Source organism: Drosophila yakuba, chromosome 2R (assembly GCF_016746365.2).
Source record: "Drosophila yakuba strain Tai18E2 chromosome 2R, Prin_Dyak_Tai18E2_2.1, whole genome shotgun sequence".
Taxonomy (NCBI): domain Eukaryota; kingdom Metazoa; phylum Arthropoda; class Insecta; order Diptera; family Drosophilidae; genus Drosophila; species Drosophila yakuba.
In genome coordinates, this window is record NC_052528.2 from 2,343,663 (window position 1) to 2,415,751 (window position 72,089).

At 39.9% G+C, this 72,089-nt stretch overlaps 4 protein-coding genes and 1 long non-coding RNA gene across 8 annotated transcripts; 3 read left to right on the forward strand and 2 right to left on the reverse strand.

Moving 5' to 3' along the window:
• Positions 1–2,302: 2,302 nt before the first annotated feature.
• On the reverse strand, positions 2,303–3,250 carry LOC122319549. Its single transcript, XM_043206931.1, has one exon. The coding sequence runs from the start codon at positions 3,248–3,250 to the stop codon at positions 2,303–2,305; it is 948 nt and encodes a 315-aa protein (XP_043062866.1).
• A 23,672-nt stretch (positions 3,251–26,922) lies between these two features.
• Positions 26,923–29,413, reverse strand: LOC120321109. Its single transcript, XR_005560677.1, has 2 exons — positions 27,401–29,413; positions 26,923–27,323 (listed from the first exon to the last, which is right to left on the reverse strand). It is a non-coding gene; the product is annotated as an uncharacterized LOC120321109 (long non-coding RNA).
• Positions 29,414–37,683: 8,270 nt separating this feature from the next.
• Positions 37,684–38,475, forward strand: LOC6529162 (60S ribosomal protein L21). Its single transcript, XM_002090128.3, has 2 exons — positions 37,684–37,837; positions 37,902–38,475. Exon 2 carries the CDS (start codon positions 37,918–37,920, stop codon positions 38,395–38,397), a length of 480 nt encoding a protein of 159 aa, XP_002090164.1. The 5' UTR covers positions 37,684–37,837; positions 37,902–37,917; the 3' UTR covers positions 38,398–38,475.
• A 5,564-nt stretch (positions 38,476–44,039) lies between these two features.
• Positions 44,040–50,420, forward strand: LOC122319550. Its single transcript, XM_043206932.1, has 2 exons — positions 44,040–44,057; positions 45,639–50,420. Exons 1-2 carry the CDS (start codon positions 44,040–44,042, stop codon positions 50,418–50,420), a joined length of 4,800 nt encoding a protein of 1,599 aa, XP_043062867.1.
• Positions 50,421–55,982: 5,562 nt separating this feature from the next.
• On the forward strand, positions 55,983–63,980 carry LOC6532176 (RNA polymerase I-specific transcription initiation factor RRN3). Of its 4 annotated transcripts, XR_006245137.1 has the most exons (8): positions 55,983–56,378; positions 56,439–56,920; positions 58,088–58,579; positions 58,635–58,810; positions 59,929–60,178; positions 60,236–62,487; positions 62,554–62,829; positions 63,511–63,980. XR_006245137.1 is itself a non-coding variant. In XM_002090127.4 (6 exons), the coding sequence occupies exons 1-6, from the start codon at positions 56,163–56,165 to the stop codon at positions 60,465–60,467; spliced, it is 1,848 nt and encodes a 615-aa protein (XP_002090163.1). In that variant the 5' UTR covers positions 55,983–56,162; the 3' UTR covers positions 60,468–63,980. The 4 variants fall into 4 exon arrangements, 1 of the variants encoding a protein (XP_002090163.1); XR_006245136.1 differs by having other exon boundaries at positions 62,554–63,980; XR_006245138.1 differs by lacking the exon at positions 55,983–56,378 and adding an exon at positions 57,894–58,002 and having other exon boundaries at positions 56,782–56,920; positions 62,554–63,980.
• Positions 63,981–72,089: the final 8,109 nt, after the last annotated feature.

Sequence of the window (72,089 nt, forward strand, 5' to 3'; positions counted from 1 at the left end):
AATTCGCCCCGCCTTCGCCAACCTCTGTTAAGCTAGGCCTAAGAATATATATGTAAAATAGAAGATCAAGTCGAAAATTGAATTCACCCCGAGCACACGCACTTCTTTTCGTTCTCGTCGTTGCGAAAATACGAATTAATTATTCTTGCCACCAAAGTTCGTTCGGTTAGGTTTTTTAATAAACTAATTAAAAACTTCAATCCTCATTAATCCAACGATATCTAACAACTGTGACAGTGATCGTGGAACAACTTAATTGGAAATTAATTAATGCAATAATCCAATTAAGAAGTTAAAAAAAAGAGAAACGCTATAGTCGGTTTCCCCGACTATCTGATTCCCGTTACTCAGCTATTGGATGTGCAAAGGAGAGTCTTAAACACTAACAGTTTTTGACGGTTTGTGGGCGTTAGAGCTTGCGTGGCAAAAAGTTTTTTGCCAAATCGATAGAAATTTACAAGACCATAACAAAAATGAAAAAATATCAAAACATTTTTCAAAAGTGTGGGCGTGGCAGTTTTGGGCGGTTTGTGGGCGTTAGAGTGGGCGTGGCAACATGAATCGACTAACTAGCGCTGCTTCTATGTCTCTGGAGTCTGTATGCTTCATCTCAACTTTCTAGCTTTTGTAGTTCCTGAGATCTCGACGTTCATACGGACGGACAGACAGACATGGCCAGATTGACTCGGCTATTGATCCTGTTCAAGAACATATATACTTTATATGGTCGGAAACGCTTCCTTCTGCCTGTTACATACTTTTTAACGAATCTAGTATACCCTTTTACTTACGAGTAACGGGTATAAAAAGGTGGACTGAATACTTACAAGTTAAAAGAACACGATATTAAACAAAACTCAAAAACAAACACAAGTAAAAACCAAACAAAAACTAAAACCAGAATATCAAAAAAAAAAAATAATAAAAAATAAACACCAAGAAGGAAGGAAGAGTAGAGAGCCATCCCCCGCCACAGCTGAATACAACAAATTTTTGAAGGAAGACTCCAACAGAAAATATTCAGGACAACTAAACTGAAAGATGACTACAACGGAAAGTATCGTGAGCAGAATATTATAACATTAAGTCTTTGAAAAAAATGTAATAAAACAAGATCAAGATACAAAAAATATTATAAAGTCTTAAAAAATTAAAATCTATTTTAACCATTATTACAAGAAAATAATGTAATTAAAAAAAATAATGTAAAAATAAAGTAATAAAAAGTTTTGATGATTTGAATTTAACAATGGCAATCTTGAGGTTCAGCACCAATCCTTTCTGTGGGCGGGATATCCAACGCCAGCAATCTGACAATGGAATTAATTAACCGATTAATAATGTCTAATTGAGTGAAGTAACCAGAAAAACTGAAATGATAGAAGGGCAGATAACCGCTAGCAAAAATGAAGTCGAAGAATTTAAAATCAAACAATCGACCCAACTGTAAAATGTGAAACTACCCTAGAGGTAGTTAAATTTTTACCAAAGTTCACAGGAGAAATAACGCAACATGTAGGCTGGAGAGAAGCGGCAGAAACCGCCATAAGTCTTTATAAAATTCGAAGCGAACAATATTTTATCGCTTTAACAATTCTACATAATTGTTCACACTATAAACTAATGTGTACACTTAATGAGTTCAATTCGGGTGTTTGAATCTAACTGACTCGCTACTGCGAGGGCATCGCCTTTTATTCATTCTTACATAGGTTCTTATCATCTAATTATATAATGCAGCGCTTTTAAGACGCTGCAGTCTGCGTTGGTCAATGCAGATGAGATTTATCTTAAATCTATGTTTGTGGCCTATGACCGCGCTAATCACCTCCCGCGTGATCATATCTCTTGACACTTCGACAATAGACCACTGCAATCGTACTTATCTGTAGTTGCCACTTATGTTGTCCCGTGCCATGTTTATTGCAGCCCATAAATAGAACATATTTATAGTTTGTCTACTTATCATGTCTGTTCATAAATAAACCGCCAGTGTTACTGTTTAGTTTGATTTATTGGTTAATTTCCGACACTTAATATTAATTAGTTCGACACCGATGCGTACGTTATCTTGTAGATCAAAAATGTGACTGACTTAAGCTTTGGCTGTACTCACGCCATACGATTAAACTAGCATAAGACGTAAGCAAGTTACAGTTAGAAGAAGTTAGAAGTTTGGAAAAGTACTGGGCGAGCTCGCGGACAATTACATTGATTCCGCTGCAGCTGCAGACAAAGATAAAGGGTGACTTGTTCGCGCGGTGTCTCGTTCCCAAACATACCGGCCCCCCTGAACGGTTGTTCAGCAGAGAGGCAGTACAGCGATTTTGGCAATTGGGCGTTTGTATAATCCGTGAGCAGTCTTCACTGTAACGACTCGGACCTTGTTGTCGATTCCTGCGTGCACTGCGGTGATGCGGCCGAGAATCCATTTAGAGGGCGGTAGATTGGGCTCCTTGAGTACTACCAGTGTGTCGATCCTCAGATTCTCGGTTTCCAGATGCCACTTTGTCCGCTCATGAAGAGATGTCAGGTATTCCATATGCCACCTCTTCCAAAAGCCTTGAACCATGGCTTGCAGCTGGTTCCACCTCTCCAATCGATTGACTTGCATATCCAGACGACAGGGTTCAGGCAATGCTGTATACGGAGATCCAGTCAAAAAATGAGCAGACGTCAGTGGATCCAAAGAATTATCCCCAGTTGGGCACAGCGGGCGTGAATTCAGGTTAGCTTCAATTCGGGTCAGGACAGTAGAGAGCTCCTCAAACGTTAAAGCCTTTGATCCAAGTATCCGTTTCATATGGAGTTTAATTGAGCGAACTCCAGCTTCCCACATCCCTCCAAAATGGGGAGCAGACGGGGGTATAAAGTGCCAAGAAATCCCTTCATTGGCAAAGAATCCTGCTAGTTCCTCATCTTTGGCTTGTTGAATGGCCAGACGTCTCATGTCATCCAAAGTTCGCTTGCCTCCATGAAATGTAGTTCCGTTGTCCGAATACAGGTCAGTAGGCTTCGCTCGGCGGGCAATGAATCGTTGAAAGGCTGCGATGAAAGCCTGTGTAGCTAGCTCACTAACAACCTCGATGTGAAGTGCCTTTGTAGTGAGGCACACGAAAATAGAAAACCATGCCTTTCCGATGCGTGGAGTTCTTCCTTTTGATTCCTTGATTGCGATCGTAGCGTAGTCCAGCCCTGTGTGTTGAAAGCAGCGGCTAGCTTGAACTCGAGGAATTGGTAGCTCTCCCATGATCTGGTTGCTTGTGCCCTTTCGTTGAAGAAAACAGGATTTGCATTGGAAGACTGCCTTTCTGACGAGATTGCGGGCTCACAGAATCCAGTACTGTTGACGAAGATTGGTGAACGTTGCATCAACTCCAGTGTGCAGATAGGAGACATGACAATGTCGAACCAGCAGTCCAGCTAGTGGTGTATCTTTAGGTATCAGAATCGGGGGCTTGGCGTTGTAGTTAAGTGTAGATTGCTCGATTCTCCCACCGACTCGCATTACTTCATAATCATCCAGAAACGGAGAACACCGGATAAGATGCGATTTAGCGTTAAGCTGGCGTCGTTTCTCTAGCTGCGCATATTCTCTGGCAAAGGATTTTTGTTGCACATGTCGAATAAGTCGGCGTTGTGCGTCCAGCAACTCTTCAGACGTAAGGAATGGTGCCGAATTCCTATGATGAGATCGAAGAGTGTGAATAAAGCGATGACAGTAGCTAGATACCCTTATAAGACGCGTCCAGGTTGAGAATTTGTGGATGAGTAACTCGTGTATACTTTCATCAGAAAAGTTATGTAGAGTCGTGGGCTTTATGGCTCGTTCTTCGGTGTTGACATCGAAACTTGAAGATACGCTGAACTTGCTTGTAGAAGGTGGCCACACAGAGGTGGGTGTGGCCAGCCAGGACGGACCTTTCCACCACAGTCGATGCTCCAGAAGCTTTGACGGATGAAGTCCTCGGGAAGCACAATCAGCAGGATTGTCTTCCGTGCGAACATGGTTCCAGCAGCTACGGGGAAAGTCGCTCAATATCTCAGAAGTTCGGTTGCAGACGTAGGTGTTCCACCGTCGAGGGGGAGCTGAAAGCCAGTGTAGCACAATTTCTGAATCTGTCCAGCAGCTCGTGCTGAAAAGAGGAATTGTTAGTGATGTTTTGACAATAGACAGCAATCGAGATAGAAGTAACGCAGCGTTTAGCTCCAAACGTGGAATTGATACGGGCTTGATCGGGGCCACCCGTGTTTTGGCGGCAACCAGAGTTACTTGAAAGCTGCATCCAACTGCAACTCGAGCGTAAACTACCGCACCGTAGGCGTGCGAGGATGCGTCGGCGAATCCGTGTAGTTGAACATCTCGAAATGGTGACGCAATATACCGTGGTACTTGGCATTGCGTAAGTGCTGGCAAATCCTCTACTAAGGCTCTCCAGCGCGTACGTAGACTTTCAGGAATGGGGTCGTCCCACTGCAGGACACTTGTCCAGCTTTCTTGGAAGATTAGGTTGAGTAGAACTGTGACCGGCGCTACCAGTCCAAGCGGATCATAAATTCTTGATAGCTGAGACAAGAGTTCTCTTTTCGTCGGAGAAATGGTCGCATCGCATCCCTTTAGGTTGAGATACAGAACGTCCTTCCCAGGGTTCCATTGGATGCCAAGAACTTTGACAGGTGAATCCGCAGCTGATTTGTTGAGGAGCTGGATAGGTTCAAAACATATATCTTCCTCTGGTAATGATTTCAGAAGACGCCAACTATTAGAACTCCATTTGCGTAGCTTGAATTTTCCCTTATCCAAGAGGGCTATAAGCTCGTCCTTGAGAATCATAAGCTCCTCGAATGTGTTGGCGGCTGTAGGGATATCGTCCACATAGGCATCGTGCAGAAGAGCGTGAGCTGCTGCAGGGTATTCATGGCCATGATCGTCGGCAAGTTGCTTTAGAACTCGAACAGCCAGAAATGGTGACGGTGCCAATCCGTAGGTAACCGTCAGCAGGCGAAAATGAAGCAGAGGTTCATTCTCAGTCTTGCGCCAAACAATGCGCTGAAAATTGGTGTGTGGCTTAAAGATTCTAATGCCTCGAAACATCTTTTCAACATCTGCGCATAAAACATATTGGTGCTGCCGGAAGCGTAGACAAACGCCAAGAAGATCGCGTTGAATCGGTGGACCAATATGTAGTCTGTCATTGAGCGATACTCCAGAGCTGTCCTTTCCTGATCCATCAAAAAATACACGACATTTGGTAGTCAGACTGTCCAGTTTGATGACAGCGTGGTGCGGCAAATAGAAGCAGGTGTCTGGGGACTCCTCAACCTGAGCCGAGGTCAGTTGTTCCATATGTCCACGTTGCAAGCAGTCGTCCAGGAAGGCTTCGTACTGCTGCTTCAATTCTGGATACCGACGAAATTTGCGTTCCAGCGAGAGGAAGCGATAGATGGCCTGTGGCAAGGTCGAATCAATAGGCGGTGCCTTCTCCTTGAAGGGATACTCGACGACGTACACCCCGTCCGTTGAGCGCTTGTGTGTGGCAGCAAAATGACGCTCTGTGGGATCGCTGGCGTCCAGGAGAGCCTGGTTAGGCTGAATGCTGTCCATCTCCATGAATGAACGAACCATCGTGTCTAGGTCCGCGTGATGAGTAACCGCAGAAGTAGGGTGATCATTGAATGCAGAGTAAGAGCCTGCAAGAATCCAACCAAATACAGTATTGAGAGCGATAGGAATGTCGTTACCAAAGTGTTTCCGATCTCCTGTGTATAGAGACCAAAGTTGATCCGATCCAACAATAACATCGATTGCTCCAGGTGTGCAGAACGTTGGGTCTGCCAAAGGAAGCTCGCAGATCTGCCTCCACGTAGAGGATGAGGTGTCAATAACTTGGGCAGAAAGTGATGACGTCAGCGAGTTGAGAATGAACGAGACCAATTCGACAGTTTGGCCCGAATGACGAGAGCGCAGCTTGATATGTGCGCGTCCTCGGGTAACGCCCGCGCTGTTGGCGGCGAGACCGAGAATAGAAATCCGTGCGTGCGTTCGACGCACGCCTATTCGCTGAACAAATGATTCCGATGCCAAGGTTATTGTAGATCCAGTGTCCAGGAGCAGCCTGCAGGTTGTAGTGTTTCCCCAGGCGTCGATGACGTCAGCAAGGATGGTTGGCAACAGAGTCTGAGAACCAGCCGCCGGAATATTCTCCAGAGTATGATGCGTAAAGTTGTTTTCCGCGGGAGTCTCGCTTCCCAAGCGATGACCTTCTCGAGCTAGCGGTTGATTGTGGCCAATTGTAGATCCGGCATGTGGGACTGCTGGTCGATCGCGGCTGCCAACACTTGCCGTGTCAATGTTGTTGCCATTTTGAATTGGCTGCGACGAGCCATGAACAAAAGTATGATGCTTGCGGCGGCAGATCCGACAAGTATTCCTCGATATACAGTTGCCCACCATATGAGCCGGGCTGAGGCAATTGAAACAGAGCTTTCTTGATTTGAGGAAGTCTCGGCGAGATGCAATGTCGAGTGCGATGAATTGAGGACACTTAAACAGTTGGTGATTCTGCTGGCACGATGTGCACTTCCGCTCTTCCCGTCTTGGATGCGTGTCTGCGTGGTGCGTGGTAGCTGCGCGTCAAGCTTGGGTTGATTGAGTTAAGTTAAAAGCCTCCAACGTATCGCAGCGTGATGTGGGAAATTTCAGGAATCGATTGATGGTCACACCTTTTTCCTCGGATTCTGCGCACTGAGCCCAGGCTTGGCGGGTATCGCTATCTAATTTTGAAAGTAAAATGAAGATTAGCCAGGGATCCCTCTCTTCGCAATGAAGAGCTCGTGGACCACGAATAACTTCGTCTGCACCATCGGCAATTTTCCGCACTGTGCCGATATTTGAATTTATAGCACTCGGAAGGCTCATGAAACTGTTTAAGAACGATCGAATAATTAGCGATTGTGTGTTATATCGCTGTTCCACGCATCCCGATAGTTGTCATTAGTAACTGGAATATGTTTAACTAATGCCAGCGCGTCTCCGGCAAGGTACGATTTTAAATAATGAAATCATTGGCAATCCGTCAGGCTCGAATTGGAAGCAATCGATCCAATAAACATGTCCGAAAAATGTTTCCAGTCCTCATAATTTCCAGAAAAAGTCGGAAGTTTAATTCGCTCGAACTGAAAATCGACATGACTTCTCTGGGATGTGTCTGCGGCTTGAACTGTGGCATCAACACATTTTGAGGTGACATCCCGTCTCAACTCCTCCAAAGTATTGCTGATAATAGCGTGTGTAGCATAATGTTTGTCCTCATATGCGTCAAAATCCTCGTCAGGGTCCTCCCAATCGGCTTCCGATTTAAATGCATACAGCTCTTCCGAGAGCCGTACGAACCGCAAATAATTTTCCTGTAGTTGCGCCAGACGGACAACTATTGTTTGCACTGAATGAATGTCATTAACAAATTTTAAGGCATTATTATGCGCACGAGTAATTTGGCTTTTGCAGAAGCCCCGTTGCTGAATCACACTCCGCATGGTGGTCGAAAGAAGGGAACGATTCTATACGATGTAGGAATCTATAGATCACCGTTTGCCAAAAGGCCAATAATCAAAATCAAATGCCCGAAAGAAACGCAGTTCCGGTAATCCGGCTCTCGAAGGACCAATTTTTTATGTTCATAAATAAACCGCCAGTGTTACTGTTTAGTTTGATTTATTGGTTAATTTCCGACACTTAATATTAAATAGTACGACACCGATGCGTACGTTTTCTTGTAGATCAAAAATGTGACTGACTTAAGCTTTGGCTGTACTCACGCCATACGATTAAACTAGCATAAGACGTAAACAAGTTACAGTTAGAAGAAGTTAGAAGTTTGGAAAAGTACTGGGCAAGCTCGCGGACAATTACATTGATTCCGCTGCAGCTGCAGACAAATGCAAATGTAAATGTAAACAAAGATAAAGGGTGACTTGTTCGCGCGGTGTCTCGTTCCCAAACAATGTCTAAACACATCTTTAGACATAATAAAATCATGGGAGCAGCACTAACCATGGTACAGTTTTAATCTTTAAAGCGATTCTTTCCAGATTGGATTTTATTTATAACGATAAAAATCCAATCCAAATTCTCGAATCAGAATTAAGCATCATTAGGCAGGGACGCATGACCATTACAGAATTCTACAACGAAGAAAACAAGAAAATTACATTACTGATAAATAAAACCATAATGACATATGGAAAAGACGAAAAGGCGAAATAACCAAAGAAACGAATAAAACAATTAGGAGCAACGCTCTTAGAATTTTTATATCCGTTACACGTAGAGTAAAAGATTCGTTGAAAAGTAGGTAACAGGCAGAAGGAAGCGTTTCCGACCATATAAAGTATATATATTCTTGATCAGGATCAATAGCCGAGTCGATTTGGCCATGTCCGTCTGTCCGTCCGTCTTTCCGTCTGTCCGTCCGTCTGTCTGTCCGTATGAACGTCGAGATCTCAGGATCTACAAAAGCTAAAAAAGTTAAAATTAAGCATACAGACTCCACGGACATAGACGCAGCGCAAGTTTGTCGAATCATGCTGCCCCGCCCACTCTAACGCCCACAAACCGCCCAAAACTGCCACGCCCACACTTTTGAAAATTTTTTTTATATTTTTTCATTTTTGTATTGGTGTTGTAAATTTCTATCGATTTGTCAAAAAACGTTTTGCCACGCCCACAAACCGCCCAAAACTGCCACGCCCACACTTTTGAAATATGTTTTTATATTTTTTCATTTTTGTATTGGTGTTGTAAATTTCTATCGATTTGTCAAAAAAGTTTTTGCCACAAACCGCCCAAAGCTGCCACGCCCACACTTTTGAAAAATGTTTTAATATTTTTTTATTTTTGTATTAGTCTTGTAAATTTCTATCGATTTGGCAAAAAACTTTTTGCCATGCCCTCTCTAACGCCCACAAACCGCCAAAAACTGTCAGTGCTGAAGACTCTCCTTCGCACTTCTACTAGCTGAGTAACGGGTATCAGATAGTCGGGGAACTCGACTATAGCGTTCTCTCTTGTTATTTCTGGATTGAACGGTTCAAACACAGAAACACTATTTTCTCAAAACCCACCAGACTTGCCCAATGCTTTGGCAAAGTGTCAGGAATTAAAGTCTAACAACTTTCGATACCACTTTGCAAATAGATATTATGGATTTAGGAATGTAAATAAAAGTCAGGGAAATTCCAGACAGAATAATAATAACAGAATAAATAATAATTGGAATAATTTTTTTTTGAACTTATTGCGTTATTTATTGGATCTTCTCTTATTATGAGACTAACAATAATTATTCAAATCTTATTATATAAATTAGTTTAAGTACAATATTAAATAGTTGTATTAGTTAGAGACGGCCCTAGAATTTCTTTGCTGGGCTGGAAATTCTTTGCGCTTTAGTCTGCTGTGACTACATACACGCGTGAGCGACTTCGCGAGAGGATTTTCGTGTGCGGCGAGCTTTGCTTGATGTTTACTCTTTCTCATCTGGATTTCCTCGTTGACGAGGTTTATGTTGAGGTCTCTATGGATGCTTTCGCTGCGTACCATGGTGCCCCAGTGATAGTTCGCAGAATCGCTGACTGAGCTCGCTGTATAATTTCAATGTTGGCTTTGGACGCGTTTCCCCAAAATTCACAGCCGTATGTCCAAATGGGTTTCAGCACGGTATTGTAGAGAAGTATTCCAGACTAAGCGGAGAGTTGCAATTAATAAGCCAGTGGAGATTGCCTGCTTTAAGCTTCATATGAGTCCTTTTAGATTCTATATGTCGCCGTCAGGTGAGGCGTCTATCTAGGTGAACCCCGAGATATGTTACTACATCTGATTGTGGGATGAGTGTATTGTTTAGGGTACATGGTGGGCAGGTTTGTCTATTCAGTGTGAATATTACATGTCTGCTTTTGGTCTCGTTTATCTTAATGCGCCAGTCCGCAAACCATCTTTCCACTGTTTTAAGATGACAGTCAAGTTTTTCTGTTGCCTTTGATGGGCATTTGGATCGGCTGAGTATTGCGGTATCGTCAGCAAACGAAGAGGTTGTGAGCTGATAGTTTGTAGGCATGTCTGCTGTATATAAAATGTAAAGAACGGGGCCCAGCACACTTCCTTGGGGAACTCCAGCATTGATGACGCGGTCGTGTGAAGTCAAACTGTTACACCTGATTGAGAACACTCTTTTCAAGAGATAAGATTCGAACACTTTGTGGGTATTCTGGGGAAGCAGTTTTGTTATCTTGCACATTAGTCCTTCCAGCCAGACTCGGTCAAATGCTTGTGCGACATCTAAGAATATTGCTGAGCAGTATTCCCGGTGCTCAAAAGCAGTACGAATTTCGTTTGTGATGCGATTGACCTGTTTGATCGTTCCATGATTTTTGCGAAAACTAAATTGATGGGATGGTATTGTGTTTCGCATTCTTAAGTAGGGAGGCTAGGTGTTTTAAGAATGCCTTTTCAAACAGTTTCGAGAGACACGATAGGAGACTGATTGGTCTGTAGGATGAGGGTTGCGTTTTGTCTTTGCCTGGTTTGGGAATCATCACTATGACCGCCTTTTTCCACCTTTGGGGATAGTATCCAAGTTTCGTAATAGCGTTAAAGAGATTGCATAAGGTCAGAACCGCACACGGTGGGAGTTCTATGGTCATTTTTGGTGTCACCAAGTCGTGTCCAGGTGATTTTTTGGGCTCAAGATCTTTTATTATAGATGCTATCTCACGTTGACTAAATGTTATTGGATTTATTGGTGGCTGGATTTTAATTGCTACAGGTAGGACAAATGAGTTGCTAGCAGTATTTGGTTGGAATACGCCTTGAAGGTGATCGGCGAATGCACTTGCTCTATCTTGTTCGCTGCGTATCCAGCTTCCTGAGGGGCCTCGCAGTGGAACGACTGTTTCTGCTGGTGGCTGAATATTTTTGTGTGCTTTCCACAAAGGGTTCTTCTTGCTGGTGGGCGATAGTTGTTCGATATATAGATGCTGGGCGTTTGCTCCCTCAAGCTTAAGTGCCCTGGTTAGTCTACGTGTTGCTATTTTTAGCTGTTCCTTAGCCTTTGGGGATCTGTGATTCTGCCATTCTCTTCTTAGTCTTCGTTTTTCAAGTACTAGCTATTCGATTTCGCGAGTTGTCTTGGTATGATTTGTCATTTTGTGTGTGTCTGGAGGGGTAGAGGCCTTGGCTGCAGCAACAAGATTTTCCTCCATCGATTCGGTCAGGCGGTCAATATCCTCATGGGTAGACACTGTTTGAGTTGGTACCATGTGAGTACAAATATATTTCGTGTACCTTGCCCAGTTGGTCCTGTTGCCTGTCAGCCTGTAGGTGTGCTCAGTTGTATGTGGTCGATGCCTGTGAGCAAGTACAACTGGTGAGTAATCTGATGATAGTTCTGCAAGTGACTCAGCCGTAATATTATTTCTAGGGATTTTTCTTATTATTGCGAAGTTAATGAGATCCGGGAGCTTATTTGGATCTGCTGGCCAGTATGTAGGCCTACCCGGAGTGACATAATCAAGCTTATTTTGAGACTTAATGAGCGCGTTGTAAAGTTGTTTACCCTTTGGGCTTAAAAGGCGTGAACCCCAGTGCGTGTGCTTGGCATTGTAGTCACCAGCCGCTATAAATCGCTCACCGAGTGAGTTGAAAAATTCCAAGAATTGGTCCTCAGAAACTGCAAAACGAGGTGGGCAGTAGACTGCGGCCAGAGTGACGGGGCCGATGCTAGATTGCATCCTTATGGAAGTGGATTGCAGGTAGTCCGTCTCAGTTCTATTATGAAGGTGGTGTTTGATGCGACCTCAGATAAGTATGCCAGTGCCGCCATGGGCTTTTCTGTCCGGATGGTTAGGGGCGTAGAATAGGTGTCCTGGAACACGGAAGTTGTGCTTGTCTGTTAGATGTGTCTCGGAGAGGAGCATGACGACAATATTTTTTTCGGATAGGAACTGGGCAAGTGAAACGCCATTCGCGTTCCACGTAGATATTTGAAGTGGAGACATTATGTTGATTTTGATGACACGAGAAGCTGTATCAGCATATTTTGGTTTCGCATAAGCTCTTGCTTTGTGGTTTGCATGAATGTCAAAAATTCTTTTAGGGTTTGCTGGAGTGAGATCATCATCGTTTCAATGCCAGTTGATATATGCTGCGTTTGATCGTTCGAAGTAGTTATTTCCTGTTCTTCCCGCGTAGTAGTTGCCTTTTGTGTTATTGAATTCACGCTTTTTATTCCCGATCTTAAGGCAGTAGCGAAGGAAACGCTAGGATTGGTACGATGTGTAGGAAGGGGTGCCGTGTAAGAGGGGCCCGATTGTGGCGGAGTGTGACGGATGTGTGTAGCCTGAGCTCGTGTTGATTAAGACGGTTCTTTAGTTCCTTATATACTACACAGCCACGCCAATTCGCTGTGTGACCTCCACCGCAGTTGCTGCACATTTTAACAGAGCTGTCTTCCTTGTTCTTATGACAGTTCGCTGTGCAGTGGGCTTCACTACAGACTACGCAGATAGAGTTCAGTGTACAGTAAGCCTTAGTGTGGCCATATTCTTGGCAGTTAGTGCACTGCACTGGGCGGTTGCGCTTGTGTGGCTCTTCTACTGTGATACGCCGATGCAATAGGAGCTGTAACTTGTAGATTGGGTGAACTTCATTTTTTTTAGTACCTGGCTCTCTGGCTCCAACTCGATTTTGAACATTGGTTGTGGTTCCTTATTTTTGTTAAGTATGTTTTTGCATTAAAGTTCTTTTCCTTGAGCGCTTCTACGATTTCAGTGGTCGAAACAGTTGCCTCAATCCCTTTGAGAACAACCTGTAGGCCCCTTGCGCTTTTTAGTTGGTATGTATAAAAGTTTTTTCCTGCATCGTCCAGGAATTTGGTTAGGATACGATGGCTAGCCTCGGTGTAAGTTTGAACTTTTGATTCATTAATGTTCCCTTTTCTTAGGGAGATTATGTAGAACGAGTTTTCACCTATTAATGTCGCTATTTTGTTCACTAAGTCACTTGAGCTTTTTTCGCGAATGTATATTGGAGGAGGCTTAACCTTCTTAGGTTCCTCTTTGGATGGCTTTGCCGTTTGTACACTTTCATCAGTAGAATTTGCCAGAAGCTCAAATCTGTTGGTGTTTGCTGGCGTTTTATTAGTGACATCGTCTCGTGTAATTTTTGCCTTATTTTCGGATTGTTGATTTTTATTATTTTGAGGGCAGAGTTTTCTTTTAATTGTTATGTAGCGATCCATTCCATTCTGTATGGTCGACCCGGCGTTCTTGTTTATGTTTTGGTTTTCTGATTTAACCAGAATAATAACTGGCCGCAAAACGGGAACTTTGGGCAACATAATCATAAAGTATCATAATCGTCCGAATAAAAATTACTATCGTTTGAGTTGTAACAGAGGGTATAATAATAACAGACCGAATTATAATAATTTTGCATAAAGAAATAATTATAATCAAAACCAAGCACAAACAGTTGAATCACAAATCTTATTAAAATGGGAAGCAACTGGGACAGTAAGTCAGCCGGCCTAGAAAGGTATGAGAATAAATAATATTTATGAGGAACATTTTTTAATGCAAAGTCCTACAGAGGAATACCTCATATAACAAGAATATAGAGAAATACAAAAAAACAACTAAAAATATTATAAAAATAAAAAAGAATTACCAATTTACAAGAGAGTTTCTACAATTCATGGTTACTCAATTATAAAATATTACCTCATACTTACCTCACGCCGTCGTTGAATTTTCCGACAAAGAAAAAATTCATAATCTAATAAAATTTTAATATTAATTAATAGATTTCGATAATAAAATTATGAATAAAATTGAAAAGGATTATTCTAAAACAAATATGCAAATCCCTTTTCGAACCGATATTTGACGAGAAATAAATACTGACAATGACAGGGCAATTTATAGCAAACAATATCCATATGCTATGTCAGTCTCAGATTTCTTTAATAATGAAATCGATAGAATGTTAAAGGATCAAATTATAAGACCTAGTAGAAGCCCCTATAATTCACCAGTCTTAGAAGTACCCAAAAAGGGTCAAAACGAAGATGGAACTCTAAAACATCGACTACTTATTGACTATAAAAAATTAAACGCAAGCACAATACCGGACAGATACCCGATCCAAGACCCGTCTGTTGTATTATCTAACTTAGGAAAGTCAAAATATATGTCAACAATTGATTTGGAATCAGAATTCCACCAAATCTTAATGAAAGAATCAGATATTGAATTTGAATTTTTACGAATGCCATTTGGGTTAACAAACGCCCCTAGAATATTTCAAAGAGCAATGAACAATGAGCAATATATTAAGAGAACAAGTTGGAAAAACTTGTCATGTTTATATTATATTATATGTTTATATAAAATCTTTTTAATTACAATTAAACAACATTATACCGATCTAATTCAAATAATTAATATTTTACAACAAGCAAATATGAAAATTTCATATTCATTTCTTAGTTATATTGTTTCCCACAATGTAATTAAAACGGATCCTGAAAAAATGTTTACAATTGTGAAGTTTCCGATTCCACAAAACATTGGAGAGCTTCGAAGTTTCCTAGGCCTCACTGGATATTATCGAAAATTTGTCCAAAACTATGCGAAAATTGCCAAACCAAATACTTAGGAGGAGATAAATGATCTAGTGTCTAGACTACAAGGCCCTGCTCTACACATAGGATCCAGGATCCTACGAACTATTACTGGGGCACCATGGTATATTCGAAACCAAAACATTCTAGGAGAATGTCAACAAAAATTCAGTTAGATAAACAAGCTGTAAAAGATTTTAACGAACTTAACGATAATTTAATAGCACAAGTGGAATTAGTTCAACCAGATTATAACAAAAAATTCACTTTGACAACAGACGCATCAGATGTAGCTATCGGAGCAGTACTATCAAAGGATAATGAACCAATTACTTTCATATCTAAAACTTTAAGTAAAACGGAAAGAATTGTTAGCAATAGTTTGGGCTCTTAAAATCTCTAAAATTATTTATAATCGGAATAGAAATACAAACAGACCATCAATCTTTATATTTTACAATCTCGGATAAAAACCCGAACGTAGAAATGAAAAGATGGTATTCTTTCATAGAAAGTTTCACCCCAAAGATAATATATAAGCCCGGAATCTCGAATAAAATTAAATAACCTTACAGACAGCGATATTGAACAATCAAGCTCAGATCAAAATACACAGCATTCTGCCGAAAGTAGTTTTGAAAATGTAATACAAGAGACCCGTAAACCGTTAAACCAGTTTCAACAACAACTGTTATTAACAACGGGGAGGTATACAATACATGAGTCATTGAAAGTTATTGACAAGACACGACATATAATCGATAATTAAGCGAATATCTACAACCAAACATAACGGTAGGAATTCATTTCACTTTAGAACATCTTTACCTCTGCTCAATTTAAATCCTTTGCACAGATGTGGTTAACCTCTACATTTCGCACACCCCAGACACAGTACCTCGAACGGACCAATTAAAAGGGCACATTCAACATTAACAGAATTAGCTCGCTGCATAAAGAAGAATTTAATCTCATTGGCTCATTGGCGAAGGACAGTTTTTGGCGGTTTGTGGGCGTTAGAGTGGGCGTGGCCAAAAGTTTTTTGGCGAATAGATAGAAATTTACAAGACTAATACAAAAATGAAAAAATATTAAAACATTTTTCAAAAGTGTGGGCTTGGCAGTTTTGGGCGGTTTGTGGGCGTTAGAGTGGGCGTGGCAAAAAGTTTTTTGGCAAATCGATAGAAATTTACAAGACCAATACAAAAATGAAAAAATATTAAAACATTTTTCAAAAATGTGGGCGTCGCAGTTTTGGGCGGTTTGTGGGCGTTAGAGTGGGCGTGGTAACATGAATCGACAAACTTGCGCTGCGTCTATGTCCCTGAAGTCTGTATGCCTAATCTCAACTTTCTAGCTTTTGTAGTTCCTGAGATCTCGACGTTCATACGGACGGACAGACGGACAGACGGACAGACGGACGGACGGACAGACGGACAGACGGACAGACGGACAGACGGACGGACAGACGGACATGGCCAGATCGACTCCGCTATTAATCCTGATCAAGAATATATATACTTTATATGGTCGAAAACGCTTCCTTCTGCCTGTTACATACTTTTCAACGAATCTAGTATACCCTTTTACTCTACGAGTAACGGGTATAACAACAGAGAACGCTATAGTCGAGTTCCCAGTCTCTCTAATACCCGTTACTCAGCTAGTAGAAGTGCGAAGGAGAGTCTTCAACACTGACAGTTTTTGGCGATTTGTGGGCGTTAGAGTAGGCGTGGCAAAAAGTGGAAGTGGAAACATGAATCGACAAACTTGCGCTGCGTCTATGTCTCTGGAGTCTTAATCTGAACTTTCTAGCTTTTGTAGTTCCTGAGATCTCAGCGTTCATACGGACGGACAGACGGACGGACAGACGGACATGGCCGACTATTGATCCTGATCAAGAATATATATATATGGTCGGAACCCTTCCTTCTGCCTGTTACATATTTTTCAACGAATCTAGTATACCCTTTTACTCTACGAGTAACGGGTATAAAATTAACAAACAATGTATTATCAATTCCAAATTGTTTAAAGAAATAGAATCTCTTTGTGATGATTTTAAACATGTATTTCATTGTATTGACCAAGATTTACCATTAAGAATACATCGCCTAAAACTTTTAACATTTGACCTGCAAAATTTAATCGATACTATCACATTGGCTAAAATTGATGTCTTTAATACTAAAATTTTAAACCATGGAGACATATAAGAAATATTAAGTCACGAACCAATACCTGTAATCATTGCAGACCCAATGGATTATCTTTGTGTTCAAAATCGTACTACATAAAAACTCTTAGAAATGTATGTAAAATACCCCATAGTTTATAACAGATGCGACATATACTATGCTAGAGCCATTTCCAAAAGCGTTGGAAAACTAGTAATAAGCAATCAAGTCGAAAATGCGACAATACATATTATGAAATGTCTGACATTTAAGATCGAACTTTTTAACAATTACCGTACCATAAGTAAGGGAAAAACCTGTTTTACTAAATTATTTAATGGAGAAAAATCCACTTGTAAGAAAATAAGGGAAAAAATTAATTGATATCATCCAAGACGGTGCCATTTTTATAAATGGTTACAACATTGTTAACAACTCCCACTTAAACGGGTCATTTTTAATAACATTTAACGGTACAACCACAATAAGCAGCATTTCATATACCAATTTAGTAAGTAAAATTCTGGAATACATAACTACAAACCATTTTACAGATTATGAAATTTTCGATTACATTCTGTCTAATAACTCGGAACTTTTTCTAGATAATGTAAACATTTTAAATCCCTTCATTAAAATAAGAAATACAAAGATATCACTTTCTTTTATATTATTAATTTTTATAATTTTGTATTTGATTACTACATTAATATTAAAATTCAGATATTTTATATTTGTAACCAAACAAAAACGGCCAGAACTAGAAAAACCAATTAATGAGGAAGTATTTCTAACAAAATTAAATGAGCGTTTAAACGAAATTCGTAATGGGAGAGTTATTAAACCCGTAAACATAGCACTCTGTCTCATTTTATAAACAAATTTTAAATTTCAATCTAGGAGGCATTTCCTTTGTCTTTGTTTTTGTCATTGCCTTTGCCAGCGCTTAGCTACCCGCTAAGATAAACAATCAAACTCCAAAAAAACACAGCTTCCGCTTGGAGACCAAACCATGGTCAACTTATTGCGCTTCAATCAAACTGCATCGGTCAGCATAATTGAATTTCACAACGCAGAGAAATAATTTCGGCATCAAGCTTTTATTCTAACCATAATTGAAAGTTCAAGAAGTTTCAAAAGAAAAGCTTCTGGCCGATGTTGATTGCATCAGGAATTAGAATGGAGAAGCAGACTGTTTCGAGATCGGATCGAGAACGATCTAAGATAAAATCCGATAATAGTGTCTTGTAATATTGTATAAGTTTAAAAAGTTTATCAGCAATAAATTTACTAAAATATTAAAATTTATTTAAATAATTTTTTAACAACAATTTTAATTTGCACGTGTGTTGGTTCAATAACAACAAAAAACAAGAGAGAACGCTATAGTCGAGCTCCCCGACTATCTGATACTCGTTACTCAGCTAGTGGAAGGTAGAAGAAGAGTCTTAAACAACGTTTTTGGCGGTTTGTAGGCGTAAGAGTGGGCGTGGCAAAAAGTTTTTTGGCAAATCGATAGAAATTTACAAGACCAATACAAAAATGAAAAAATATCAAAACATTTTTCCAAAGTGTGGGCGTAGCAGCTTTGGGCGGTTTGTGGGCGTTAGAGTGGGCGTGGCAAAAAGTTTTTTGGTAAATCGATAGAAATTTTTAAGACTAATACAAAAATGAAAAAATATCAAAACATTTTTCAAAAGTGTGGGCGTGGCAGTTTTGGGCGGTTTGTGGGCGTGGCAACATGAATCGACAAACTTGCGCTGCGTCTATGCCTCTGGAGTCAGTATGCTTAATCTCAACTTTCTAGCTTTTGTAGTTCCTGAGATCACAGCCTTTTACTCTACGAGTAACGGGTATAATTAGATAAAATCAAATTAATTCCCAGTTTCTACCTGAATCAGTCTCAGTTTAAAATTGCTGCATTATGCATTAGTTAAGTTAGTAATTAAATTTTATTTTTGCTTATGAAATAAAACGAAAAATCTGAAATAAAAATAAAAACCTGCGGAAGGAAAAAAAAGTGAAGTGAAACATAACAAACAAAATAAATAAATAAGTAAATATAAGCCCCCCCAAAATAAAATGAATTAAATAAAATGTGTGCGCTGAATATCGGTTAACACAAAACAACAACAAGAGTAGCAGCAAAACATACAATAATTTTTTACACCCTCCACCCCCCACCCACCCCGTTCAAAGATCTTTTGGCGTTTCGTTTGCCTTGCTCCCAAATTTCGTTTCCCGATAAGGGGTTTTCTTTTAAGGGGTTTTCTTTAAATAAACTCCAATAACGTAATTCGCGAGCTGATCGCGAGCTTATTCAGAGATTCAGCACCAGTGCAGGTGCATTGCTCTTCTTCTTGTACAGAGCTTTCGCTACACTGAGAGACGAAACTGTTAAAATTAATAAAGTTAACTAATAATAAAAATAAATTCAGTTGCATAAGTTAATTAATAACAATTACTACTTTATGAGTAATTAAAATTAGAGTTTAAGGATAAATTAAATATTTAAAAAATTCCTTAGTCCCAGCGGTTTTGGCAGTGTATGCCCATAATTATAGCAAATATTTCCTCGTTATAGGAAAGCAGTTTTATTATGATGGATTGCACTGACTGAAATTGGTTGTTGTAATTTTTAAATCCTTGTTTTTCTTTGGAAGTGAACTTCATTTTTCCAGTTCATTGAGCATCTTTTATAACGAAAACTAAATGTTAATATTATAAAATTATTTTTGAATATTTCTATATAAATTAAAATTCTTAGAAATAATTTAGGTATGCACGCTTATATTTAATTTTCCTTTTTTTTATTACATTTTAGTTATTTTCTATGAATTTACTTCACCTTCTAATTTTCCACAGCAGAGTTTTTATTTCGTATGCATATAATATAAAAATAAATAAAAATGAATATATTAACATTATAAGAAACTTAATAATTGAAAAAACTGAAAACTTAAAATGAAGGAGAGTCTTCAACACTGACAGTTTTTGGCGGTTTGTGGGCGTTGCAGTCGGCGTAGCACGCCAGAATAGCCAATACAAAACTGTGGCACGTTACGAGCGAGCCCCCAATACACACCCAAATAAGGAAGAAGAAATGGATGTGGATAGGGCACGCTCTAAGGAGAAACCCTAGTGGTATAGTAAGGATGGCACTGGACTGGAACCTCCAAGGAAGCAGGAAGGTAGGAAGGCCAAGGGCAACATGGAGAAGAACCACTCAACAAGAACTTGCCCAAATAAACATCACATGAGAAAACGCTAAACAGACAGCACAAAAGAGAGTTAAATGGAAGGCTCTCGTAAAAGCCCTAAGTTCCCGAGAGGAATAGCAAAGAAATAAAAAAAAAAACTGATCCTAAAGGATGTCCGATGTAAGGTAATTTTAACTTCTTAGAGACGTTGATTTCCTGATGATGAATGAACGTGTCATAAAAGGGCATAGTGGATATATTCTACGCTTTTATGCTGTTACAGACATCACCCGTACGGAAAGTCAATGTAACAGTTACAATTGAAGAAAGGTTATATGTGGATAAAATCTACAGCCTTGTCATTGTAAGGACCTAGTAATGCTGTGCAAACTTCAGTTAGTAATTGGGGACCGGGTTTTTAGGTGAAGAAAGTCTACGACCTAGGTAGCTTAATAATAATGCTGAAATAGCACAGTACTCTCTCTTCTTCTTTCTATTTTCCTTTATTTTCAGGCATGTTAAAAGTAATGGTTCCCAGTATAATAATTACACAAATTTTTTATTTTCGATATATCGTTATTTTGAGTTTTCTCGAATTTATATTATCGCTATATTGAGTTATTAGTATATTATAAGTTGATATATATTAAAGTGAAGTGGATACATTATCACAATGCCAGTGAGCCATATTTTATTTTTTTACCCGAGTCCCACGGCCACACCTCCCGCCCAACCGACCGAGGGGCGCTGCCGTGTATTGTACGACTCGAATTGCGGGAAGATAGACGCGATATAGAAGACAGTAAAGGACGAGGAAATATATGTATACTAGTAAGATCTAAGAATTTGTTAAATACGTTAGTATTGATCGCTTTAAGAACGGTAGAAAGTCAGAATTAGAGATAATAGAATAGAATCTATTATAGTCAGAATATAATACTCTGTGGGGATCATGAAACTCACAGTTAGATCTACATTGAGTATTGGCCTGGCTTTATTGACAAAAGACGAAATATGGTCTGAAAATTTAAGTTTTGGGTCCAGAAGAACACCAATATCATCAACATGTGAGAGTGTAAGTCGCGTGTATTGAGTTGGCACGGCAAAAGGTCATAACTTTATACTTAGAGCCATTTAAGTTTAATACATTATCACAGCACCAAGTCTGAAAGCTATCTAGATCAGATTGTAAGGCATAATTTTACATCATCAGCGTACATAAGTAAGGTCGTTAATAAATAAGGTAAAAAGGAGCGGACCTAGGTGGCTCCCTTGTCGGACACCGGATGTGACTCTGAGAATACAAGAAAGAGAATTTTTAAAGAGGACCCGTTGCGTCCTGCCATTCAGATAGGTTAGGTTAGGTTAAGTTTTACCGGCCGTCGGTCCGACGCACATAGACCATTAGAGGTCCATTGTGATACCGTATGTGTTTTCCCCTTTTACCCGTCGAGGTTCGTGTGAAGTTAGTAGTTTCCCCAGCCAGAGGCGCTGGTAATTTTTTGTATCCGATGGGGATCGGTGTCGGACAGGTCGGACGTGTCTATCAGGAATCTGCTTCCTAATTGAACAAGTCTTTTCGCTTGCAGTGCTGGGCAATGGCATAGTAGATGCCCTACCGTTTCTTCCACTTCTTCGTCCCTACAGCTACGGCAGAAATCGTTATACGGGGCATTTAGTCTTCTGGCATGGGTGCCTATCAACCATTGCCCTGTGATGACTCTCATACCAGTGCTGAGGTATGCTTCGGTCAACCTTTGAAGTTTTGGTGTTCTTTTTGAGCTTATTTTTGGCCATATTTGGCGTGTTAGGCGACAGTGTGTGATTTTCCCATATTGTCTGTTTGTTTTGGTTCAGGTTTTCCCTAAGTAGTAATTTACATGTGGCTAAAGGCATACTCGTGCCCTCCATCTCTTGTAGGAGTGGCGCGATAGTGCCTTCTCGAGCTAGTTCATCTGCGATAGAGTTGCCTTCTATGTCCCTGAGTCCGTGTACCCATATAAGGCTGATTACGAATTGTTGTGTCATCTCGTGTAAAGATGAGCGGCATTTCGATAATGTTTTTGAGTGGCTTGAGATTGAGCCAATCGATTTGATAGCTGATTGGCTATCACTGAAAATGTTTACGTGAGCTTTCCGGTTTTAGTGCTTTCAAATGTTTTAGGGCCTCCGTTATTGCTGATACTTCAGCTTGGAAGACGCTGCAATGATCGGGGAGTCTAAATCCGTAAGCCTAGCTGTTCAGGATAAACTCCTCCTCCTACTCTGTTCTGTAGTTTTTATCCGTCCGTATAGAAGCATATAGCATTTTGGGGACCAGGTGTCTGTGAGTTCCACTCGTCCCTCTCTGGGATGATTGTGTTGAACGGTGCTTGTATGTACTCCGTTGGAGTGCAGTAGTCTGTCCTAGAGGGGACTATTTGAATGTGTTTTAGGAGACATGAGTTATCTTTAAGCCTAATTGCCGCTACTATAGCCTGTTCCATACCATATAGGGCTTCCTTTGGGGTGGTGCGTAAAGCACTGCTGATGCAGAGAGCCGCGGCTCTTTGCATCTCTGCTAGCATTTTTATGCTGGATTAGTTTAGTTTCCTGTCAAGTATTACGCCCAGGTACCTTGCGCTGCTACTGAAGGAAAATCTTTGATTGTTGAGGATAGGTGGGACTAAGTCTGGTATATTATACTTCCTAGTGAAGAGAACCAGCTCGGCCTTTGAGGGGTTAATTCCTAATCCGTTATTTTTCGTCCAGCTGGACAAAACACTGAGTTTTTCGCTCATGAGATCGCATAGCGTTTGGGGGTATTTGCCTGTGAAGATGATAGCAACGTCATCCGCATAGGCTTTATTCTGCAGCCCCCCTTCCGGCTCGCATAGTTGACTGATATGTTCCATAGAAGTGGGGAGAGGACGTCTCCTTGCGTAGTGCCTCTGCTGACGTGCCTAGTGAGGGTTGAAGCGCCTAGTGAAGACATAACCTTCCTGCAGGTAAGCAGTTGGTTTATGAGTCCCACCAAGTAGCGGTCCACCCCAAGGTCTGTCAGGGCTCCGGTAATCGCCGTTTTAATGACGTTGTTAAAAGCTCCTTCTATGTCCAGGAAAGCTACCATTGCATATTCCTTTTGGGACATTGATTTTTCTATCTTGGAGACGAGAGAGTGTAGTGCTATCTCTGTCGATTTTCCTTTCTTGTAGGCGTGTTGATCTCAGATGCAGGCCGATGATTCTTTCAAGGGTCTTTAGTAGGAAGGATGACAGACTGATTGATCTGAAGTCCTTGGGGGTCGTGTGTGATGGTTTCCCTGCTTTGGGGATGAAGACAATACGGGACTATAGCCACGATCGTGGTAGGTGTTTAAGAAGTATGGACCTTTTAAAAATGTCAAGAAGCCAGTTTATGGCTATATTTCCCGCATTTTTGCGGGTATGATTTTGTCTCTACCTGCAGATTTGTATGGCTTAAAGCTGTATATGGCCCAATGGAGGACCTTTGGGTCTATGAACAGTTCGATACTTGCCAGTGTGGCGTTTGTTTGTTGGGGGGTGAGAGCGTTTTGGCTGTTTCCTGGGAAGTGAGTCTCTAGAAGTATCTCCAGAGATTCCTTATTCGTGCTGGTCCAGGAGCCATCTGCTCTTTTAAGGTAGCCTAGGGTTGTGGCAGATTTGGATAGGATTTTTCTAAGTCTGGCTGCTTCAGTTGTGTTTTCAATTTCTGAGCAGCAGGAATGCCACGAGGATCGCTTTGCTTTCCTGATGGCTTTTTTGTAGTTTGCGAGGGCTCTCTTGTAGGCGGTCCACAGGGCCTCATTTCCTGCCTTGGCCCTGTTAAAAAGGGTTCTGCAGTCTATTCGGAGCGGGGACAGTTCTGCTGACCACCAGGGAGGTTTTCTTTCTCTTTTGGGCTTGCTATTGGGGCAGGCCTTTTTTAGTGCATAGCTGCAGGTTTTTGTGAAGATTGAAACTAGTTCGATTAGACTAGTGATTGTTTGGGGGTATGGAGGGTGATCCGTTGGCATTTTTTCCCTTAAAATATTTTTGTATTTTCCAACCTATTTTCCTTGGGTTTGTGAAAACTGCTGGTTTTGAGGGATTAATTGTTAGCATCACAGCCTATTTGTAGGCCTATGTTTTGCTTTTCGCTGTCTTCTACCAGTCTCCTAACCAGTTCATCCGGCGGTTCTTGCCCTTCGTAGGCCATGTATGATGACAGCACTCAGAATGGAAATGGCTGACTCTCCACGGTGGCTGCCGCGTTGTCTGCATCGCTGTAATTATGGAGCAGAAAAATGCTAAGGTGCATTTTGGCTAGAATGCAGGCTCCTATTTTACCTTCGCTGGGAGCTGTTAGAAGCTTATATTCCTTAGCCCCTAATCCAAGGTTCCTGGATAGGGCTAAGTCGACTCCATCTTTAGCAAGATGGAGTTGAAGAGCAGCTGAAGCTGCCTTACTGTGGTGGAGGTTTATATGCAGAAGCCTCACGGACATCTGCTGTGGGAATCTCCAACACGGTTGTATCGGCTCCCTCCTCGTCCGATGTGTCTAGGTCCGTCATTGGACCCATGTTCGCAAGGCTGCGGAGGATTGAGGCATCGGTCGAGTAGCCGTCCTCGGTTTCCGATGCCTCGATCTCGGAGGCAATCTCCTCGATCACTCCTCCACTGCCTTCCTGGTCATCCTTGGTGGAGTCTGATTTGTAGACCTTTACGGTCACTGAGCTAAGCCCGAAGTTTAGCTCCCCGTGAGCGTCCTCAATTGGAGCTAGGGACTCCTTGTTTAGGATGAGGATGGCCTGGTTTGTTGGCCCCTCCATTTCGCCGACCTTCACCACTCGCCAGGTGGGAAGGTGCGGGTTTTAACGCTGCAGCATGGTGAGGATCTGGTCCGGCGCCCTGATGGATGCCGGGATCCAGATCCTTTCACGGGGTCGGCAAGGTACGTCGGACCAGCTCAGCGCAACAAGTCCGGCGCCCTCATACACTTCCCCCAGCTCCTTTACTGCGGCTTTGTACAGCTCCGCATAGCATTCATCGTTACAGGCGATCACCTTGACGCCGCCTTGGAACCATCCCACGTCTTTGCAGACAGAAGGGGTCCAGGTTCTTCGGCTAGCATTTCAGAGCATTTTATGGCTAGGGCTGCTTCCACCCACTTTCACTTGTTTCGTGGAATCCTGCCACTCGGGTCGTTTTCATCGGCCACGCCCAGGAGAATGCGGTTTTTCGCGATCTCCGTAAAGGATCGCCCTGGCTGTACGCGTTGCCGCTTTGCCGAGGGGTCGGAGGGAACGTCCTGGGAGCGCTCCTTCTTTGGTGGAGGTCGCTTCTTGACCTCTGTGGGCTTGGGTGGTTTGGGGCCTTCCTTGCCAAAGTTTGGCAAAACGGATCTAGCCCATTCCACCTTTTTCATCCATTCAGCCGAAGGAGCCGTTTTCGATCTCTCCTGGCTGCTTAGGATTTGACCTGCAGATCGTTTCTCTGCGTAGGTGTGTTTGCCTTTACCGGTTGCCACTGAGTGATTGCCGTCCTTGGCTGCGCCTGAAGGGGGCATCATGGCACTAGGGCCTGAAGATGTTCCCATGGCGACGGCTTGCACTCAGTCGCCTCAGATTTAAGGCGGGGCTCACCCGAACCCGATCCTGTGGCGTTGGCCAGGCAGGTGGGCTCACTCGCCAACTTCGCTGCCTTGAAGTTTGTACGGCCAGACTCAGTCGTCACTGCCGTTTGAGTAGGTTTTTCGGGAGATCCTGACTCCTTTTTATTTAATTTTATCGACTCCATGTGATTCCCACGCGTTGCGGAGAAAAGGAGGATCCACCCGGGCGGAGATCCGCGATCTTAGAACAGGGGGTCGCCAGGTACCCTGAGCTCTCCGTTTGAGACTGAGATATTTTGTGACCCGGGCCCTCAGTCAGGCTAACTCTCGGCACGGGTCGAGTGACACCTTAGTCCGGCCCGGGACGCCCGACTACCATTTGCCAGCATCCTCTAGCAGGAACATAACCTTGCCAGGGGACCTGTTTCTAGCCGCCCTGGCGTGGAGAGTATAGTCGCACTTCCGGGTGTATGGACAATTACGGCGCGTTCTTCTAGTAAGCTTGAAACTACACGTTATTCCCCTTGTCCATCACCCGACTGACGGCCTTGACTTCGCCTTAATAACTCCAAAAATGCTCATTGAACTCCCAAAGTGTGCTATTTTGCACATCTGGTTGTTGTTCAAAGATATCGCCAAGCATGAATACTTCCTTAAAAAATGGAAAAAATAGACCGTAGTAATGTTCCCAAAGCCAGAAAAATATAAATCGCAGCAATCATAGGCATCGATAAGCTTACTAACTTGTCTCTCAAAGTTGTTTGAAAAAATGCTACTACTGCGAATTAGCCCGTATGTTAAAATCAACAACACACTTCCAATACATCAGTTTGGCTTCAGAGAAAAAAATCATGGAACGATCTAACAGGTCAATCGAATCACGTCAGAAATACGCACTGCTTTTGAACACCGAGAATATTTCACAGCCATTTTTATAGACGTCGCGCAGGCATTTGACAGAGTGTGGCTGGGAGGACTTTTGTTTAAAATAATCCTTTTGTTACCCAAAAACACACATAAGCTACTAAAGTCGTACCTATACAACAGAGTGTTTGCATTAAGATGCAAAAGAAGCACCTCACGCGATAGCGCAATCGAAGCTGGAGTGCCACAAGGCAGTGTTCTGGGTCCAATCCTTTACACCCTTTATACGGCGGATTTCCCTACGGACTACAATCTAACAACCTCCACGTTTGCTGATGATACCGCGATGCTCAGTCTCTCCAAAAGCCACGGCACTTCTATCCCGACACTTAACATCTGTAGAACGATGGCTTGCCGACTGAAGAACTTTAATAAATGTACAATAATGCAAGCAGGTTATCTTTACTTTAAACACACAAACATGCCCACCACTGGTCCTAAATAACATATGCATTTCTAAAACCGACGAGGTAACATATCTGGGCGTCCATCTGGACAGGCTGCTTACTTGGCGCAAATATATAGAAGCCAAGACGATACAACTTAAACTTAATGCAAGGAACCTCCACTGGCTCATAAATGCTCGCTCTCCACTTAGTCTGGAGTTCAAAGCTCTTCTATACAACTCCGTCTTAAAATCTATCTGGACTTATGGCTCCGAGCTGTGGGGCAACGCATCCAGAAGTAACATACACATTATTCAGCGAGCACAGTCACCAACTCTGAGAACTATCGCTGAAGCGCCGAGGTACCTTCGGAACGAATACATACACAGATAAAATCAAATTAGTAATAGAAGTAATAACAGAGAAGAAAATGAAATACCAACCAAAGCTGACCATCCAAATCCTCTCGCAAGAAAACTAATCCGAGTATGCAGTAACTAAGTGAAAGTTAACTATGCTAGATTAAAATTTGAATACTTATTGTTAGTCTCTTAAAACAAAGTTAAGATTCAATAAATAATAAATAGCAATAAAAAAAACATCTTCAAGGCATATGTTCTCAATTTCCGATTTTGAAGATCCGAACATACATCTTTGCATTTGCTGACGGATTCGCAGCAAGAGATCCGTAAAGGTCTCCGTGTCTAAAGGTGTCAGGCCTCTAAATAGATGTCTCTCAAACGTAGAGTTCTACTTCGGTAACAAGTGTTTATTAAGATGGTCGATGAGGATTTTCTAGATGTTTTCTTTATTTTCGTCGGTTGGCTTAACCAGCTGGTTAAGCTGTAGCTGGACTTCCTTCCCAAGAGTAGTAGCTTAGTCCTCTTATGCTTTTGGTTTCGGCCTCGAGGTATGTTGTAAACGCCCTTAGCCATTTATCCAATTAATTTCGGAGGATCGGCCTGTCGATCGCCTCGCTCTGAAACGGTTTTTAGACACATTTGGTCATTCAAATACTTGCATTTTTAATATGCTTTGACTTGTACCATTACTCAGCTTCTCTCTTTGGAGCTTTTAATGCGTACTCGACCTTAAAACACTTTATTTTGTTTGGCTTCATTTGGTTGCTATAGAGTGTCTCTTACTCAGCAACTGTCAGGATTGGGTAGAGTTATTTCTTTTTTTACCCTTTTTAACGGAGTGCATGTGTGCGTGTGGAACGAGAGAGGGAAGGTGGATAATTATTGCATGCAAAACCACTCATTCCACTTTGTGCTCAAAGTTGGTTTCTGTTTGCAACGTGCAGATTTGCAATCACTCCGTTTATTGCTTCTCTCCTTATTTTTTGTCAGAGTTTCAAGACACAAGCACACACACTAAGTCACGTCGCGAGTGACTTGCAATTCATCGTTTTTGTTTCATCTCTTCTTCTTTTTTGATTGGCTAATTTACCAAATTTTTTCTACTCGTCGCCAACGTAATAACCTGCTTCTTTAGTGACGTAACACACCTTTGGGCTTTCGGTTGAAGTCAATTTATTACTACTTAGAATAATTAGTAGTCCCGCCGTTGTCACACCGCTCTTCCGATGCATGGTTGTTGGCAATGCCGGTCGCCACACTTTCAAAATTGTAGAATTTTTTTTTTTGTTTGTGTCAGAAGTTTACAACTTGAGATGCTGGCACCATACGTTTAATTTCATTTATAAATTGATGAGACTGGAAAACTAACTCTTAAATACAATTCAGTTCAAATGAACACTGCAACTTCTTACTCCATTATTCGGACAAGATGATGCAGCCGCACTTTTAGATAGCTGCTTTATTTGATTGATTGATGAAAATATTCATCAATGTACATTTTAACACTAGTGCCGGATCGAATTTCGCAACCTGAATTTCAGCGTACTAGCGCATTCATTCTCGAGTGCCGAGCAGTGCAGTGAACAAAGTCCAACACACCACATTTTCAATACTATTATAAATGACGCATGCCAATGTACATATTTTCTCGGAAGAATAATTTTTTTCTCTACGATTACAACAACAAAAAATGTTGATATATATTCAACTTCAACTACAATATAAATAATTTATTAAAAACAGTACCCTTAAGAGAAAAAAAAATATGACCACAAGGTATTCGAACGCTACGTAATATGATTTTGTACTAAAAATAACAACTTTAATTTCATTCAAATTGTGTAAAGTTGCCTCCGTCCGGTATTAAGCACAAAACCCGTGTTGGCATCGAATTTTACACATTCTTAAAATATTAGGTTTCTATTATTATGGATTTATTTAAGTCTTGGCTCTTTGATAGCCAATCTAAAACCACTGTCTAAAGATGTGTTTAGACATGATAAGTAGACAAACTATAAATATGTTCTATTTATGGGCTGCAATAAACATGGCACGGGACAACAAAAGTGGCAACTACAGATAAGTACGATTGCAGTGGTCTATTGCCGAAGTGTCAAGAGATATGATCACGCGGGAGGTGATTAGCGCGGTCATAGGCCACAAACATAGATTTAAGATAAATCTCAGCTGCATTGACCAACGCAGACTGCAGCGTCTTACAAGCGCTGCATTATATAATTAGATGATAAGAACCTATGTAAGAAGGAATAAAAGGCGATGCCCTAGCGATGCGTAGCGAGTCAGTAAGATTCAAACACCCGAATTGAACTCATTAAGTGTACGCATTAGTTTATAGTGTGAACACTTGGAGAAATTCTGTTGTTTTCCCCCACCAGTGGTAAGAAACACAGGATAAAAAACCAGCGCTTCAATGTAAAAAGAGCCAGTTCCTTCGAGAAAGTCTGTTGTTTTCCCCCACCAGTGGTAAGAAACACAGAAGAAGAAACCAGCGCTTCAAAGTAAAAAAGGGATGTTGTCGGAAAGATCTGTGAAATTGATGCAAGACCAAGGAGAGCTGCAGAACAAAACACTGCAAGCCATCAAGGACAAGGCATCTATACCAGCAGTAGAAGCATTGGTAGACCAATTTACTACTAACAACAATGCGCTGGTAAAATTGGGAGTTGGCGATCATCAATATTTTAATGATAAAATATGCCTACAAGGAGTCGCCATTAAAGGTAGAAACACTTGAAGAGATAAATATACCAAGTGGATCAAAATTATCTGATTCCGCATCAGCTTGGAGCTCCAGTCCAGTTGATAATCTGTTTCAACTGGTGGACAGAAGAGCGGACAGGGTGAGGCAACAGATAAGCCTAATATACGAAACCCTGGATAGTTCAAGTGAGATTGAACTAGTCAAGCAGCTGGCAATGATGAAAAGTCATTGGTCCAACGTGACGGACACACTGAAACTGCTTGAAAACAAGTATGACAGAACTGCCTTTGATCAAGATGAGGCAGACATTCTGCAATCTGATATTGCCGCACTAGAAATGGTACTTCAGAGGAAGTTGGAACAGTTCAAATGTTCCAACTACGACGTGCCAGAACTCCCAAAAGTGGAACTTCCAACGTTCAATGGAAATGCGAAGGAATGGCCAACATTTTACGAGCTGTTCTCTGAACTAATAGACAGCAGGAAGGATCTCAGCAACACAAGGAAGCTGGGATATTTAAGAGCCTGCTTAAAAAGAGAAGCTCAAATGGTTAGCCATTTGATAACAGGATCAGCGGCTAGCTATGCAGCAGCGTGGGAGCTTATCTGCAAACGCTATGAGAATAGCAGAAAAATATTCTCCCAACACTTCAACAAATAAATGGAACTGGAGTGCTTGCTGCCCCATGATGAGAAAAATTTAGGGAAGTTTTTGGATACTGCGACCGAGAGCATATTCATCATAAAGCAAAAAGGAGAAATAGGAAGCTCTGCTGACGTAATTTTAGCAGAAATTCTGCTGCGGAAATTATCGCCAGAAGCCTTGCAGCTGTATGAACAGCATGTAAAAAAGGCAAGAGCTATACAGTCCTTACAAGATGTACTGGAGTTTATTGAGCAACAATACAACTCAGTAAACGCCATTACAAAAAATACCGCTGAGCTTGCTACAAGGAAAGTGCAAGTTAGATCGTATGCCTTTTGCTCTAAGGATGGCCACGATTTGATAAAGTGTCTCAAATACAGAGCACAATCAATCAAAAAAAGAAAAGAATTCGTTCAAAAGAACAGCATGTGCTTTAGATGCTTTGGAAAACATAATGCTATCGACTGCTGCAAGGAAATTACATGCAATCGATGCTTCAAAAGACACAACAGCCTTCTTCTAAAGACACAAAACGCAGTATCACAGCAATAGCCTTAAGCAAGGCCAAGACACAGTATTGGCTACCGCTGTTGTTTTAGTGAAAAACAAAGCTGGGGGTTACAACGAGTTGAGGGCGCTTATTGTCGGTGGATCCCAGAAGACGCTGATTTCAGAGGAAGCAGCACAAATATTAAGGATTCCCAGAGTAAGGAGTACTATAGAGGTCGAAGGTATCTCCCAGACTACTCAATTATCAAAAAATAGTGTCCACCTGACGATCAAACCAAAAATTCTAAGCAGCTACAAAGCATCAACGGAAGCATTGGTTTTACCAACACTCCATAGAGCCCTTCCCAGCAAAAAGTTTGATATTGATATTAACAAAGAGTGGAAGGGCTACAGGCTAGCAGATCCACGACTCAACGAGCCAAGCAGAATTGACATGGTGTGGATCTATTTCCCCTGATTATGATGGAGAAAATAAAAACCGTGAATGGAATCTTGGGACCAAAAACCAAATTTGGATGGATTGTGTCCGGAAATATAACTCGAGCAGCAAAGCACAAAATTATAAGTGCCACTACAACAATAAATCTAAAGGACCTGGAACGCTTTTGGGAATTGGAAGATGAAGCCGATGAGACGATTACAGACAAAGGCAGATTTGTGGTTTCAACTTCATTCCACCAAGAGGCAAAGCTGGGGGACTCTCGCAAACAGGCAATGGCAAGGCTTATGCAAATGGAAAAGAAGTTTCAAAGAAACCCAAAGAACTGGGCTGCATACAACGAATTCATGAAAGAATACCTTAAGATGGGACATATGGAATCTGTAAAGACAACGGGTCAAGGTAAATACTATTTACCCCATCAAGCAATCATCAGGCCTGGAAGCTTAACTACGAAGCTACGAGTAGTTTTTGACGCATCCGCAAAAACGACAAATGGACTAAGCCTAAATGACGTTATTATAGCTGGTCCCAAGATTCAAAAGGATATATTCGATATTCTAATTAAATGGCGCAAGTGGCAATATGTTATGGTAGCTGACATTGAAAAAATGCATCGCCAAATAAAGGTTTGCTGAGAAAGACCAAGAATACCAATATATCCTATGGAGAGATGATCCAAAATTGCCGATCAGTGAGTTTAAGTTAACAACCGTAACTTATGGCACCTCGACAGCTCCTTTTTTAGCAGTCCGATGTCTACGAGAGTTGGCAGATCGCTTTTGCCAAGAGTATAGCGTCTCAGCAGACACAATTAAAGACGACTTTTATATGAATGACCTCATAACCGGTAGAGACACAGTCAACGAGTGCTATGAACTTTAAAGGAAATTGAGACAAGTGATGGAGAGGGCCGGCATGCATCTGCGAAAATGGGTTGCAAATGACAAATGTTTCATTCAGGAACTGTGGAAGTTACCGATGACTTGGGACGTTGAATTGGAATCCAACTTAGCTAACTGGTGGATGGAATATGCTAAAAATCTATCATATTTAGAAGAAATTAGCATTTCACGCTGGACTGGATGCTCCAAAGGTATTATCGAGCTACATGGATTCTGCGATGCATCAGAGAAAGCATATGCAGCGGCTGTGTATACAAAAGTAGGCGGCAGAGTTACTTTGCTAACAGCAAAAAGCAAAGTAAATCCTATAAAAAACAGGAAAACAATTCCAAAGTTGGAATTATGTGCTGCGCATTTATTAGCAAAGTTATTAGCGAAGGTACATGGAGTGATTCGCAAATTACTATTACTTGGATACAGAACAAGCGCAGCAAAGATAAGTTCGTCAGAACTAGAGTGGAAGAAATCAATAAATTAGTTCCCAATGTCAGATGGAATTACGTTAAATCGAAAGAAAATCCAGCAGACGTGGCTTCAAGAGGGATATCACCGCAAGCTCTTAAGCTCGCGCCCATTAGTCATTAGGAGCGAAAACGATGGTGAGGAAATATTAACGCCGGGTCATTTTCTGGTGGGAAGACCTCTAATTGGAGCTCCTGAACATTTTGACGAAAGTAAGACAATCAGCTCTTTAGATAGATGGAAGCTTATTCAACGCATCAGAGGTGATTTTTGGAAGAAATGGAAAAAGGAGTATCTGGTGTCATTGCAACAGCGAATCAAATAGCGCCAAGTAAAGCCAAATCTGAAGGAGGGACAGCTGGTTCTTATAAGACATGAGAACACTCACCCAATGGGAAGAATCATTAGTACGACTAAAGGACAAGATGATAAAATCCGGGTAGTCACGGTTAAAACTAGCGATGGGGAAGTAAAAAGATCGCTAAACAAGATCTGTCAACTTCCTGTTAGCGAAGTAAAACCAGCTGGAGCTGCAACGCCATCTATAACGGAGTCAATGCAGCTACGCAAGGACAAGAAGCTTAGGCAGCGAATTCCGAATGGCAAAAGGAAAGGCACTGGAAGCATAGCTACTGTGCTATGCTGTTTATTGATGTTGCAAGCTATAACTGCGACAAAAAATTCGGAAGAAATTCCCAAAGAACTTAGGAAAATTTACGACATCGACGCAAAAGCTGCAGTTATGGTGAACAAAATTGGTAAAATTGAAGTCGCTACATCCAGTTGGCAATTATTATTTTATTATGACACGCAAGCCTATTTTGATATCATAAAACAATCAGAGGACTTCCTGGAAAAATCCCGCCTGGTTTGCGAAAAAATGGGAGACTTCAAGGATTACTGCGATTTCTTCGGCACGACAATACGGACAAAAATTGACAACATAAAAGAAAAAGACAAAATACTACGGCACCGTACCAACCGAAAGAAAAGGTTTATACTGTTCTTTGATATCGGAAATGCAAATAAAATACAGGAAAATATGCAAACGATCATAAAAAACAAAAAACATATAATAGAATATGTTGAAAATCAGACCTCGGTCATCAATGCCACGGAAGAATTAGTAAGAGCAACTACGATAGAAGCAAACCGGAATTTGGGAAAACTGACCCAAAAAGTCAATTTTATTGCAGAAACCATGAAGGAGCACTTTATGGTATATAAGGAGTCAATTAAATTCCTTATGTTATCAAATCAAGTGCGAAACTGGATTGGAGAGGCAGAAAGCCTACAAGCAACAGCGATCTCAATGGTAACGGACATTAGTGAAGGAAGAATTCACTCTACACTAATTGCGGCTAACAAAATGCTGGAGGAGCTCGAAAAAGTTAAGCAAAAATTAGGACGAAAACAAATGCTACCGGGTAGAAATTCAGTTATACAATTACCACTGATCTATAAACTGATGAAGGCACAAGCTATGTTGAAGGATAATGTCCTATTCATTGAAGCATAACTGCCGATATACAACAATCAGGAAACGGATCTCTTTGAAGTAATCCCAATACCACTGTGGACAAACGAAACAAAGCGTTCATTCATCAAAGAGATAAGTGGATCCAACCGTTGGCTATTTAGACTGTTTCGGAAAACAACAGCTAATATAAGATGCAACGAACAGCATCAGGTTATAAGACTGCCCAATCAAGGCATTATACATCTACTTGCAGGATGCACAGCAATATTAGGGGATACAACAATAATTACTCTTTAAAAAGTAATTTCGACAGCGTCTGAAATGTCTATCTTCCCCAGTTTACGAATTATAGATGACAAGGAGACATGGAACATGGAATACTAATGAACTGCAAAATCTTCAAACGCGCATCAAGACTCTGAAAAATAACAAAGTACACATTGATCACTTGATTTTCCACACGGCAAGCGGACACTCGGCTCTAGGGTTGACAGCGATTATTATAATTATAATGGTCATTTATATTCGGAGGCAACGCATAAATGAGAGACAACTACTGGCCGTGCTATCTGTAAAGAAAAATATTTAAATAATATTAAAGTCATGTAGTTTAGAATGCAAGTAGCTATGCTAATTCTTCAATGCGAAACAATTAACTTACCAATTTAAATATTTCACGATCCCGTGTAACTAGAATTAGGCAAATAATCAAAAACGGACGCATTGGCGTTGCCTATAGCGACAGTTTAATTTCTTACAATATTAAAAATCCTTAAATCAATTAATATAAATGAAATATACACTTAAATATATATAAATATCCACCAATTATTAGAAAGGTATTCAGAAGTCTATACATACCGTTTTTTTTCGACTCTGATTTTGTTGCCTCTCATCTCTCACTCTCATTTTCGGTCACTGCTCTGAACTACATCGAAAAAAAAACAACAAATACAAACTGCGGGCATAGGCAGCGGCAGAGCCACGACAGAATTCGACTTGACTACGCTGTTCGAAACTTTGCTAGAAAAAGCCTGTGAGATTTGTTTTTGTTTTTCTCTCGCAAGGAGAAGTACGGGCAAGGAATTTTGGTACTGAAGGGTATAAACAAAATAAACCAACACGGATACTGATACGGTAACTTTTACAGACTTATTGTAGTTAAATAATAAAATAAATGAAATATTTATTAAACCGGAACTTTGTTTGTTATATTCTTTAAGATCACTTCCTCCTCTTTAGTAAGAATATATACAGAATTGGGCGTGACAAAAAGTGTTGTGGGCGTGGCAGCTTTGGGCGGTTTGTAGGCGTTAGAGTGGGCGTGGCAAAAAGTTTTTTTGCGAATCGATAGAAATTTACAAGACCAATACAAAAATGAAAATATATTAAAACATTTTTCTAAAATGCGGGCGTGGCAGTTTTGCGCTGCGATTATGTCCCTGGAGTCTGTATACTTAATCTCAACTTTCTAGCTCTTGTAGTTCCTGAGATCTCGCCGTTCATACGGACAGGCGGACGGACAGGCGGACGGACAGGCGGACAGACAGACGGACGAACAGACGGACGGACAGACGGACATGGCCAGATCGACTCGGCTACTGATCCTGATCAAGAATATATATACTTTATATGGTCGGAAACGCTTCCTTCTGCCTGTTACATACTTTTCAACGAATCTAGTATACCCTTTTACTCTAAGAGTAACGGCTATAAATAGCTTACTTTGTGTAATGCATAGGTAATTACAAAACATACTTTACAATATGGTTTCTAATATTAAATATTTTTTTGCATTCTCGCTTGACATTGTTTCCAACTTTCTGCGACCCCTGAGAAGACAAATTTCTTTATGATTCGCTACGATCAGCCTTAACAATTTTGGTCTGTTGATCGCAGGGTTCTAAGGCAATTTAATATCTTGCTTATTCACGTAATTGTCTTTCCAGATTTATAAAACCTTAAAACTTTGATAAAAATACCCATTTTGTTGTTTTTAGAAAAACAACATATTTCTTTTTGCCATCGTAAAGAGGATAAAATTATCCTTCAGACAAAACACATTGCTATGTGTAATCTGTAGTATTATTAAATTTATCGTAAGCTATTCACATTTTTCTTTTCAAAGAAAATTTTTGAAAGAAAAGTTTTTTGGGTGACACTAATTTATTTGCTTAATATCTTTAAATTATATCTTGAAAACAAAGTTACCCGTTTTTTACTAATGCTTTGGGATGATTTGTAATATTTTTGCCCGTTTACCAATGAAAGATTCCAATTCCCCAAATAAGGGCTGGAAGGAATTCGTCCCTGTTATGCACAGGCCCTGTGATTAAATGTGCCATGCCAAAATTTTTTGATTTTTTTCACATATACACGCATATACTGGGCAAATATGTTTTAAAATATTGTCACACAATTAAATACGCGAAAAACGGCGAAAACAATAAAGTCTACATTTCTGAGAAATTATATAATTTATGTTATCATAATATTTGAAAAATAATCCCACATCGTTTTACTTTGTTATTTGCCTTAACAATTTCTACCCATGTGCAAAAACTTTTTGGTCGCGCCACACAAACCGATTAAATGTGCCTATGCCTAGGCTTTTGAAAAATTATTTGATTTTATTCACATTCTGTAATTCGTTTCCATCGATGTACAGATGGATGTACTCGATGTACTCGAAGGTCCAACGCTTTCAAAACAACACTTGTATTTATTCCGTAAACATCTAGGGACACAGCAAAAATGGCGTAATCCCTTCAAGACTCTGATTCCAGATCATAGAAATCGTGGAAATATGAATAGGCGTTCACACTTCGAAATAAGGCACAATGTATTTATTTTAGGTTCCCTTTCACAAGACGTAATCACAAACACAGGGTGGAAAAAATACATATAAACATCACAATTGTACAATAAATTTGCGCAAGTAACAAGTTATTAATTCTGAACTTTTATTAATGTTTTCGTTAGCATACAATAGCTGTCACCGTGTATTTGTAACTAGACACAAATATTTATAAATGATTTTAATTATAATAAACATATATATATGTATAAAAATATTTAAATAAATCAATAATGACTAACGCGGGCCAAATGTTTAAACTTGGGACTTGGCCTTAGCCTGTTGCTTAATTCATGAATGTAGCTATTACTTGTTACGTCAAAGAAGATTAAGCTTGTTGTGAATGTCAGTCTGGACAGAGCCTAACTTTTAGTTTCAAAACTCTCAATGCAGCCTTACATAAATTTCATTTAACGTGTAAAGTGGCAACGCCATGCAAGTAGCCATCTTTCTTTCTTTTCCCAACTATTGGACCGCGTGGACGTCAATTCGAAGAGGTTTGGTCCATACTTTTTCAACATATTTTAAAAAGAACACTTATTAAGACGCGAATTTTTACAGGGGACCTTAAATTAAAATGACCAACTCGAAGGGTTATCGTCGCGGCACACGGGACATGTTTTCCCGTCCTTTTCGAAAGCATGGAGTTATTCCGTTGTCCACATACATGCGAGTCTTTAAAATCGGCGACATCGTAGATATTAAGGGGCATGGTGCTGTACAGAAGGGATTGCCCTATAAGGCATATCATGGAAAAACCGGGCGCATATTCAATGTGACTCAGCACGCCGTTGGTGTAATAGTAAACAAACGCGTCAGAGGTAAAATCCTTGCAAAGCGAGTAAATGTGCGCATCGAGCATATCCACCACTCCAAGTGCCGTGAAGATTTCTTGCGTCGCGTAAAGGAAAATGAGCGATTGCTGAAGGAGGCGAAGGAAAAGGGACAATGGGTCAGTCTTAAGCGCCAGCCGGAACAGCCGAAGAAGGCGCACTTCGTTAAGAAACTTGGGGAACCGATTGCTCTTGCCCCGATTCCATACGAATTCATTGCCTAAAGGGATGTTGTTGCTTGATAATTGTACGGAATAAAATATTTGTTATAATTGAGTAAACAAATATGTGCCCAATATAAACAGATTTTTAATTTTCTTTTGCCCGTAAGTAAGACTTTTGGGAGAAGTTTGCAGCAAAAACAGTAAGCAACCAAACTTGATCAGCGACAACTGCCGGAATCGAGCTAGCCATTTACGTCTGTTCAATATTGAAAAGATTTTATGTTCGAAGTTGTACCTAGACTTTTAAGTTAAATCTTATCAAATGGTTCATACCAAAGTAACCATTGAAGCTTGAACAGTGGAAAATAATTTTTATTGTTAGAAATGTATTCACGTAAACTATTTGGATGGATCAGATATAATAATTTTTGCAATTAGTTGAAAAAAAAAATGAAGGGTTGAATTTTTGAATTAAACTATTTTTTTTATTCTATTTATACCCGTTAGTCGTACAGTAAAAGGGTATACTCGATTCGTTGAAAAGTATGTAACAGGCAGAAGGAAGCGTTTCCGACCATATAAAGTATATATATTCTTGATCAGAATCAATAGCCGAGTCGATTAGATGCATCGCAAGTCGAATCATGCTGCCACGCCCAAAACTGCCACGCCCACACTTTTGAAAAATGTTTTGATATTTTTTCATTTTTGTATTAGTCTTGTAAATTTCTATCGATTTGCCAAAAAACTGTTTGCCACGCCCACTCTTACGCCCACAAACCGACAAAAACTGTCAGTGTTGAAGATTCTCCTTCGCACTTTCACTATCTGTGTAACGCGTATTAGATAGTCAGGGAACTCGAGTATAGCGTTCTCTCTTGTTTAGTATATTAAAATTGTGCAAAAAGGTCAAGCGTGTTGTCATGCATTTCATTACGAATGCCATTTTTGAAATCGGTGAACCATCCTAGCGACAAAATTACTTAATTGATTGGTCTTCATTTTTTTTACACATGTGCAAATAGAAATTATAATTTTAAAAATAAAAGAAGAAAAAAACAATTCTATTTTTAAAAACGAAAGCAACTTTTATTTTTAGCAACGCTGCTTAGCATCATTTTATAAAGCCATCGCCGATAAATCTGTACTTAAAATGTAAACAGTTGAAAGACAAACAAATTATACAATATCATTCCATGCCATTCACTCGCTCCGCGATTGTTTCGGGCGGACTCCGGGCAATTGTCCTTGGAATGCGCGATCAGCAATTTCTTCGCTGCGCGTGCAGGCCACCGGATACGGCTTGCAAGTCGGCAGTCTCACTCCGTGAGAACTGCTTGTGTTAACTCCTCCCTCTCTAAAGTGGTCACCGTCTCGGGAACCCGCTTGCTCTACGTCGGTGTTAACTCCTGGCTCTGCGCGGCTTTTGGCTATGCTGGTTTTGCTAGGGTTAAGCCCATTAAATATTTTCGAGGTCTATGATAACGATTCCATTTTTTGCTAAAATGATTTTTAAAAGGTGAGTTTCTTGATTTGGTTCGAATTTTTGTATTTGGTTCATTGCAGTTGTGAGTTCATATAGGCGATTTTGAAATTTAATATTTAATTCTGTCTGGACTTCCTCTGTTCTTACTAACGGTTCTTGAATAAATTTTATCTGTTCCCAATCGTTAAAGTCGGGGGTACCGGCAATATCTTTAAGTGCCTTTCCGATTAAGTTGATACTCCTAGCAGTCCTATGGTGGGTCTTTAGAGTGGCTACTAACTTGCGAATGTGTGTCAAGTCCGTCATGATTACCGGTGTCCTGTGTTCCTCTGTTAATGTCTTTGTCATTGTCTCTGTCTGGTCGGCGTAGTCTTCGTACGTTGTCATGTTCGTTGAATGTTGTAAGTACTCGTACGATTCCCAGATGACAATTTCATTGTCTTCTATTGGGATGTAGTCCGCGTTCGTATAGTCGTTAAGTCTTACCGTCGATAGTATAAGAACTAGGATATAATGACGTAAGCTAAAAGAAATATAAAAAGGATAGGAAAAGGGGTCAGAATATCGCGAAGATGGTTAGCGTACATTGTCCTTGTGGACCACCCTCCCCTTTATTAAAACCGTGGTCCCCAGGTCTGCTTCGACGGTTTCCTTTGAACATACTATTGGAGAAAGCTTGTTTCCCACGCGTTTGTTTGTCTTTAGGAAAACTTTTTCACCAACTTGATAGTCCTTATAGGTCCTATTTTTATTTACTTGGTCAAGGGTTTTTTCCCGAGCCTGTTTAATCTTTTTGCTAGTTTCACTTTCGAATTCTGCGGGCCTTACGTGGATAATTTCTATGGGTTTTTTGTTGGTTACTGAGTGGATCGAATTGTTATATCTGTTAGTTGCCAAAAGAATTAATTCAGTAGTGGTTTCTAGTTTCAAGCATCTGGCTATTTCTGCCAAGGTACTATGAAACCTTTCTACATGACCATTTGAGGTGCTATGTAGAGGTGGAGCGTTTGAAATGGTAATATTGAAATGGTTAAGCAGAATTGTTTTAATGGTTTCGGAGTTTAACGACCTCTCGATATCGCAATAGATTGTTTTTATTTTTGGAAAAAAGTTTATTGTGTGTAGTAAGGGAGATTTTACGTCTACAATAGCCCTCGATGCGATGGCTTGCACCGTGGCAAACTTCGAGAATTTATCAATGCAAGTGAGAAAAAGGGTTCCGTTGAAAAAATGTCAATGTGTAGGATTTCCCCCACAAAGGACGGTATCGGTGTTTCTGCTACCGCTTGTTTTGATGGATGACGTTTGTATTTTGCCATCGAACAGGTCTTGCAATTTAACGTTTTTTCTGTTGCCAGCCGAAGCATTTTAGGGAAGAAGTAGTCCCTAGGCATTGACTACGTCCTGTAATGTACTAAGCAGATTTGTTCGGTCGGGAATTTTTATAATATGTCTCACCTTGCTTTTAAACAAGATGAATGTGTCTACCGAAAAGCTGTTTCCTTCCTCAATGATTATTTGATTCCTGAAACAGTTTACCGGGTTTTCTGTTGTATCTAGGGTATACGTCAGTGATTGTTCGCTATGTATGGTTGCTACATCCGACTCTTGTTCGTCTTCCAAGGCGTTTATGTTCTGGCGGGAGAGCGCGTCTGCCACAAGATTTTCTTTCCCGGGTTTGTAGCGCCGTAATCGTCGATAATTCCCTTCCAGCGTTTTAGTTTCGCGTTAGTGTTTTTGTCTGAGACGGCAAAGGTAAGAGGCTGATGATCGGTAAAGATCTGCAAGCCTTTTATACCGTACAAGTAGTTCCGTAGGTTTTTTAATGCCCAAACTATGGCGAGGAGCTCTCGCTCGTTGGTCGCATACTTTTTTTCACTATCCCGCAGGGCGTGTGATATCATTGTGATCGGGCGGCCATCTTGGGATAGTACTGCTCCTAAACCGAAGCCCGACGCATCCGTTGTTAAATCGAATGGTCTCTTAAAATCTGGGTATGAAAGTAAAACGTCCTCCGATGCTAAGATTTCTCTCAACCTGTCAAACGCTTCTTTCTGTTCTTTAGCCATGTCAATGTCAATTTTCCTTGCCTGATATTTGCTGGCTTTTCCGTTGTCTCCTTTTAGGATACTCGTAAGAGGCCTTGCGATCGTCGCAAAGTCTTTTATAAAGCACCTATAGTAGCTTGCTAACCCTAGAAATTATCTGAGTTCGAAAAGCGTTTTAGGTAAGGGGAATTGTTTTATGGCTTTCACCTTTTCAGGTGATGTTCGTAGCCCCCCTTGTGACACTATGAACCCCAAGTACTCAACGCTCTTTTTGAAGAACTTTGATTTTTCTTAAGATACTCTCATGCCTGCCTCCAATAGTTTTTTTAAAGCCCAGTCCATGTCTTTAAAGTGGTCCTCTTTTGTTTTGGAGAAAATTATGACGTCGTCGACATACACGTAGCATATCTTCGAAATTCCATCCCGCAGGACATCGTCGATGGCCCTTTGGAAAATGCTTGGGGCATTTTAAAGACCAAATGGTAATCTACAAAATTCGTATTTACCATTGTTTATTGAGAATGCTGTTTTTTCTCTGTCTTTTTCTGCCAGTTCTATCTGGTGAAAACCTGACTTAAGATCAAGTGTCGTAAAAAAATTTGATTCACCCATATTCGACAGTATTGTCGAAATTGTTGGGATCGACGGTTTTCGGATTTAGTTTCCTAAAATCGATAACTAGTCGCTTCTTTTTCACCCCATTTTGATCTGTTCCCTTTTTATCTACAACCCAGGTCGGGTTGTTGTAGGGAGACTTGGATGGCCTTATTACGCCGTCCGCAAGAAGTTGTTTAACCTCTGCATTGACGAATTCAGTCACACCCATGGGATGCGGGTATGATTTTGAATATACTGGCTCTCCATCTATTTTGATCGTGGCGATAGTGTTTATATTAAATGGTAGTGCCTCGTCTGGATCAGCGAAGGCTCTATGATTTTTTACAATCATTTTGTCAAACGTATTTTTGATTGCAGGAGGGACGTCTTCATCGTCAATTTTAATGAAGTTTACGTTTTCTGCTTTACTAAATTGAATCTTTTCAGTTCCATTATTAGTATTTAGAACATTTTTTGTAAAGTCGAGCTTCGCATTCACACTTGTGTAAGCAAGTCGAGCCCGATTATACCGTGAAAGTCCTTAAGATTGCTTAAAATAAATAAGGGTGTTTTTACGTTAAACACTAAAACGATGCATTTTTTATCTATTCTAGTAGAGCCATGGATTGACTTTACTGTAAAGGGTTTCTCCGCTGCCACGACGCCTTTCTTAGAAGTACCTGTATCTAGTAATTTTATCTCTCCTCCTGCTACCTTACGAGTAATGTAGGGGAGCAGGGATTTTACCCTAAAAAATTGCAGGAGTCTTCTGCATCCAGATCGTCCTCTATTTCTATGGCACTTGCTTGAGCAACTGTGTCATAATCTTCTTCATGGGAGATTTCTTCCGGCATAAAGTTAACTTTTTGGCGGGACCGAGACGACTGGCATCTTTGCCATGCCGTGGGTTCCTTGAATCGGGAGGAGGTGTCGACCTCCATCGGTTCTGGCGCTGGTTGGCCTTGGCCATTCCCTGCGCTGTTGGTTGGCCTTTGTTTAAAGGAACCACCTTGGTTTGCTCCTTTTGGAGTTCTGACAAAATGAGGGTTCTTTTTTATTGCCCGCAAATTTTGATTTTGCTCGTAGTATGAATTATTCCAACCCGCTTTTTGCTGGTTGTTTGACCTATAGGTTTTTTCTTCATTGTGCCGGGCGAAGGTGGCCGCAAATACACATTACTCGACTCAGCTTCTTGGGCTAACGCCAAAGTTGAGGGTAAGTCTCGAGGTTGTGCCGGAAAAACGGCAATTTTTAACGATTTTTTTAGCCCAGATACAAACGCGTGTAAGGCGTCTCTCTGTGCTGCTCATTGAGGACGGCCGCTGCGGCTTCGTCATGGGTCATGGGAGCGTTAGCTTCCTTTCTATCTCGTTGTAGTATTTAAGCAGGGGTAATTCTCCCTGTCTTGATAGGCTTAACTCCTGCTTGATCACATGTGTCGGAGTTTTGTCCGCATATGTAAAATCGAGACGCGCCAATATGGCGTGAGAATTTAAAGCAGTGTTGAACGAGGCTAATACAGCTGCTGCTGGGCCTCTGACTTTATTCTTTAAAATCCCTACGGCCTGGTAATGCCGACTGCTACCCGGGTAGGTCGCAAATATCTTGTAAGCCGCAGTAGCAGCCTGTCTCCAGGAGACGTAATTTTCTTGTTTTCCGTCGAATTCTGGAACAGACTTACCATATTGAGGGGCTCATTACACAGAACCTCTTCTGGTTTATACTCGATCTCTTGGAATGTCTGGATACTTGGGGTTTTACCCTTGAGTAAGCTTAGCTCCCCCATAATCATGGATAATTTTGCTTCGAAAATTTCTTCTTGCCTCTGGAGTGCGCCGGCTATGCCGGCCTCCATACTCGCAATTTGATCTGCCTGCATTTCGGCTGCCTGCTGGGTTTTTTGATTTTCAAGGTCGAGAACGCTGTCTCGAATGAGAGGTGCCCTACTGCTTGACGGTTGGGTTTGATTTTTCACTGGCGTTTGCCTTATGACCCTTGTTTCTAAAAGTTTCCTGTATTTCTCCAAAACTTCGTCGTCTGATTCGACGGTATCGGTATTTCAATACATATGTCAGAATTAAAAAAAAAATTTTGGTGTTATGAATTAAAAAAAATATTGGAGAATATTTTGTTTTCAGTATCGGCGACATGGGTCCGAATAATAAAAAATTGGGTATTATAAAATTCGATCAAGAACTCTGTTGGGTCAAAACCCAATTAGAATAATCTTGTATATTTGAATTCCGCGTTTTTTGAATGATGTTAACATAACAGCTGTTGCGCTAGGCTGCCAACTCGTACTAGCGAACGAGTGGCAGATAAGAATTGGAAAAAAGAGAGAATAGAACAAGGGCAGATAAAAAATTGAAGTTGAAGATATAGCCACGAGGAGTTTAAGTGAGGAGAAATAATCAAGAATTGTCATTAAAATTTAACTATTAAACTAGCACCATCCGACTTATCATTTATACTCAAGAAAAAGCTCTTGTTTTTACATTTGGCGACCGTGACAGGACTTGTGCTACGTTTTAGTTAATTGTGGTGATGATTGTGGTTACGTTCGCCCCCATTTTTACTTTGCTCTAAGTCTCGCACGCGCATTTACGACTTTTGCCCTGCCAAACTCTCGTACATTCGCGCATCGCGTTCGCTGCCGGTCTACCCAGCGTCCGCACAGGATTTTCGCTAGTGCATTTGCCCACAACTACATGCGGCGCAGGTGCCGGCTATACTCAAGGGTCTCCCGCCGCATCATTGGACATCGTTGGACATCCTCCAAGTGTCATCGCCATAGTTGGAGTCGACATCTCGGTCCTCCATCTATACATATTGCCCCCAGGAGCACCCCCATACATAACCTCATTCTGTCGCAACACTCTAGGTTGCACTCTAGGCTTGGCGAGCGAAAATTTTCCACTACATCTCGTCGTTTCGCTCGCTCTCACAGACCTTGTCAAGCAAGGAATATCCAGATCGAAATTAAATAAAGTAAACAAACATCTGCAAAAATGTCTTCGCTGGAGCAACTTAAAGCTCAACGAACGAGTGCTCGAAAAAACCTTACACGTATGAGCAAATCAGTGGAACCTGGTTTGAATTTATCTCCGTTGGAATTATCTTGCCGTTTGTCGATTTTGGAATCGTATTTTAAACTTGCTTTATCTACCCAGGAAGCCATAGAGCAGATGGAGCCAGCTGAGGCGCAGCGCAATACTCGCTTCGAAATAGAGGAACTGTTTATCCACGCCAAGGTTTGCGTTCAGGAGCAACTTGGACCAGACGCTAACAGCACCGGCATTCATGAATCTACGGTTAATTTTGGGCACACATCTGCAGTTAAGCTCCCGCGCTTATCATTGCCGACATTTGACGGCAAATACTGCGAGTACCAAAACTTTATCTTGTCGTTTAACCAAGTTATTGGCCACCAGCCATCCATGTCTAAGATCGAGAAGTTCAACCAGTTGTTAAACTGTCTTCGAGGACCAGCCCTTGAAACGGTTCGAGCTTTCCAGGTGACCGCAGACAACTACACAAAGGCTCTGGACCGCTTAAAGCAGCGCTATGACAACCCGACTCTCGTATTTTTGGATAACATATCGTCACTCTTCGCATTGCCAACTGTCGCCAAGTCAAATGGTCAGCAGTTGCGCAGCCTAATCGATAATGCATCCGTATTATACAACTCGTTGCGTTCGTTGAGCACCGAGCCACAGATTTGCGAGGCCATGCTCATCTCCATAGTTATGGGCAAAGTGGACCAGGAGACTAATAGGAAGTGGAATGAGTCGCTGGACTACACTACGTTGCCTTCGTGGGACAAATGCGTTGGAGTCGTTGAACGTCATTGTCAATATTTGGAATCGGATAAGAAGCCTCCTGCTGAAGCCCCTATGAGTCAACCAGGTGGCCATAGGTCGCGCTCGCAGAGGAATCAGGCAAGTCTGTCCTTCAATTGCACCACACAAACTTGTAACATCTGTTCACAGACAGACCACAAGACCTTTAGATGCCCAGAACTAATCAATCTCGCCTTAGATAATCGCCTTAATGCAGTAAAGCGCCACAAGCTATGCATTAATTGCCTTGGCAGGGGTCATCTTGTAGCCAACTGCCCGTCGACGCGGAGGTGCCACTCATGTGCACTACCGCATCACTCGCTGCTTCATCGGCCATCGCCAGGATCGGCCGCAGCTCCCTTGCCACTCCCTCAAGCGGAGCCTGTACAAGTTTCGGACGCAGTCGCGCATACTCACACGGAGTCTCGTTCCGACTGTGTCATTCTGGCCACGGCACTGATTCTGGTCAAGGATGCAGCTGGAAGCTACAAAATAGGAAGAGCGCTTCTGGATTCATGTTCTCAGGTGAATTTCATATCCGAGGAGTTTGCTCAAAGACTTCGACTGCCACGGAGCAAGCTCAACCTCGAGATTCGTAGCATTGGTGAGACACAAACGCGAATTAAACACCATGCAACCACCAGTATCAAGTCGAGGCACAATGGATTCGAGTTGCTCCTTGATTTTTGCGTGACATCCCACATTGCCTATCATCCAGAATCGGAAATTGACATTTCTGCGTGGAACTTTCCGCAGCACTCATCTCTTGCTGACGAGAGCTTTAACAAGTCTCGTCGGATCGATCTGCTTTTGGGGACGGAAACCTTCTTCGATATATTGGCAGTCGGCCAAGTTAAATTAGGAAAGGATCTGCCCGTACTACAAAAAACACTACTTGGATGGATAGTGTCTGGTCGATGTCGAGCTCATCCCAGAACACTCCATCAGTACTCATCTATCGCATTAACAGAAATTGACCAAAAAATGGAACGGCTATGGCGCATCGATCATGTGGAGCCTCCTGAGATCACACTTACGCCAGAGCAGCGAAACTGTGAGGAGTTCTACACCAAAACGGTACGACGTAATTCAGATGGTCGATTGGAAGTACGACTTCCATTTAAAGATGAACCTACCGTTCTCGGAGCCTCATTCGACATTGCCAAAAGAAGATTCCTCTCCCTCGAACGCAGCCTATGCAAAAGGCCTGAGATAGGGGCCAAATATGTTGAATTTATGCAGGAGTTTCAAAATCTGGGACACATGAGTCCCGTGAGCCATCCACAGTTAAACACTCCGCATTATTATATTCCGCACCACTGCGTGCTCAAGCCTAATAGCACATCAACAAAGCTCAGAGTGGTTTTCGACGCATCCTGCAAGACGACGTCCCAGAAATCGCTCAACGACATTCTGATGGTCGGGCCGACCATTCAGCCAGATCTTTATACACTACTCCTGCGTTTTCGGATACATCGCTATGCCATCACTGCTGATGTGGTCAAGATGTTCCGCCAAGTCAACATGTTTGCCGAGGATCGCAGATTCCAATACATTCTTTGGAGAGCGTCGCCATCGCAACCATTGAGCACCTTCGAATTGAATACTGTAACTTATGGCACAGCGGCTGCACCGTATCTAGCCATACGCAGTTTGTCATATCTAGCCGACAAATTCATGGACAAATTGGAGATTGGAGCTAAAGCCATCAAATCGTCTTTCTATGTGGATGACTTCCTAGGTGGAGCGGATACGGTAGAGGAGCTACATCAAATCAAAAGGGAAGTTACAGCGATTCTACAGGATGGCCAATTGGAACTCGCAAAATGGCATTCAAATCACTGCAAGTTTGTCGATGACGCTACAGTCAAACATTTGCAGTTGGACGACGAAATGCTAACCAGCACGCTTGGCCTAAAATGGGACCAAGTACGGGACACATTCATGTTCTCGTTCTCGCCAAGATTCGATTCGGACCACGTCACCAAGCGCTCGATTTTGTCCATAGCCTCTTCGCTGTTTGATCCGTTGGGATTAGTTACTCCCATTATCATAGTGGCAAAAATTATCCTCCAGGAGCTGTGGCTCCTAAAACTACATTGGGACGAGTCAGTACCCCAAGGCATTCATACAGCTTGGATGTCCCTGCTTGCATCGCTTTCGTCGTTGGAGTCTGTAGCAATACCACGATATTGCCTCCAATCAGCGATACATACCTTTCAAATACACGGCTTTTGTGACGCCTCCATTCGAGCGTATGGATGCTGCATCTACGCTCGCACAATCGGATCAGATGGGCTGACCAAGGTACAGCTAATCACATCGAAGTCCAGAGTTGCTCCCACCAAGAAGCTATCTCTGCCGAAATTAGAACTGTGTGGAGCACATTTGTTAGCACAGCTCTACAAAAAAATCATTAGAATCTTCGCTGACAGAAAGCCGACTTCGTTCTTATGGTGCGATTCTCAAATTGTTCTACATTGGAATCGCCAACACTCGGCCACCTTATCAACCTTTGTCGGCAATCGAATTGCCGAAATTCAAGAACTCACGTCAGATTGCCACTGGAAACATGTTCCTACTCACTGCAACCCGGCTGATATCTTGTCCAGGGGCTGCACTATCACCGAGTTGGAACAATCGATATGGTTCGAGGGACCTGAGTTCCTAGGCCAAGATCATCAACATTGGCCAAAGGACAGTCGAGACAACAGTGACATTGATATGGAAACTGTCCAACTGGAAAAGAGAAAATCAGCCTTTGCCGTACACACGACTAGTAATCAACTACTTGAAGGAATCTACAAGATCAGTTCGCATCATCGCTGCCTACTAGTTATCGCTTGGGTGTACAGATTTACTCAGCGCTGCCGTAAACTAACGCCATTCCAATCACCTTCGCCGACACCAGCAGAACTGATGCGGGCGCTACATTGCATCGTCTGGAATATTCAAACTATTCACTTCGCTCAAGAGATGTCCTCGGTCCTGAAGGGCCATCCGATTCGCACTAACCTTAAAAATCTTAGTCTCTTCCTCCAGGTTACAGATGGCTTCCAAATGCTAAAGGTCGGAGGGCGCCTGGAGCTAGCAGACTACCCAAAAACCCAAAAGCATCCTGTGCTGCTCCCAGCTAAGGATCCATTTGTGTCACAGTTCGCTCGCCATCTTCATCTACAGAACTATCACGCCGGGCCACGGACGCTCGTCGCTTTAATTAGAAAACAGTTCTGGATAGTGAATGCAAGGGACTTGGCGCGACAAGTCGTTCGCTCATGTATACATTGTCGGCGCTATCGACCAACTCTCGAAAGGCAGCTAATGGGCCAACTGCCTAAAGAGCGGATCACACCATCTAGACCATTTTCAAGATGCGGAATAGACTTTTGCGGACCAATCAACGTCTATTTGCGCATCCGGGGTAAGCCGCCTACCAAGGCCTACCTAGCCGTCTTCGTTTGCTTTGCCACGAAGGCGATACATGTCGAAGTGGTATCGGATCTCACGACGGATAGCTTCATTGCATCACTAAAGCGTTTTATTGCCCGACGCGGACTTCCCTCGGACATATTCTGTGACAACGCTACAAATTTCGCAGGAGCTAACAACAAGCTCGAATCGTTGAAGCAGTTTCTGTTTAAAGACGAAACAACAAGAACAATCCACTATTTCTGTCGCTCAGAGTTTATTAACTTCCACTTTATTCCACCCAGGGCTCCACACTTCGGGGGCATATGGGAAGCTGCAGTAAAAAGTGTCAAGGGACTACTCAATCGCACTCTTCGAGACACAAGGTTAACCTTCGAGGAGTTAGCCACTGCAGCTGCTGACGTCGAGGCGATACTGAACTCTCGCCCGTTAACGCCGCTCTCATCAGACCCGAACGACCTGGCCGCTCTCACGCCTGGCCACTTCTTAGAGGGTGACGCACTCCGAGCACTACCGGAACTTCCACCAATCGACGACAACCTGGACAAGTTGGATCGATGGAAAAGGGTCGCGCACTCAAACATCACATCTGGAGTCGCTGGAGCCACGAGTACATCAACGAGCTCCAAGTTCGCACAACCTGGACGAAGACTTCACCAAATTTGGCTGTCAACGACATGGTAATCGTTCACGAGGATAATCTCCCTCCACAACGGTGGCTTCTTGGGCGCATAGTCAGCACGATTGCAGGAGCGGACAACATCGTGCGTGTAGCCGACGTACGCACTGCCAAGGGAATCATCCGCCGCCCTATACGGAAACTCGCCTTATTACCTGTCTCTTGAAAGTCAATCGCATACTTTCAAGGGGGCCGGTATGTTGGGTCAAAACCCAATTAGAATAATCTTGTATATTTGAATTCCGCGTTTTTTGAATGATGTTAACATAACAGCTGTTGCGCTAGGCTGCCAACTCGTACTAGCGAACGAGTGGCAGATAAGAATTGGAAAAAAGAGAGAATAGAACAAGGGCAGATAAAAAATTGAAGTTGAAGATATAGCCACGAGGAGTTTAAGTGAGGAGAAATAATCAAGAATTGTCATTAAAATTTAACTATTAAACTAGCACCATCCGACTTATCATTTATACTCAAGAAAAAGCTCTTGTTTTTACAAACTCTATAGAACATTTGTAATACATATTAAACCAGTTGCCTTTTATTTGAAACACAAGCAAAAAAATTTGTTGACTATTATTTATTTAATATCGAATCGGTTGGCCTTTTATTTGAAACACAAGCAAAAAATTTGTTGACTTATTTATTTCATATCGAATCGGTTGCCTTTTATTTGAAACACAGACGAAAAAAAATTTTAATAATATTTTTTTTTCACATGAGAAATTCGAGTCCAAAATTGCTTGGATGTTATTTTTTTTTAGTATTTTTTATTTTTTTTTAAACGAAAAAATTTATTCACTGGATATGTTTTGATTGGCGAAAACTTAGAACAAAGAGCCTACTCACATGTTCCTAATCCTTCCGCTGTCGTCGCTGCCGCTGTCGTCGCTGCCGCTGTCGTCGCTGCCGCTGTCGTCGCTGCCGCTGTCGTCGCTGCCGCTGTCGTCGCTGCCGCTGTCGTCGCTGCCGCGTCGTCGCTGCCGCTGTCGTTGCTTTAGGGAAATTCTTCCCGTTTCAGTTTTTTTTATTATCAATTTGTCAAACTCTGCTGTTTTAGGTTTTGCACTGCACTTTGATGATTTTTATCAATTTATCCAACTCTGTTAAGAGCTTTGTTTTAGATTTTGCACTTTGAGGTTTTTTATATCCCCAATTAGACCTTTTTGGCGGGTTCGTGCCGTTGGGCGACAATTAAAGGTCGTGGTGTTTTAAGTTGATTTATTTATTACCACTCTCCCGTTAGGGCGAGGGTCTTAATATTTTATGTAGGTTTAAAATACGAGGCGTAAGCCACGGAGTATGATTTATAACTGATTAAAAATCTAAACTCGCTGCAACTCCAGGCCTCCGGTTCGTTGCAGCGCTATTGGCAGAGCGCTAGGTACGCACTCCTGTATCCGGCCGATCACTCGCTCCGCGAGTGTTTCGGACGGACTCCGGGCAATTGTCCTTGGAATGCGCGATCAGCAATTTCTTCGCTGCGCGTGCCGGATACGGCTTGCAATTCGGCAGTCTCACTCCGTGAGAACTGCTTGTGTTAACTTACATTCATCCAATTTTAATCAAAAGAAAAACCAAAATGAATATTTTCAAAGAACTGTTGTATATTGAAATTATAACTTTTTATAATCAAAAAGAAAAATGGTACACATTTTCCCAATATATGGGAGCTTTATTTATGTTATAGTAGTCCGGTCCGAATTTTCATGAAGATTGTTTTAAACAAGAGAAAACTCTGTAGTTGAGATCCTCCCGTCAACAAGTTTTTTGTCAAATCGATAGAAATTTACAAAACTAATAAAATAATATTAAACCATTTTTCACAAGTACGGGCGTGGCAGCTTTGTGCCGTTTGTGGCCGTGGCAAAAAGTTTTTCTGCAAATCTATAGATCATGATGATCAGCAACGATCTCTAGACATTTATCAAGAGCGTATAATCACCGATTCTTGTCCGTTTTGGCTTTCCAATGTCGCGGTGAGTGCATTCTTTGTTGTTGCCGCTTGTTTAGCAGAACTGTCGACCTCTGTCGTTTATGAGCATAGAGTTGATGTTGTTATCGCTGTTGATATGGGTGCAGTTGCTGTAGATAATGAATTTATCCTACTGGTAGCTACAGAGCTTTCTGCCGTTTGCGATTGGAAAAACGGGAGAGACCTTCTCAGTGCGTTCGGGTTCACCTAATGCAGTCGGAAGCATTGGTGAGCAAGAGGTTTAAGGTCATTGCCCGGGTGGATTGTTTCGCGCAAGCGGGCGTCAGATTCGACGGTGAAATATGCATTGTTCTGCTGCTAAGAGAGACGGAGCACAGTGGCGCCTTAGATACTTTTGGGTTACAAAAATCATAACTCTTGAACCAGTTGAGATATTTTCATTTTTTTTAATGAAAGATAATTTTAGTACCTTTCTATTAAGTGGTCATACTATATGGTGTGATAAATAGTAGATATTATACACGAAAATTAATGTTTTTGAAGGCAGTTTTTTTCAATTTGTATCCAATATCGACAAATACTTTTCATTTGTTTTCTCTGAAAATGCTAGTATGGTACGCCTTCAATATTTTAAGAACAAAAAATAAATAAATTTTAAAGAAACAAATTTTTTTTAAATTTTATTTTGTCAATTTTTCATATATTTTTACCTTTTTGTTCAAAATAATCATTAATTTTTCTTCATTTAATATTTTTAAAAAATTAATAATCATTACAAATTTATTTAAAATAATTACAAAGTCAGGGATTGAAAAGAAGGCCACCAATACAGGAAAAAATGTATGCACGCCATACAATTTCGTACTGCGCAGCGACTGCGCTTGTAGCAGAATTTGCACTAAGCCGCGCGTTTTTTACGCTGAGTTGAAAGTATCTTTTGCCTGGGAAATTCGGGGTCGGACGTGGGGGGACCCGATCTCTTTTGAATATGATAAATGAATAAGAACATATTCAAGAACAATACCTTATACTCCAAACCAAAATTTCAACGATCGTCATCAAAAATTTGATTTTTGTATAGCATTGGAATCTTTTGCGCCATTGTGCGGCGCTCGTCTTGCTCTCGATTTCCTCTTTTATTTCTTTTATTTTTTTATCTTAATTTTATGGTTCCACACACAAGAAAAACATTATAGTTTAGCATCATTAAAGCTTATATTTATATTCGATGTTTGTTTTTCTTCCTTCCTTAATCACGAGCACAATGAAAACACGTCTGCACTCGCCGACGTCTCAAAAAAATGACCACTATTAATTCGAACACGTGTAATGTGATTTGCTATTATGCTTAAAACAAACAATTAATGAATATTAGAATTTTGTTGACATTGATTGTAACCATTTTTGGCAGTGTTCTCGAGAGATTGAGTCCTACATCTCATGCAGTTTAATTTTAAGGATCAAAATGTTCCTTTGAGGCTAATTTCGAAGCTTAATTTTCATTAACAATCAAATATTATCCATGGGGCTTAGATCTGGGCTATTTGATGGTCAATCTAAAACCTCCGTTTGCTTATATTGCAGCCAATTTTTGGTTCGTTTTGCTGTATGCGATGATGCTCCGTCCTGCTGAAAAGTGAATTCACCACAATCTGTCAGTTTTGGTATTGATGGCAGCTAACTTTCTTCCAAAATATTAATGTACTTATCAGCATTAACAATTGCCTTTGAGTCCACGACATCCTATTTTAAGCCCATGGCAAAAGCCTCTTTTTTTGACGAAGCGTAAGCAAAGGTTTTTCTTTGGCCTGCGAGCAAGATAAGTTATTGCATAGGTGTTAACAAAAAATACTTTATAGAAACCATATTCAATGTTGTGTAACTGCAGTAGCGTCCATTCTCGCTTGAAAGTTTTTCAAATTTTATGCGACCACTCAGAAGCCACATTTCTTTATTTATTAATTTATTTATTGATAAAAGGTGCCTGTATAATATGGCAAATTCAGTAGTAATTTAAGTAATTTGTTTTGACATATTTGATTTTTCTTAATGTGTGCCGGAGCAGATTTACCCCAGATGGAACTTCCATACATACATGCGAGACGGCCTAAATATTGTCTTAAAAATTATAAGTTTATTAGAATTTGATAATTTTGATTTTCAATTTATAATAGGGTAAAATAAGCGAATTGTTTTATTTATTTTATCAATTGCATGACCAACATAAAATTAAAAAGTGAGCCATTTATCAAAGTGTATCCCTAAATATCTAATATTATTTGCCCATTCAATGGGAGTATTACATACGTATATGCAAACAACTATTAGGTATATAACCAGATTTTCTTCGTTTGGTGAAAAAGATGGCGCTGGTTTTGTTAGGGTTAATTTTAATTTTTCATTTATGATAATACTTTTCGAGTGTATATAAATAATTTTGCATAGAATTATTAATACTATTGTATAGAAGGCTGTGTAAACGGCTGCATCGTCAGCAAATAAGGAAAGCTTACAATCAGATACTTGGGGTATATCATGCGTATATATGTTGAATAATATTGGCCCTAAGACTGAACCCTGCGAAACTCCAGCCAAAATATGTCGTTGAGTGGAATGGGCACTATTAATATCAATATAAAAAAAATTGGGAATTATTTGAAAGCATCATGTATATACTTTTCAAACCATCATTAACGATTACGTGGCCAAACTTAACAAATTTTGACTATGTATATTTTCGGCAATTAGTTGACATGTCATATTTGGTGTAGGCTGACAGTAATTCAGTTTTTTTAATATGGTTGGACTTTAATTCTAGATTATTTAATGAACACATATAGTTTTAAAAAATATAGTTAATTCCTAAAACTACTAACCTGGCTTGGTTTGGTCCTGGTTCTGCAGATTGTACATCCGTGCAGCTCCTGAATCTCCATCGCCTGAGAGTGGAGAGAAGGAGAGTTTTAAACACTGGCAGTTTTTGGCGGTCTGTAGGCGTTAGAGTGGGCGTGGCAAAAAGTTTTTTTGGAAATTCGATAGAAATTTACATGACCAACACAAAAATGAAAAAATATCAAAACATTTTTTAAAAGTGTGGGCGTGGCAGTTTTGGGTGGTTTGTGGGCGTTACCATCCACAAACTTGCGCTGCGTCTATGTCTCTGGAGTCTGTATGCTTAGTCTCAACTTTCTAGCATTTGTAGTTCCTGAGATCTCGACGTTCATACGGACAGACGGACGGACAGACGTACATGGCCAGATCGACTCGGTTATTGATCCTGATCAACAATATATATACTTTATATGGTTGGAGACGCTTCCTTCTGCCTGTTACATACTCTTCAACGAATCGAGTATACCCTTTTACTCTACGAGTAACGGGCATACACAAGTAAAGATATTTCCCTGAAGTAGATTATAATATATCGAAAATTCCAAGGCCACACATTTTTGGTGTTTTTTTAAATTGAATAAATTATTACTTGAAGAAACTGATATCTAAAATGATTTTACTTTCCCCTGTTAAAAAAATAAATATTTCTTTAATATTTACATATAAACACCAAAAGTGAAGAAAGTGTATTTTCCTAGCCGAGCGGTATAATTTTTCGTAAATTTCATGGCCACACTGCTTATGGGAACGCATAACAACGTGTTTTTTCTAATTAAAATGTTTATGAATATTTGTTCTTAAAATAATAATGAAATTCTCTATTGAAAATATTATGTGTATTATAAGGAACTCTTTTATTCATCTAACTTCTATTTGGATTATCCCTTCGAATACTCAATTCATTAAGAAATAAACATAAATTATGTCTTTTTTCACGAGTAAGACGGATGTGACATCTATTTTAAAGACGTTTTCTGGTGTAAAACGACATCAAGCAAATGCCGTGGCCATCAACAAAGTTCGATTTTCCACACCCAAAGAGAAAGGCCTCGCAGAATCAGTGCGCGTGGCCCTAGAAGATCGAAATTTCCATCTGGTCAAGGAGTTCACATACTTCATCCGGGAAGCAGAACTTAGCGTAAGATATATGTACCTGCAAATGTTTTCATTAATCTTAACGTTTTATTGACATTTAAAGGATGGCGAGGTTGTTTTAATCATGAAAGATGCCAAACGAATTGTTCACAATTTGACTCCTGAGTTTGTTACCGTTGTCGAGGCTTTACTGTCCCTTAACTGGAGGAAAAGAAGTTCAGAGATAATCGAAGCTTATACTGAATTTTGTATAGAATTACTGGTGGCTCACAATAGATACTTACCTATTGGAGTGTCCAAACTTATTGTCCATTGGATTCCAGGAGATTTGGATGAATCCGAGTGGGTCAACGGAGGCCCTTCGGAAAATACGCGAAATGAGTTGAAACCTATCCATAAAGTACTGGATCGCATTTTAACTGCCGTGCCAATGGCATTTGATATTATGATTGATGCGATATCCGCCAAATTCCCCTATTTTAAAAAGCCATGCCATGTGACGGCAGGGTATTTGTATAACGTGCTTTGGTTGTTAGAGTACAAGCCTATATTCGAGGAACTTGTTTTACAACTGGTTTTGCAAAAGTAAGTACTTTACCAACTCTTTTTTTTCTCTAACACTCAGTACTTCTTGTTTTTAAGTGAAATTATACATCAAAATTATTGGAATTTTTCCAATTTCAACTTTCAAAAATGTATTTTCCCAAAATGTAATTGCGAAGAAAACTTGACCGAATCGAATTTCTTTCTGCTATATGTCTGTTACCATACAAAAAAACGTTCAGTACATTAGAATTCACAAACCCGAGAACTTAATTAATAAAAATACTTTGGTATTACTTTAATGTTTAATATTCATTATTGCGTCATAACTATGTACTGCAGGGCAGGTAGTGATGTAGCACATTAAGATGGTGGTGTGTACTATAAAGAAAATGTAAACAAGTGAAAAATTTAGAAAAAATATCGATTGACACCTCATTAGTTAAAATTTTATCTTCGTAAAAAATATTTTCCCAAGACAGGATTTTAGGGTAATTATAATCAAATTTGTTGTCTGTAAGTTTGATAAAAAGTCCTGAAAATGTGCTGAACAACTCGAAATTAGCTTTACCAATTTTTGGAAAACCCCTAAACCACCATAAACGAATGTTGAACATCTGCAAAATTATGCAATGATTTAAATTTTCAACCTCTATAGATTTTTTAAGTCTTGGTTTATAAAACTTTCCGAAATATATAATTTCTATCAAGATATAGAAAGAGATGCTATGCCTATGCGACCAAATTCTGGTCATAGAATTGAGGTATACTTAAGCAAACAGTGGGAAATAAATAATCTTTACGCAAACCCTCTTGACGAGGTATAAAACAAGTGACGATCCCACCTCCAATGTACAAAAGTTCTGATATTAATTTATGTGCCGAAATATGGTTTTAACTTTATACATAAATTCTATAAAATTTACTTGTTCTGCACGTTTCACTAAAAATATGTTGAAGTTACAAGTTTTAAAAAAGCGTGTCCATTGAGTACCTTTTATATATATTATTCCAGAAAATCCTATTCTATTCGCAAAGTTTCCACAGTGCTGCTGTGAATAACTTCGATATATGCATATCTTAACACGGAAAAATATGTAACCAGTAAAGTTTGAATAGAAATGGTAAAGGAAGTCTTGCTTTTTTCAATTATTTTACTGAAAAATATTATTTGATAGAATATGTGCGATTTTTCTTTACCTATTTCAGGCTTTTATTGTTAGATGTTAACGCTCCAAAAGATGAAATTGAATTAGAAATGAATGATCAGGAGGACAAAGTGGAATCGGATACCTTGTTTGAAATAGACGATGTACTCGTCGAAAATTTAACCAAAACTGAAAAATCTGTGAGTCATCCTGTTGGCAAAACCTTGGATGTATGCCTACTCTTGCTTTATGAGTTTTTTGATGGCAAGTGTCGAATTAATGAAAACAGTAGCGACCAACAGCGAAGGACTGCTAATCGATTATTTAAGATGTTACTTTATTTATTCGACGAAGTGTTATTACCCAGCCACAATACACATCATGTACAATTCATCTTATTTTATGTAACAAGTCTGCGGTCTGTGTATTCCGAAGCATTTCTTGACTCGTTATGGTTGAAAGTTCAAAATCCGAATGTATCGGCCGTAATTCGTCATGCTGCAGTGGGGTACATGGCTAGCTTTTTATCCCGCGCCAGATTTTTGTCACTTAGGTAAGAAAATGTAATTGCTCTACAGGATATAAAAACTAAAACATAACTTCTTTAGCACTGTTATTTTCTACCTAAAAGAATTGACAAAGTGGGCTCATACATACATAGATGACTCGGATGCATATAAGCATAACTGCTCTCTGAAGACCAATTTGGTTTTCTATTCTGTTTGCCAAGCTGTGTTCTATTTAATTGCATTTCGCGCAAAAGATTTGACTGCCAGTTCAAAAGGTAAGTTTAAACATATAGTCATGTTAAACAAGTCAACGAATTTCGCTATTATTGGTGCCATATTTCTTTTGCTCAATTATTTTGCTTTTTCGGGGAATATCGAAAGCGTCTTGAGTACATCTTTCACTTTCGCGCAGCCAAACTTGTTGCATGAATAACATAACTTTTAATTTTCCGATTTCACGATATCTGCAGAACGCCTTCTGCGAGATAATACGCCTTTCTCATTATATGGCAGTGGTAGATGTCCTATTAGCTTCTTGGATTTTCTGTCTTAATAAATTGGCACAGCAGACGATTGCCGATGTGCGGTCGAAATTGGGAAAAAGATTTTTGGAAAATCGATAGAAATTTCAAAAACTAACAAGTAAATGAAAAAATATTAAAACATTTTTGAAAAGTGTGGAAGTAGCTGTTTTGGACGGTTTGTGGGAATGGCAACAAACTTGCGCTTTGTCTGTCTCTGGAAACTGTATGCTTAGGCTCAGATCTCTAGCTTTTATAGTCTCCGAGATCTCGACGTTTATACGGGCGGACAGCGGACATGGATGGATCGACTCGGCTATTGATCCTGATTAACAATATATATATATTTCATATGGTCGGAAACCCTTCCTTCTGCCTGTTACATACTTTTAATAATTCCTATTATACCCATTTAATCTACGAGTAACGGGTAAAAAAAGCTTTTGTGGTTTCCATAGAAACCCCTTAAACGGGTTTAAATTGTTTTGTAGTGGCAGGAAACAACGAGTCTATTCTCAACGTCCTCGCAGGAGTTTTGTTATAAACGGATCCCTGGCGCCACATACATATTTTAATATTAAGAAAATTCGTTAAATTAATTGAAAATACATATTTAAATATTAAATGTTACTCATGGTCACAGTTCGCACTGGCTTAAAACCCTTTTGCCTATTATTAAAATTGAAAAATGAAAAAAAAACAAGTTTTTCCAAATAGAGTTCTCATAATCCTTTTTACTGAGTACAATTTTGAACTTATATTCGGAAACTGTGCATCCCAATTAACCAATTCAATATAGTTTTTTTTAGGTAAATAGTGATCTCAACTTTCTAATACTATAAATGTAACTGTAATGATTATTTCTGTTACAGATTTGCTGTTCCTTCAATCCCTTCAACTATCGCGCCTTGCCATGTGTCATTTAAATCCCCTGCGTTATTGTTTAGCCCCAGTGGCTACAGCTTTCGCTGGTGTTACAAGAACTTACCAATTGGCCTATTGTCATACTGTTTTGGAGCGCAACGCTCGCCGTAAGCTTGCTACAGTTTACGGGCATGAAAAATTCATGCCCGATGAGACACTGGAGTCGTTCTTCCCCTTCGATCCTTATGTACTTATGTTGTAAGTATACCCTATACAATTCGCTGGATATAAATAATACGCTTTATGCATTTCAAGATCAAAAAAGTATATTGAGGCCAATTATATGGTTTACCAGAGTAATGACACGGATGAGTGTGTATATGGGTCTATTAAATACGACCATTCTAGAAAACGTGGTGACTCGGAAATGCTAGAAGAAGACGAATTCCTAATAGCGGACAAACGCCAAAAGAATTTCGAACTGTCTAAAAGTCAAGAATTGGACAAACAATTTCACTTCGGATCTTCGCCAGGATTTTACGAATAAGTACTAATGTTTTCTTCGAATTACCAATAAAAAAAGAAATTAGAAATGTAATGCAATTTTAAAAAACCAACCTTATTGATATCTACAAACTGGGATCTAAGGTAACATCCAAGGTTTTACTAATATCCTGTTACTTGAGTGTTACTTATCCTGGTGCTAAAATATATTTTACCATTTTCGTCGCGGTAATGGGATGCGCATTATGATACATGACACTATAAATTAGCTTTTCACGCAATTACAGATGTTTTACCTTCTGTTTTGTTTTATTGTGCAGATATAATGATTAGCTAGTGATAATATTACACCATTTGTTTTTGTTTTGATCTTCTCGCACTTTTGAGCGAAGCTAGCACAGCGTACGAAATAATAGTGGTCAAGTATTTGTAAACAATAATAAGCCGTGCGAATTAATAGTGGTCAGGGCTCGTAATTTGGACAAAGATCATAGTTTGGCAATTTAAGCATACGTACCGATGAATTAGAAAATCCCAGCCTGTCATTCCCGCAGTTGCTTGGCTAGTTTTCAGTTACCTACAATATGACTACGATACTTCAGCTATCCTTTACACCAAAGTTACTTTTCTCCACTATCCATAGTAATCCATATTTCTTTTGTTTTTTGATTTTCGGTATCTTGTACATGGCAGTCATATGACTTTTATAAAACTTCGTTTTAATCCCTTCGATAGTCCGAATACAATTCTTGTGAAAATGTAGGAGTTCAGCTGCTCTATAGACCAGGAAGAATCTTTTGCAAATATGAAAAACCCAAAGGGCTTTATTCGTCCTTTTCTTTCCTATTTTAGAAGGAGAACAACGCCTGACGCAATCATTTGAGCCTAAGCTGTATGCATCTCAAAGTGGTTGGATTATACCAGTTTGCTTACCTCGTGCCCAACCGACCGAGGGGCGCTGCCGTATATCGCACGGCTCGATTTGCGAGAAGATATACGCGATATAGGAAATAGTAAAGGAACGAGAAGATATATGAATATTAGTATGATCTAATAATGTGTATTTACACAAATTAGCATTGATCCGTATACTCTGTAGCATAGCTCGCAAATAACAGTTGACCGTTTCTTGCAGTCACCAAATAATTGTTTTTTGCGCACCACTTGCGCAAAAAATCAGCCAAGAACCGTTCACCAGTGTCTCTTGAACGAATGGTCTGTGCTCAACCAAAAACCAATTTCGTGTTTCCCTTTTGCTCTGCTCATTCGCTGACCGTTTTGCAACGAGCGAAGAGAATAAAAGTCTTTTGCATTTGCATTTGTGTATGCACATATATGCGAATTATCAGTCAACTTGTAAGTCACACGTGCTTGTGGATTCGTTGCGTTTGGAGTGTTTAAATTTTTGTGCCAAAAATGGGTCGCGAACAAAACAAAAAAGTGCATTTTTTTTTCAAATTAAATCCAGCAGACAATAAGTCTAAGTGCAATGTTTGCGGTGTGAAGTTAGCAGGCTCTCACGCAACAAATTTAAAACGGCATTTAATTGCAAAACATGCGGATGTCTTTAATGAATTCGAGATTGACGACGAAATTCAACAAAATATGAAAAAACGAAAAATTTCATATGAAACTAGTGAAGAATCAATCGTCTCTTCGATTATAAAGATTGTGACCACCGATGGAAAGCCTCTTTTATTTCTGGACAGCGAAGGATTTCGACAGATATTAAACCCAATTTATAACGCGCTTTCGATGAACCCCATAACTTCGCGAAATGTTATGGAATATGTGACTGTCAAAGAGCAGACCATTAAAGAAAATATAAGAGCGCTTGTAAAGGGAAAGCTTGTATCTCTGAAAATAGATGTTGCTACAAGAATGGATAAGGCTATTTTGGGAGTGAACTTACAAATGATACAATCTACTATGTCTAAAGCTGAGATCGTCATCAAGACTTTAGGCATGATACAACTTCGTCATTCGCACACTGGAATGTATATTAAGGAAAAAGTTATTGAGATCATAAATGACTACGGAATAACCCTAGATCAAATCTTCAGGTAAAATTTTAATTGCAAAATATGTTTTAAATGACTGTTATTGAAAACTTAAAACTATAATCAAAGCATTACATCGGATAATGGAAAAAACATGACAAAAGCCATTCAAATTTTAAATGATGATTCGGAGTCTTTTCTTGACGATGACACACACGATGACATTAACGGTGAAAATGTGATGGACAAACTTGATACCATACAGCTGGCGAATATTCACCTTGTAAGGTGTGCTGCGCACACACTTCAACTGTGCGTTATCGACATCAACAAGTTAGATGAGATCAGCGAAAAAGTTTCATCATGTCGCAAAATTTGTAAGTTATTGCGTACAGAAACGAATAGGTAAGTGAAAACTTAAAGTTTTTTAATATTATTTAAAATTTTTAAAAATATTCAATCTGAGCAGACGTTGGTTGAACGAGGGTAAAAAAAACGTACCATGTCTCGATGTAGTTACGAGATGGAACTCTACATATTTAATGATATTAAAATTGTTAGATTTAAAAGAGTTCCTTGCTGTACACCGTAGCATTAGTATTGATGCGGACTGGGATTGGATGCAGATATATATTGACGCGTTCAAGGACGCATACGAAGCAACCTTAAAGTTGCAGCTGAAAAAATTAGTATACAGCGAATTTTTCATAATATGGATGGAGCTTAAGCTAAAGTGCGAGAACAGCCAAAATTATATTAAAAAAAAATTACTAGGACAGATCAAAATTCGAGAATGTAAGTTGCTTGAAAATGATGCGATGTTAGCTGCAATCTATATTGATCCACGCGTTAATTGCATCTTAAATGACCAGCAAAAATGCTTAGCAAAGCAAAATCTAAAAAAAATAGCATATCGTTTATTTGAGCTAAAACAAGTAAGGCTACGTGTGTTTGAAGTTAAGGTCCTGTTTTATTGTTGTTAATTGCTATTAAATGTTTTAACAAAGTATATTGTCCATGTCAAAAACTAACAATTGTTTTAAACTAACATTGCGAAAATATGTTACAATTTAGTTTTTATTTAAGGTGCATTCCCCAACACAAAGTGCGCCATCATGCGAGGGTTATATCCAAGACCTTAAGAAGGAGCTGACATCTGACGGTGGTGAATGTGCTGACAAAGAAGAGTCTCTGTTTTCCGCCTATTTGGATGGCGTACAGACAATCTCAGAAACTAAGGAAGAGCCTGTATCTAAAAAACTGGTCCAGATCTATGCTGACATAGAAAATTTCGACCTTATGCATGGACGTTTGCCACTAAATGCGAACATTTTGCAGTACTTTACTGATATTAAGCTGCAGTCGCCACACCTGAATGCGCTCGCACACGTTGCACTGGCTACACCGGCGACGCAGGTGTCTGTTGAGAGGGCCTTTTCAGCGCTTCATTACATTTTAAGCGAGCGACGAAGCTCTTTAAGTGCAGAAAATGTTAATTCGCTACTAATTGTAAAGCTTAATACTGAATAAGTAATAAATCTAATGTTTTCATCTAATAAATATGTTAAAATTTTTGCTAAACTTTGTTTAAAAAGCACTGAAGACAAAAGACCGTTTACAATGAGTCTTTCGTTTTTTCGCTCTTCTGCTGACCCTCATCGAGCGAGCGTTCAGTTGGCTCGCTCTCTCTGAGTTGTTGTTGAGTGAGCATAACAAGAACCACGCGACTGAGAACTGTTGACCGAAAACCAAAACAAAGAGAAACGAAAAGTTCTGTTCAGAGCGAGAGCACACGTGCATCGTCTTTTTCGGTTGTGTTCGAGTGCAGACCGCAAAACGAAAAACGGTTGACAGTTATTTGCGAGCTATGCTCTGTAGGGGTCATGCAACTCAAAGATAGATCTTTAATGATTTAAGATTAGGGGTTAGTAGTTTCTAGTAAATCTGCTTGAAGCAGAGAAGTGTAGCCGACTATCTAAGTCGGGACTATCAACTTCACCACGAAAAAACTTAAAAATAAAGACTGTTTTAGGCATTCTTCTAAGGTTAGCTAGGGAAGGTAAATTAATAAACATTGTTATACTGGAATAAAATGTAATAAAAGGTTGGCATCCTAATTTAGGCGCCGTAAGGTAAACAGCGTTTTTTTTAACAGATCCAATGCGGTCCGAAAGACCGTATTGTCGGACGGACTACATACATAAAAAAAGTTTTGGTTATGTAAGGATAATTAAATTCCTTTGACCACCTTTTTATAATACCAAGCATGACTATAGAAAAAATATGGTCTGAAAATTTAAGTTTTGGGTCCAGAAGAACACCAAGATCATTAACCTGTATTATTCTATCTAAAAAGCAACTTCTTAGAGCGTAAATCGACAAAAGGTCATAATTTACACTTATAGCCATTTAAGTTAAGTAAGTTATCACGGCACCATATTTGAAAGCTATATAGACAAGAAATGTCCTTATACTGCAGGCATAATTTATCATCGTCTGCCTAGTCAATACCCGGATAGTTAGTGATTACCCAGGAAGACTCGGACTGAATACCCGCGAAGACTCGAAGTGAATACCCGAAAGTGAATATCCGGGAACTCTCGAACCGACTATCCGAAAGCCAATACTCGAGAAGCAGTAGTCGAGACTCAATTCCCGAGAATCTTTTTTTTTCCGAGGAGTGAACCCTCTATCGACCCCCAGGATAACAGGACGTAGTCTGGAAGGATCCAGGACCAATGCAAGGAACACGCTTGAAGAAAAACTACAATCCTACAGAAGTCTCAAGATGGACGGCTTTACAGATATGAACAGTGTATCGGGCAAAACAATTCGTTAATGAAAACTCACTCGCCTACTACCAAGCATAACATGAACATAACAAGCATTAAACAATGAATAAGAAACCGATGTATTTCTTTTTATGTGTATATCAGCAAAGACAAAAATAACAGCAGTGACTTTTCCAAACAAGTGGACAATTCAAGTAATCTGAGAATCGGGTAGCAGCTTAAGAGCGCCACCGAAAAACATTCATACAAACATATCATCATAAACACATATGTGTATTACGTTAATGCTCAGTTTACAAATTATTGGTGCACGAACATATGTGTATATATATTCCTATCAGTAGCAACACCCAGCAACACCCACCTAACACCAACGCGTCGAGATCTCATCGCTTCGGATTAAAGTGGGGTAAGTTTGAAGGAACACTGTTCCCGTTTTTTTCTATATTTTTTTATACATGCATATATTCTCGTGCCAATTTTATTTTCATACGATTATAAATATACGAATATTTTTGTTATAATGATAACCAAAGGGTGTCCGGTATAAAATAAAATATTTTATTGTTAGCCTCGTCTAGGCAATATATTTCATTAATAGACATTAAGTTTTCAATGTTCAATACGGTTTAAATAATTTTTGTATTATACATTACACATTGCACTAGCCAACAACTTATTACAACTTACAACTTACAACTTACAACTTACAACTTACAACTTACAACTTACAACTTACAACTTACAACTTACAACTTACAACTTACAACTTACAACTTACAACTTACAACTTATTACAACAACTTATTAAAATTCCGCTATTATTTTTAACTACAACAAAATGAGGAATTAAACATTTCTAAAAGAGGTGCTAAACTGAGAAGGTAAGTAGGTCAAAAACGATGACATAACGATCCCACGACCCAAAATCGACGAGCTTACGCTGGCATCGAGTCGGCCTGAGTCCTTACCCAGGACACGCGCACTAAAACGCCGACGTTACAATGTAACAGGATTGCAATCCAAAGCTCAGCTTTAGCACCATTACATTCTTTGCAAACACTTCCTTTACTTTAATTAGAATACACTCAAAAGACATTTTCCCAAAAATAAATTTGGAAAATTATCCAGAAACAATACATAGTAACGTTTACGAAAGAATTCTAATATAAATATTGTGGAATACTTTTCTCTAAAAATATCCAGAAGCCTTTCTGGTAATGCCTACAGAAATCTTTCAGGTAATGCATCTGGGAGCCTTTCAGGTAATGCTTACAGAAACCTTTCACGAAGTGCGTAGGGATGCGTTGCACGGGAAGTATGAAATAGAGCCGCATTGCATAGAGCCTTACTGTAAAAAACTTTCCTACTTGTGGAACCACTTTCACTCGAAAAGTAAGTATGACGGAACGTGTTTGGGAATAACATCACTCCCGACTGGAAAGAAGGAAAGTGCGTAAGACGATTTTTGAGATGAAATAAATGCTAAATTAAGAAACTAATAACTTTTTTTTTTTTTATATAGTATTATATAGTATATAGTAGTAAGATCTAAGAATTCGTTAAGTACGTTAGTATTGATCGCTTTAAAAACGGCAGAGATTCAGAATTAAAGATAAGAGGATACAATCTATTATAGTCAGAACATAATACTCTGTAGGGATCATGCAACTCATAGTTAGATTTACAATGATTTAAAATTAGAGGTACGTAATTTCTAGTAAATCTGCTCGGAACAGTGAAGTTTAGCCGAGTCGGGACTATCAACTTCACCACGAAAAAACTTAAAAATAAAGACTGTTTTAGGCATTCTTCTAAGGTTAGCTAGGGAAGGTAAATTAATAAACATTGTTATACTGGAATAAAATGTAATAAAAGGTTGGAATCCTAATTTAGGCGCCGTAAGGTAAACAGCGTTTTTTTTAACAGATCCAATGCGGTCCGAAAACCGTATTGTCGGACGGACTACATACATAAAAAAAGGTTTGGTCATGTAAGGATAATTAAATTCCTTTGACCACCTTTTTATAATACCAAGCATGACTATAGAAAAAATATGGTCTGAAAATTTAAGTTTTGGGTCCAGAAGAACACCAAGATCATTAACCTGTATTATTCTATCTAAAAAGCAACTTCTTAGAGCGTAAATCGACAAAAGGTCATAATTTACACTTATAGCCATTTAAGTTAAGTAAGTTATCACGGCACCATATTTGAAAGCTATATAGACAAGAAATGTCCTTATACTGCAGGCATAATTTATCATCGTCTGCCTAGTCAATACCCGGATAGTTAGTGATTACCCAGGAAGACTCGGACTGAATACCCGGGAAGACTCGAAGTGAATACCCGAAAGTGAATATCCGGGAACTCTCGAACCGACTATCCGAAAGCCAATACTCGAGAAGCAGTAGTCGAGACTCAATTCCCGAGAATCTTTTTTTTTCCGAGGAGTGAACCCTCTATCGACCCCCAGGATAACAGGACGTAGTCTGGAAGGATCCAGGACCAATGCAAGGAACACGCTTGAAGAAAAACTACAATCCTACAGAAGTCTCAAGATGGGCGGCTTTACAGATATGAACAGTGTATCGGGCAAAACAATTCGTTAATGAAAACTCACTCGCCTACTACCAAGCATAACATGAACATAACAAGCATTAAACAATGAATAAGAAACCGATGTATTTCTTTTTATGTGTATATCAGCAAAGACAAAAATAACAGCAGTGACTTTTCCAAACAAGTGGACAATTCAAGTAATCTGAGAATCGGGTAGCAGCTTAAGAGCGCCACCGAAAAACATTCATACAAACATATCATCATAAACACATATGTGTATTACGTTAATGTTCAGTTTACAAATTATTGGTGCACGAACATATGTGTATATATATTCCTATCAGTAGCAACACCCAGGAACCAACGCGTCGAGATCTCATCGCTTCGGATTAAAGTGGGGTAAGTTTGAAGGAACACTGTTCCCGTTTTTTTCTATATTTTTTTATACATGCATATATTCTCGTGTCAATTTTATTTTTATACGATTAGTAAATATACGAATATTTTTGTTATAATGATAACCAAAGGGTGTCCGGTATAAAATAAAATATTTTATTGTTAGCCTCGTCTAGGCAATATATTTCATTAATAGGCATTAAGTTTTCAATGTTCAATACTGTTTAAATAATTTTTGTATTATACATTACACATTGCACTAGCCAACAACTTATTACAACTTACAACTTACAACTTACAACTTACAACTTACAACTTACAACTTACAACTTACAACTTACAACTTATTACAACAACTTATTAAAATTCCGCTATTATTTTTAACTACAACAAAATGAGGAATTAAACATTTCCAAAAGAGGTGCTAAACTGAGAAGGTGAGTAGGTCAAAAACGATGACATAACGATCCCACGACCCAAAATCGACGAGCTTACGCTGGCATCGAGTCGGCCTGAGTCCTTACCCAGGACACGCGCACTAAAACGCCGACGTTACAATGTAACAGAATTGCAATCCAAAGCTCAGCTTTAGCACCATTACATTCTTTGCAAACACTTCCTCTACTTTAATTAGAATACACTCAAAAGACATTTTCCCAAAAATAAATTTGGAAAATTATCCAGAAACAATACATAGTAACGTTTACGAAAGAATTCTAATATAAATATTGTGGAATACTTTTCTCTAAAAATATCCAGAAGCCTTTCTGGTAATGCCTACAGAAATCTTTCAGGTAATGCATCTGGGAGCCTTTCAGGTAATGCTTACAGAAACCTTTCACGAAGTGCGTAGGGATGCGTTGCACGGGAAGTATGAAATAGAGCCGCATTGCATAGAGCCTTACTGTAAAAAACTTTCCTACTTGTGGAACCACTTTCACTCGAAAAGTAAGTATGACGGAACGTGTTTGGGAATAACATCACTCCCGACTGGAAAGAAGGAAAGTGCGTAAGACGATTTTTGAGATGAAATAAATGCTAAATTAAGAAACTAATAACTTTTTTTTTTTTTATTTAGTATTATATAGTATATACTAGTAAGATCTAAGAATTCGTTAAGTACGTTAGTATTGATCGCTTTAAAAACGGCAGAGATTCAGAATTAAAGATAAGAGGATACAATCTATTATAGTCAGAACATAATACTCTGTAGGGATCATGCAACTCATAGTTAGATCTACAATGATTTAAAATTAGAGGTACGTAATTTCTAGTAAATCTGCTCGGAACAGTGAAGTTTAGCCGACTAAGCAAGTCGGGACTATCCACTTCACCACGAATAAGGTTAAAAATAAAGACTGTTCCAAGCATCGTTCTACGGTTAGCTAAGTTAGAGGGTAAGTTAATTAACATTAATCTACTTGAATAAGGAGGTAATCTAAGGTTTGCATCGCAATTAAGGCGCCGTAAGGCAAGAAGTAAGAAGTTCTTTTGAACCGATTCGATGCGGTCCGAGTAAACTTCATATTGTGGACGCTATAGTCGAGTTCCCCGACTATCTGATACCCGTTACTCAGCTAGTGGAAGTGCTGTAATGTGCACACATATCGAATAAGCACTGTACCAAATCAGAACATTGGGAACAATCACATTGTAGCACTTTTGCAACAATGTTTATGTAAGACTTTTCAGTTCCCAGGCATATCTTGAGTGCTCGATCTTTATGTGCACATGACTCTCTTAGACAGCGGCGCTCTCGCTGCCAAAGTTAGGTACATAAGAGCAAAGCAACGTCTCTGCCGACGGCCTCTCTGCCGGCGCAGACGGATTGCATTTGGCTAGCTGGGACTCTTCAAGACCAAGTACAAGCAGTCGCCAAAGAGTCTTCAACATGTCTTAACTGAATCTTAAGCAGTCTTAACAGAAGTTACAAATACGCTGAATATCTAATTAAGTCTCTCTTTTAATAAAAGTTATACTAAAAACATAAAAATGCATTACAATTATTACATGGCGACCGTGACATGGTCACTTAAGCCTGTAAAACAACAATAAAAAGAAATATATAAAAGTTAAAATGCGAACAGTGACCATTGAAAAAAAAATTGTGACATTAAATGCTATCAAAGTGTTAAATACACGGAAATATTTTGAATGTTGAAGTGTTTGGAAATAAAAATACAAACACAAACCTGTGCGATGACCAGACCAGAAGAAATATAATACCATAATTGATCAAACCCGGACGACAACAGCAGCCGCAAACTGGAGGACTCTGCTCCTATTGAGCAAAGGGACGCACCTACTCTACAAGAGGCACTAGAGGTGTGTCCAAACGATGGACCACGCCCACTGACAATAGCTGAGTATAGGGAAAGAAGACAACCAAACCAAAAATCTGGAAGCGATTGAAGCCAAATTGTGCAGTGGTGCGCAATAACGCAGTTGAGGCTGTATTTAATACCAATGCCCCAATCTGCCTTAATATTAAGAATAAATACCTCAAGCCGATGCGTGAAAACGCTGCTTGAAAAATACTAATCTCTGTTAGGCTTTTACTAAAAACATGTGTACGGTATTGAATTATATAGAGCAAAACATTGTAAACCGTACACATGCCCTCTAACTAACTTTTTCTTGGACAGGCATACGTGTAGGAATCAGGAATTTTAATCAAAATTTAATAAAAAAAAAAAATAATCGTTCAATTAACAACTATGGGTTGGTTCGGATCTAACGATAGTCAGACCAAAGACAACACGGCTAATGTCGTGAATAACGTCAAAATAGTAGATCACACAGAAGATATTCAAGCACTGTGGATTTTACTCCTAATTTTGACAATTACCGGTGTGGCCCAGTTTCTTCTGACGTTGTATATAAAACATAACAAAATATTAAAAAGAAGATATATGAGTAGGGCAAATAATCTAGACAGGGTACAAAAAAAATATATATATTTTATCAAAAAAAAAAAAAAAGAAACTAAAAAAAAAACAAGAGAGAACGCTATAGTCGAGTTCCCCGACTATCTGATACCCGTTACTCAGCTAGTGGAAGGGAGAAGGAGAGTCTTAAACACAGTTTTTGGCGGTTTGTAGGCGTTTTAGTGGGCGTGGCAGAAAGTTTTTTGGCAAATCGATAGAAATTTACAAAACCAATACAAAAATGAAAAAATTTCAAAACATTTTTCAAAAGTGTGGGCGTAGCAGCTTTGGGCGGTTTGAGGGCGTTAGAGTGGGCGTGGCAAAAAGTTTTTTGGTAAATCGATAGAAAATTACAAGACTAATACAAAAATGAAAAAATTTCAAAACATTTTTCAAAAGTGTGGGCGTGGCAGTTTTGGGCGGTTTGTGGGCGTTAGAGTGGGCGTGGCAACATGAATCGACAAACTTGCGCTGCGTCTATGTCTCTGGAGTCTGTATGCTTAATCTCAACTTTCTAGCATTTGTAGTTCCTGAGATCACAGCGTTCATACGGACGGACAGACAGACAGACGGACAGACGGACAGACGGACAGACGGACAGACGGACAGACAGACGGACGGACAGACGGACATGGCCAAATCGATTCGGCTATTGATCCTGATCAAGAATATATATACTTTATATGGTCGGAAACGCTTCCTTCTGCCTGTTACATACTTTTCAACGAATCTAGTATACCCTTTTACTCTACGAGTAACGGGTATAAATATAAAGATTGAGTATATAAATATATACTAACAAGTAGGAATGTATAAAATAGTATGGAATGGAACGAGTTATGTAAAAACATAACAAGAATAAGAAACGAATTTGAAAAATCTCATAAATGTTTGTCACAAAATAGACCTATTTTAGGACCGACAATAAAGAAACGTGCAAATATTCTGGTAAATTCCTTCAACGAAGCACGAATACTAGTGTATGATA

Coding starts and splice junctions, on each gene's coding strand:
- LOC122319549 (XM_043206931.1), bottom strand. CDS start 3,250: ATGGGAGAGCTACCAATTCCTCGAGTTCAAGCTAGCCGCTGCTTTCAA.
- LOC6532176 (XM_002090127.4), top strand. CDS start 56,163: ATGTCTTTTTTCACGAGTAAGACGGATGTGACATCTATTTTAAAGACG. Junction 56,379..56,438: donor TCCGGGAAGCAGAACTTAGC/GTAAGATATATG, acceptor TGACATTTAAAG/GATGGCGAGGTTGTTTTAAT. Junction 58,811..59,928: donor TTTGACTGCCAGTTCAAAAG/GTAAGTTTAAAC, acceptor TTTCTGTTACAG/ATTTGCTGTTCCTTCAATCC.
- LOC6529162 (XM_002090128.3), top strand. CDS start 37,918: ATGACCAACTCGAAGGGTTATCGTCGCGGCACACGGGACATGTTTTCC.